The 60,748-nt window shown below is 34.3% G+C and overlaps 2 protein-coding genes across 2 annotated transcripts; one reads left to right on the forward strand and one right to left on the reverse strand.

Annotated features, from left to right (window-relative positions):
- The first annotated feature begins 1,248 nt into the window (after positions 1-1,248).
- LOC145293343 (uncharacterized) lies at positions 1,249-43,361 on the forward strand. Its single transcript, XM_080139985.1, has 5 exons — positions 1,249-1,341; positions 10,890-11,003; positions 30,642-30,871; positions 31,456-31,522; positions 41,769-43,361. The coding sequence occupies exons 1-5, from the start codon at positions 1,290-1,292 to the stop codon at positions 42,464-42,466; spliced, it is 1,161 nt and encodes a 386-aa protein (XP_079996111.1). The 5' UTR covers positions 1,249-1,289; the 3' UTR covers positions 42,467-43,361.
- A 1,380-nt stretch (positions 43,362-44,741) lies between these two features.
- On the reverse strand, positions 44,742-45,518 carry LOC145293330 (uncharacterized). Its single transcript, XM_080139972.1, has one exon. It carries the CDS (start codon positions 45,516-45,518, stop codon positions 44,742-44,744), a length of 777 nt encoding a protein of 258 aa, XP_079996098.1.
- Positions 45,519-60,748: the final 15,230 nt, after the last annotated feature.

Below are 60,748 nucleotides of genomic sequence, written 5' to 3' on the forward strand. Positions count from 1 at the left end.
TGATATTCATAAATGATCTCCTTGATAACATTATGCTCGAGATGAGTATATTTACTGATGACACTACAATAATAAACATGAAAAGAAAACGAATCCAAGGTAATAAAATCGATGGTAATATTTAATATGCTAATTTCTATTCAACAAATATGAAAATTTGCTCAAACATCGATTGCCATGACAATCAATATCCTACCTGAGTTTAAACTCCTAGGCTTAAGTTTCACAGGCAACATGAATTCGAACAAATGTATTGAGGATATTGCCAAGGCTGCTATAAAGAATGAGGGCCCTCTACCACGCGAGAAAATTACTCACACCAGAGAGAATTCTATAAAAACCCACAATTCACCCATGCATGGGTTACTGTTTCCACGTCTGGGGTGGTGCATCTACCACTAGTCTCTCACCGGAAAATGCCCACCAAAAGAGTTTCTAATAATTTCCGAACAACCCACCAAGCTCCAACCTCTGTCCCTTCGTTGCAATGTGACATCACTGTGCCTGTTTTATGTAATAGAATGTGTTCCGATGAACTCATAGCACTTGTTCTTCTTCGATGTACATACCCTCGACTAAGACGACAAGTAACAGGACCCCAATATTTCACTACTGAGTTCTGTATATGCTGAAACATTCTACTCCTCACTCGGACTGCTAGACTTTGGAATTCCTTCCCTGATTCCTGTTTAACTAACCGTACTGACCCGCAGAAGTTTAGATGTAATGTGAACAGTAATCTCGCGGCTCAACTTCCCACGGTCCTAAGTTAGAAATGTTGCCAAATAGTAGCCCATTGCGTTCAACCAATAAATCTTGGGGAAAACAATGAAAAATAAAATAAACTCTGAATTCTCAGTCGTGCAACTGGTCTAGGAAAAGGAAAACATCGACATTACAATAGATTTCGATTTTTCTCTATATTGTTTAGAGCCAACGTTTCGGGCTTAATCAATGCCAGTTTTGAAAAGTTTCCGTTAAATATTGCAACTCTTGCGTCACCATATGTTTCTCTATGCAGATTGACATCATTACATATCGTATCAATTTTCTTCTGACACTTGCATTTCTTTTAGGAAGAAAAGTCATAAATAACCCCCCACCACAACACACGTAATCAAGAGGGAAAATAATCAGAGCGTTTCCTTATCTCGTGCATGTTTGCGTAAATTGTACTTTGGTTATATTTTTAGTATCTTCCAACGGATAAAGTCTAAAAAGAAACAGAGATTTTTAAAACTAAATCAGTTGATGAGCTAACAAATTGCATTGTCCTCCGACCTCATACAATGTTGCTGAAACTGTGTCTGTTATTTCCTACGTTGATTGCGTTCTCTGATGGTAAGATTTCCTTTTATATTGTACTACTTCCTTTTTACTTCGTTTATAAGTGTTTGATTAAATAGCTTGCCTGACAAAGTATTTTTGTGGAGGGAGGGGGGGGCTTAACCTTAGTCTAGAAGCAACCGTAATGCGAAATAAATATGCCCATTACTTGTCGCGTAGGCGTTTACTACTTGTTAGATTATACTGAGTAAACGCCATCTTTTTTTTACATAGGCATAACCAATAACTTATCAAGGCCCAGAGACCACTCGGGGATGAGGGTTAAGAGTGTACAGTAGTCAATCGGACAATATAGTAATCGTTAGTAACGGAAATTTGGTAAATTTGTTAACTTTGAATGGCTAATCAAGAACTTGTTTACGTTAGACTTGAAGACAACCATACTGTAGTCAGCTGGAAAGCAGAAAAACGGAAGACAATTCCACGGGCGTGCAGTTCTAAGAAAGAAGTTTTGTTCATGGAATTTACGTTTAGGTTTAGGTTTAGGCTTAGGCACAGATAAAAAGTGGGGTAATTATTGATAGTGTTTTCAATCTCACCTGTCTGTTTAAATGTACGTATGTATGTATGTATGTATGTATGTATGTATGTATGTATGTATGTATTTATGCATGTATGTATGTATGCCTGTTTGCCTAAAACTTTAGACAGAGGCGACGGGTTTTCACGAGATTGGTATCGGTTTGATGCTCGACCCTTCAGACGACAAATTTCGAAAAATTGGCCAAAAACATTAATTCCTTCACCCTTAACTGAGCAATTTTCTACAGGGAAGGGTCGCTTTTTTGCCGATATTTTCAAAAGTCATCCCCTCTTTTCGATTGACTAGCCTTAATTTAAACCTTCGTCACTTCCGGTTTGGCGATGGACGCAACAGCAAAGACGTCACATTTTTTACGTTCTTTTCCTCCTTCGCGGTACAGGTTCGAGCCTGTCTGCCTACTACCTTATTTATTTATTTTTATTTTATCTATTTATTTTTTTTGCTCAACACACACCTCCAAACACCCAGGCAACGCCGAGCACCCAGGCTAGTTTATAATATACATCTCACCTGTCTCTTTAATGCATGTATGTATGTTTTTTGTTTGTTTGTATGTATGTTTGTTTGTATATCTGCCTAAAACTTTCGACAGATGTGACAGATTTTCACGAGATCGGTATCATTTTGAAGCTCAACCCTTGGACGATAAATATCGAAAAATTGGTCAAAAACATTAAAACACTCTCACACACACTACCACTTATTCCCCCCTAGCGTCACGGGTTCGAACCTCCCTGCCTACTACAACGTTTTTTTTTTTTTGTTTTTTGTTTTTTTGCTCAACAAACACCCGGAACCCAGGGCAGTATATATATATATATATATATATATATATATACTAGCATTTCAGCCCATGTATGTTGAGCAAAAAAAAAAGTGGTAGTAGGAAGGCAGGCTCGAACCCGTACCACAAAGGAGGAAAAGAACGGGGTAAAAACCAAACGTTTATGCTGTTACGACAACCGCCAAACTGGATCGATATTTTTTTTAAATTAAGGCTAGACAATCTAAAGGAGAGGATACCTTTAAAAAATATCGGCGAAAAAAAGGTGACCCCCCCCCCTGTAGAAAAGTGCCTAGTTGAAGGAGTAGATATTAATGTTTTTAGGCAATTTTTCGATATTTGCTTTATGAAAGTTCGAACTTTAAAACAATACTGATCTTGGTAAAATCCATCGCCTCTGTCAAAAGTTTTAAGCAGACATGCATACATACATTTATATATTGGTAACTAAAAATTGTCGACCCAAACTGATGAAAAAGCTTGCCCTATCTCTGAATACCCTTTATGTAAAATTTCAAATATTTAGACCAGAAATTGTCTGAGTAATTTGGAAGAGGCCGCAGAGGTCAATTTTTTTAAACTTTGACCCTATTATGACCCCTTAAAATTTATTGTTTTGGGCTCAAATCAAGTTATCAAATTAGATCCATGTTCAAGGAACCTATATATAAAATTTCAAGTGCGTAGACCCAAAATTGCCGGAGGAATTTGGTAGAGTTCTCAAAGGTCAAATCGTTGAACTTTGACCCCTTAATTGCCAAATTTCTGGACCAAAACCGATCACATCGATTTTCCCAAATCTCAGTAACCTGTATATCAAATTTCGAGTCTGTAGACTAAAAATTGACATAGTATTTGCGTAGGGAAATGCACACACACACACACACACACACAGACACGTTCACTTTTATAGATATACTAGCATTTCAGCCCGGCGTTGCCCGGGTGTTTTGAGGTGTATGTTGTAGTAGGAAAGCAGTTAATAATTATTGTCAATTTTAATTAAAAAGAACATCGTTCTCGGAAACGATCGTACACTCGAGACTGATTGATGATTCGCAATTAATTTTTGTACTCATTATATATATATATAGATATATATATATATAATGAGTACAATATATATATATATATATATATATATATATATATATATATATACTGCTGTACCCGGCCACGCGTTGCTGTGGCTCAGTTTTTTAAAATGGAACACATGTGAAAGTAGAGAAAAGTTATATTCTTTTTCTCAAGAGAATGTACAAATTATTTATTTTTTTTAACAGATGTTAAGAAAATAAACAGAAAAATACTTCCATCATTAATTATGCAAGAAAATAAATAAAATGTTGATTTAGTGTTTCAATATGCTTATAAATTACAATAAAACTTGCTGAATATGCACTGTTTTACGGTTGTTGTAAAAATGGAAAAGAAACTTTAATTTCGCTTCATTTTAATCGTTCTTAATTTTTTAATTGTGCCCCCCCAAAAGAATATAATCAAAACAGTAACATTCAACAATTGTACTTTATGTATATAAAACACAAAATGGGTGTTTGTATTACTGTACTCATAGATTCGAAAAAATTGTCAAAAAACAAATATATAACAAATAAATGTTATCAAAGGTAAGATAAGTTACTTTTCTGCCAAACTGGATATATTTTTTGTGTTTTTATTCAATGTAACATATTTATTCAGCTCGAAAACCATACAGTGTTTACCGATGTATTCGAAAATTCAAGATGGCGTCTCACACCCTCTTTAACACCGTAAGTATGGAAAAAGGTGTTATAAATAAAAACTATACAAAATACTATTAAAAACCCGCCGAATATATGTCAACCTATGTCACGGTAACATATATTGAGCGAGTTTTTAACAGTATTTTATCCGGTTTTTTATTTATAACATCTTTTCCCAAACTTACCGTGTTAAAGAGAGAATCAGACGCCATCTTGAATGTTCCAATACATCGGTAAACACTGTATGGTTTTCGAGCTGAAAACATTTATATGTTACATTGAATAAAAACACGAAAAATATATCCAGTTTGGTAGAAAAGTAACTTATCTTTCCTTTGATAACATTTATTTGTTATATATTTCTTTTTGGACAACTTTTTCGAATCTATGTGTACAGTAATACAACCCCCACAAAATATTTATTAAAAAAAAATTTTTTTTTTAAAGTTAATGACGAAAGGGAAATAATTCCATTTTTAAACGAAAAAGTCAGTTTACCTAACTTACTGTACTAATGCTATTTTTTAAGCAAGAAAAAAAAAAGGTAAATATCCAGATACGCTACTACAGAACACCGACCACTCTAATTTGTTTTTTTACAGGTAATTGAGGTCGCTGACGACGAATCTGATAGTCAAACTTGGGGCAAATTTACCGTTTGCATGGTATTTACCCCTGAACCCACGAACTTCTTTCCACCATTTTGCAGCTTCCGTTTATGCTACGCGCATGCATGCTGTAGCATAAACGACGGCTTCACCAAGCAAACTACGTTGAGGGGAAGGGATTTTTTTTTCCAGGACATAGAATTTTCGAATTTTCAAAAATACATTATAGCGCTTTTTGGGTGGAAAATTTAAAATTAGCTGAAAAAGAAATAAAATAAGAAAAGGAAAGCACACCAAGTTGGAGTAGGGGGGGGGTAATTTATCTGTGTTTTTTTTTTTTTTTTTTTTTACCTGGAACATCGAATTTTCAAATTTTCCGTAAGTAACGCACCGACATTTACCAATTAGAACACCATTTAACATTTTCCGAAGATTTTACTTTGTACATTGGGGGCGCGAGCGGGGGGATATGATGTTAGCGCGCGCGCCCCAACATCACATCCCCCCCCCAACAAATTAGAGTGGTCGGTGTTCTGTAGTAGCGTATCTGGATATTTACCAAAAAAAATATTTAGGTTTGGCTATAATTCCTAAACTAATTTCACCCTAAATAATTTAGGTGACTGAAATAGGAATCTAATTGAATCTTTAATGTTTTGAATAGTATGTGAGAAATTCATTTTTCTTCGAGTTATATTGAATTCATTAATACGGACTTTAGGGGCTTTTTTCGTAATGTTACTGTAAAAATTATTTTTTATTGTTACAAATTACGATGCTTTAAAAAAGGCAAAAATAAATTCTTGCGTTTTTTATTTACTACTGAAAACCATAACTTTAGTAAAGGTATTTTTTCTTTAAACAAAATAAAATATTTTCACTAAGAGTTAAGTAAAAATAATTAGTTCATTATATTCTGCGATCATTATTTGAAAAATACTGCAATTTTCATTAAAATTCGTTAATTTCCTGATTTTTGGTGAATTTTTAAGTAAAGGGAGGAGTCAAAATGTGTATACACTTTGAGCGTCGGCATTCATTTTGAGACCACGTGTGGTTTATTTAAATTAAATTTCAATCACATAGTTACGTTATCAATAATCATGTAATTAAACCCATTGAAAATTTACTGATATTGTAAACACATTCTGTTTACATTAAGTCTGTAGTGTTTTTTTAGTGATGCAATGTTGTCAACTGAGATTTTAAAAAAAACTCGAGATCAGGAGAAAGAAATGTCCAGAAAATCGCTAGATTTTTAACTTATCGTCTGAAATTTTCAAAAATCGCTAACTCCCCCCCCCGCCCAAAAAAAAACTCCATAATGTTCCGTGTTTTCTCACTATGGGTTTGTATTACTGTACACATAGATTCGAAAAAGTTGTCAAAAAACAAATATATAACAAATAAATGTTATCAAAGGTAAGATAAGTTACTTTTCTACCTAACTGGATATATTTTTCGTGTTTTTATTCAATGTAACATGTTTATTCAGCTCGAAAACCATACAGTGTTTACCGATGTATTGGAACATTCAAGATGGCGGCTTATTCTCTCTTTAACACGGTAAGTTTGGGAAAAGATGTTATAAATAAAAAACCGGATAAAATACTGTTAAAAACTCGCTCAATACATGTTACTGTGACATAGGTTGACATATATTCGGCTGGTTTTTAATAGTATTTTGTATAGTTTTTTATTTATAACACCATTTTCCAAACTTACGGTGTTAAAGAGGGTGTGAGACGCCATCTTGAATTTTCGAATACATCGGTAAACACTGTATGGTTTTAGAGCTGAATAAATATGTTACATTGAATAAAAACACGAAAAATCTATCCAGTTTGGCAGAAAAGTAACTTATCTTGCCTTTGATAACATTTATTTGTTATATATTTGTTTTTTGACAACTTTTTCGAATCTATGTGTACAGTAATACAAACCCGTTTTTTTTTTTGTTTTTTTTTTGCTGTTGTTTCTTGCTTTTTACACTTTTAGATCGTATTTTAAACTAAACTTCGGAGGTTGGAATGCCCCCCCACCTAAAATGTACTTGGAAAAATCGATTTTATAGTGAGATTTAAGAATGGTTAGTCGAAAAAAAGGTAAAAAACAAAACAAATAATCAATAAATAATTGTTACCAAAGGCAATAAATGCTACTTTTTTTTTACTTACATGAATGAGTTTATTTTGTTTTCAAGCGCTTTTCTTTATTTTTTAATAATCTAATGCGGGTGTGTGGGTGCCAAATACCTCCAGATTTTCTAGAATTTCCCGCTAGATTGTAAACGAAATCTCCAGATCTAACAAGAAAATCGCTAAATTGTAACACTGGTCACGTGACAGGAAGCGGTAATAAATAATTGTCCCTAAATAAAAAAATGGCCTCTCGGTACAAAGAAATCCACCTATTTATCATAGAAAAATTAAGTATAATGTTATAATTAAAAAGAAATATATAAAAACACATGGATATAGTAAACATATTATACCAAAACGTGGAAGCCATCCGTCCAGTGGTTTTTTAGACAATTAATTCCGAACGAACCAAGAGTTACATTTATATATATATATATATATATATATATATATATATATATATATATATATATATTATCAGTTCTATTTTCACACCAAACAATACAGTGCCACGTAAGAGACTACTATTTTGGACCAAATTTGCAGGACTTCTATGTAGTTGGTGTGACAGCAAAATGTTTGCTCACATTCACTTGACGTCATGCATGTCAGTACAGTCATGGAAGGATGGGTTAGAGTGGAATCCCAGAGTCTAGCAGTTTGAGGTAAGAAGCTATTTTAGTAGAACGGTTTATGATATTTATGGATCTCTACAGAGTAGGCGTGGGAATTTGCTGCTTGTCAGGTTTGTGTAAGGACATTTACGTTGAGGGGGCACCAGCACTTTTCTATTAAAGTACTTGCAAAAAAACAGGAACAGTGATACAATATTTTGTAGATTTTTGCATAGGCATTGCCACTTATCAAGGTCAAGAGGCCACTCGAGGATAAGGGTTAAAGAGTGTACAGTAGAAATTGGACAATATAGTAACCGTTAGTAATGGAAATTTGGTAAATTTGTTAACTTATATGGAACGGCTCATCAAAAACTTGTTTACGTTAGACTTGAATCAAAAACTCGTTTACGTTAGACTTGAACGACTCATCAAAAACTTGTTTACGTTAGACTTGTAATCAGCTGGAAAGCAGAAAAACGGAAGACAATTCCATAGGTGTGCAGTTCTAAGAAAGAAGCTTTGCTCATGGAATCTACGCTTAGATTTAGGCACAGATAAAGAGTGATGAAATCTTGGGGGTCAGATTTGGAAGTTAAATTAGTTAATTACTAACTCATCTAGGGAAATGGTCTGTCCAATACCAGTTTCACTTAGAAATAATATGTCTGGTTTAGTCTCTTATAATTGGGTTTGAACCTCTGGAAGGTTAGAACGTAGACCCTGATGTTAGAGAAGGAGACCTGGTAGTCGGGGTCTACGTTAGAAAGTGAAAATCCGGGTTTAAGATGAGACAAAGGTTGGAGTTTGGCCGGCAGTGCCGGATCTATTAAGTTGGCGACTATTTTCTAGGGGCGACAGACTAGTGACAGATTCACCAGCCGAGATGTGATAACACTGCTCCATGCATGGTCGAATGGTGGCTTTGTAGAGATATAGAATACTCTTAGATGTGAGTAACCTTCTAGTACGTTAGAGAAAGCCCACTTTTCTCGCAGAAGTCTTGGCAATTACATCATTGCATTTGTTCCAATTATGCTGTTTGTGAATGTTAAACCTAGGAGCTTGAGGGAAGTACATTCAGGTAGTGTATCATTATCCATGGCAATCATTGGTTAAGAAGATTTCTTGTAATTATTAAAGGGAATAAGCTTTGTTGTGACGGTATTGAACGTTACCATGTATTTTTGGCCACATTCTACTATATTTTTGGCCACATTCTACTATATTTTTGGCCACATTCTACTATATTTTTGGCCACATTCTACTATAGACTGAAGGTCTTTTGGCCATTTCATTAGATATGATTTATTTGCTTTACCCCCTCGAGTCTGTTAACCTATTTTTATTGCCGTTACAAATTGACATTCATGTGACACATGCCTCTTCGTTATTTTTCTCTTTCAGCTTCCCTTTCTAATAATTCGTAATATTTTCCCTTCCTTCTCTTCCTCTCTAAACAAATAGCCTCCTCTCTTCTTTTTTAATTTTCTTTTTTAATCTTTAACTTCAATTTCTTTCTTCCTGGTCTTTAATATAATTTCTAACTACATATAATCTACATTTCCACCTCTTTTTCTTTCCCTTTTCTTCCTACCCTCTCTATCCAGAATTTTATATTTTGGTTTATTTTGACTAAAATTATCTGATGAGACCGGCTAAAATAATAATATACTTGTCTTGTCGATTGAAACAATTTGTAATGGATTAAGCAAAAGAACCTGAGGTTGAAATAACACACACACACACACACACACACACACACACACACACACACATATATATATATATATATATATATAAATATATATATATATATATATATATATATATATATATATATATGAGTAGTAAAACTTTCGAAAAAAAGGCAGATATTGCACACAACGTTATTATTATATAAGAATATTACTTTCTTTTTTTAAATCAATTTTCACTCCAAACAAGGCACAGTGCCACTTTGAAGTAGGGGGCTACTATCGGGGACATAATTTGCAGGAGCATTATGAAGGGAGATGAGTAGCAAGATGTTTGTTCACGTTACACTTGAACTTCTGCATGTCAGTACAGTTGGAAAAGCAGAATCCCGGAAGGGAGTTCCAAAGACTTGCAGTTCTGGGAAAGAAACTATTGGAGCAAAAGGCTTTCTTGCACCTAAGGATCTCTACTGTAAAGGGGTGGAACTTAGTTGCTTGTCGGGTTTGTCGGGGGTAGTCAAGTCGACGAGGTACACGTGCTTGCAGTCCGTCAGAGTATTCAGCATTAAAGTACTGGAAGAACAGGCATAAGGATGCAACATCTCGTCGATGGGACAGAGGCTGAAGCCTAGATGGCAGTTCAGGACCTATCAGGTTGGCGGCTCTCTTTTGAACCCTGTCCAGGAGTGAGAGACAAGCAGCAGATGCACCAGCCCAAATGTGACAACAGTACTCCATACATACTTAATTTAAAGATGTTTGCTTCCCGTCGAAAAAAGTGAAATTGTCTGTTTAGAAGAACTTCACGGACTGAAAAGATAAGAGACGAGGTTGATCATCAGAACAGGGGTTATATTTTATCCCTAACCAAAAATTTCAGATTATTTATATCGCTCTGACGGTAGGATGATGGTATGCAGTAGAATTTACAAAGTAAGTGTCATAGGAAAAGAGCGCTCTGGTCTGCAAAAATCTCTGTTTAGTTTCGTCATAATTCCCTGGTAGCGACACTTCGGGCAATTATCAATAAACTAGCCCCTTGACAAAAGCATAAGGCAACGCCTGGTAGTATAGGCCTCCTGGAAATGCACATAACCATAAAAATATCTAAACCAACCGGAAAAGTCATCTCAACAATGGCCTAGACGCTGTAGGCTTTGGTGTCGACGACAAAAAAATATACGACTTTGTTTAATGTTAAGATACGTCCTTTAAGTCTTGTTATTTTATAAAACGGGATAGTAACATTTGCCTGGGCAAGATCAGCTTTATATATTCGGCTCTGTTCTGACTTCGAAAAGTTGTTTTGTGTTCATGTCTGTTGAAATATACTAGTCTGAGCTATACAGATGAGTGATCTGCTTCTACATGGATGGAATAATAAATATTTCTTTTTTCTTAATGCATAGGTTTGAATGCAGCATGCAATTTTGACAGCTTTTATAAAAATTTATGTGAATGGGATGTGGAGCCAGGACGTTTTTGCCAATGGACACAAAAGTTAAAACAGTTCGGAGAAAAGGGTAAGTGTTTAATTCATTAAAACGATTTCGTTCACTAACTTAGATATATTTTCTGGGCAGCGTATTTAATTACAAACACACCAATAAATTAACTCACATTTCATCATTTTTCATAATTCTTAAATATGTTATTAATTTCGACAATAATTTTTCATAATTTTAACCTACATTATCGCCCCTACTTACTAAAATAATAACTTTTATATAATTTCTGGGCTGATTATTTCATTACAAACACACTAATCCATTAAATCACATTTCATAATTTTTCATAATTGTTGGATATGTTACTGATTTAAACAATATTTTTTATAATCCCCCTCATACTAAAATAATAACTTTGATATATTGTCTGTGTTGATTATTTCATTACAAACACAAAATGAATTAACTCACATTTATCAATTTTCATAATTCTTGAATATGTTATTAATTTCAACAATCATTTTTCATAATTTCAACCCATATAATTGCCCCCTCTTACTAAAATAATAACTTTGATATATTGTCTGGGATGATGATTCTATTACAAACACACTGATCAATAAACTCACATTTCATTATTTTTTATAATTCTTGGATATGTTACTAATTTCGACAATAATTTTTCATGATTTAAACCCTCCATATCGACTCCCAACCTTACTAAAATTATAACTTGGATATATTGTTTTATTAGAAACACACAAATGAATTTACTCACATTTCATTATTTTTCATAATTCTTGGATATGTTACTAATGTCGACAAACATTTTTTATAATTTAAACCTACATTATCGCCCTCCTTACTAAAATAATAACTTTGATATATTGTCTGGGTTGATTATTACATTACAAACACACGAATCAATTTGATCACATTTCATCATTTTTTATAATTCTTGGATATGTTACTAACAACTATTTTTCATATTGTAAGCACACATTATCGCTTCCCCGCTTACTAAAATAAAAACTGTGATATATTTCCTGTGCTGATTATTCCATTACAAACACAGCAATTAATTAACTCACATTTCATCAGTTTTCATAATTCTTAGATATGTTACTAATTTCGACAATTATTTCTCATAATTTGAACTCTCCTTATCGCCTCCACTTTACTAAAATAATAACTTTGATATATTGTATGGGCTGATTATTTTATTACAAACACACACATTAATTAACTCACATTTCATCATATTTCATAATTCTTGGATATATTACCAATTTCGACAATCATTCTTCATAATTTTAACCTACAATAACGCCCCATTACTTATATATTAACTTTGATATATTGTCTGGACTGATTATTTCGTTAAAAACACACCAATCAATTAACTGCTAAACTTCTGACTGAGAAACAATATGGATTTAGACAAGCCCGTTCCACAGCAGACATCCTAACTGTAATCTCTGAACGTATATACCATTCACTGAACAAAGCGGGGGAGGGCAGAGCGGTAGCTCTAGATATATCTAAGGCTTTTGACAGGGTATGGCATTAGGGTCTCCTCAGGAAAATTAGATCATACGGTATCACTGGTAGAATACTTAACATAATTAAATCCTTCTTAGATAAGAGAAAAATCCAGGTTGTCCTCGACGGTCGTACATCTAAACAATATGATATAAATGCGGGGGTGCCCCAGGGTTCTATCCTTGGACCTCTATTGGTCCTGATATTCATAGATGACCTCCCCGACAAAATTACCTCTGAGATGTGTATATATGCTGATGACACTACACTCTATGGCAGGCACGACAGGAAGACGAATGAACACATTTCTAAAGAAATGGCAGAAACACTAGAGGAAGACCTCGAATCTATGGTGGAATGGGGGCAAAAGTGGTTGGTCGCGTTCAATGCTGCCAAGACTAAACTAGTTTCATTCAATAATTACAAGAAACCCTTTCTACCACCTATAGCAATGGCCAACGACTCTTTATCTGAGAGTACATCTTTCAAACTCCTTGGTCTAACGTTCACAGGAAACATGAGTTGGAACAATTACATTGAAGGCATTGCCAGGGCCGCTGCAAGAAAGGTGGGCTCTCTCTACCGTGCTAGACAACTACTAACACCCGAAAGTATCCTGTACCTCTATAAGGCCACCATTCGCCCATGTATGGAGTATTGCTGTCACATCTGGGCTGGTGCATCTGCTACTAGTCACTTGCTCCTTGACAAGGTTCAAAAGAGAGTCGCAAACCTGATAGGCCCTGAACTGGAATCTAAGCTTCAGCCTCTGTCCCATCGACGAAATGTTGCATCCCTCTGCCTTTTCTACAAGTATTTTAGTGGTGAATGCTCTGACGAACTGCAATCACTTGTGTCCCCACGACGTGAGCACCCTCGACAAACCCGACAGGCTGCACACTGTAGAGATCCCTAGATGTAAAAGATCTTTTTACTCCAATAGTTTCTTCCCCAGAACCGCTAGACTCTGGAATTCCATTCCAGGCCCCTGCTTCCCCAACAGTACTGACGTGCAGAAGTTCAAGTGTAACGTGAACCGACATCTTGCTGCCTAAATCCCTACATAGTACCCCAGTAGTTGTTGCCCCTGTTAGTAGCCCCCTACACCAAAGTGGCAATTTGCCTTGTTTGGGGTGAAAATGTAATTAAAAAAAAACTCGTATTTCATCATTTTTCATAATTATTGTACACGGTACTAATTTCGACAATCATTTTTCACAATATCAATTCAAATTATCCCCCCCACTTACTAAAATAATGAATTGGATATATTTTCTGAGCTGATTATTTCATTACAAACACACCAATCAATTAACTCACATTCCATCATTTTTCATAATTCTTGGATATGTTACTAATTTCGACAATATTTTCATAATTTAAACCGCTTCCCCCTTACCAAAATAATAACTTTGATATATTATCTGGGATTATTATTTCACTACAAACACACCAATAAATAAACTCATATTTTATCATTTTTCATAATTCTATGATATGTTACTAATTTCGGCAGTCATTTTCTTGATTTTTCCTGACATTATCGCCCTCCCCCTTACTAAAATAATAACTTTGATATATTGCCAGGGCTGATTATTCCATTTTAAACACATCAATCAATTCCTTGTATTCTTATAGTATGTACATCCCATCTATTTTATCCAATCCCGGGTGACACCACGTATTCTGTTAGTAAATATCCTCCACCTATCTCATTCGATCCTGCGCGACGCTGGGTATTTTGCTACTATATGTTTTCCACCTATCTTATTCAATACTGGGTGACGCTTTCTGCTGTTATATATTTGCATTTATCTCATCCAATTTCGGGACTAACTACATGTTCGCCACCCCACTGTTAAAATTATACATGAAATAATGTAATGTCTAAATAGTAAACTGTTTAGCCATTTCCGGGACTGACTTCATATCCTCCACCTCACTGTTAAAAATATACATGAAATAAAGTAATGTTTAATGAGTAAACTGTTTCAGCCATTTTCAGGACCGATTTTTTATCCCCACCCCACTGTTAAAATTATACAAATATACACGAAATGAAGTAATGTTTAATGCGTAAACGGTTTCAGCCATTTCCGGGACTGACTTAATATCCCCCACCCCACTGTTAAAAATATACTTGAAATAAAGTCATGTTTAAACCATAAATTGTTTCAGCAGCTTTTCGAAATTAATACATAATAATATTAACACGGTTAGGGATTAGGCAACCGTTACTGCAACATGAATTTCTGAGTGTAGTATCAGTCTAAGCATTTCAGTGACTTAAGTACCCCCTTCTTTTCGGTCTCGGTAAAAGGAGGAGAAATCCTTTAATTTTTATTTTCTTTACTGATCAGAGTGCCCCTTTTGGGAAGCTGGTTTCCCCAAAAATTTAAAACCGACCTCCTGTCGTACTCTGACTTCGTGGGGAGGCAAGTAAACAAAAAATAATCAGAAGGGACATTTTCTAGGGCATCTTATAATTAATCAGAAGGGAAATTTCCAGGGCATTTTATAATTAATCAGAAGAGAGATTTCCAGGGTATTTTGTAATTAAATAAGAAATTACTTTTCCCAGTTACTTTTGTAATATTAAAACTTTGTTACATTAAATATCATACCTATTTACAATGCCTCCCCACGGAACAGATTTAGACACCAAGGTCGTTTTTTAATATGGAGAAAAGGAACAAAAAATGACTCAGTAATGAAGGATTTCGCCTTCATTGAGAGAGAACAAGGAATTGAAATGTAGCATCTGAATAACAGATACTGCACTTTGATCTTGGCCAAAAGGCAAAGGTGAACAAATCATGCTCTGGAAAATCATGTTTATTAGGTTTGCCTCAAAAGCGACACCAATTTTTTTGTTTTGTTTTATTCCACTTTCCTTTCAAGGGGTGAAAAGGTTTATTTGGAATATTCCACTTTCCTTTTTTAGGGATGCACAGCATGATAACGGACGGAGCGAATTACGATATTAATATAAAGATAATTACGATATTAATATAAAGATAATTACGATATTAATATAAAGATAATTACAATATTAATATAAAGATAATTACGATATTAATATAAAGATAATTACGATATTAATATAAAGATAATTACGATATTAATATAAAGATAATTACGATATTAATATAAAGAAACTTACGATATTAATATAAAGATAATTACGATATTAATATAAAGATAATTACGATATAATATAAAGATAATTACGATATTAATATAAAGATAATTACGATATTAATATAAAGATAATTACGATATTAATATAAAGATAATTACGATATTAATATAAAGATAATTACGATATTAATATAAAGATAATTACGATATTAATATAAAGAAACTTACGATATTAATATAAAGGTAATTACGATATTAATATAAAGATAATTACGATATTAATATAAAGATAATTACGATATTAATATAAAGATAATTACGATATTAATATAAAGATAATTACGATATTAATATAAAGATAATTATTCCTGTACTGCTGGCAATGACTAGGACTACACCAAATAGTCGAGAAGGATAAAAGAGACGGAAAGATCGAAGAGAAAAATACCACCTTGTTATTGGATGGGTGCAAAGGAAACTAAGATAAATCTCGTTCATTGTCAGCGAGAAATCGATGACTAACTGCTGTTCCGATTCATTTGGAAAGGTTATCAATTGCATAATACTGGAAATCTAAGGGTATTTCTTGTAACCCAGACTCCAAGAAACATCATCAGTTGTCAATGAGTAATCTGTGATTATTATCTGCGTGAGATAATAATAATAATAATAATAATAATAATAATAATAATAATAATAATAAACCTAATGCATATGGACGACCTGAAACCTTTCGCAAGGACCGAAAAGGAACGAAAGACACTAATAAACACTACCAGGATCTTCAACCAGAATATCCAAATGGGGTTTGGCATGGAAAAGTGCGCACTACTAGTTATAAGAAAGGGATAAGGAACCAGCCATTCATTGTCGATCCAGTTCTGTAGTTCCCAATCATACTCTGCGAGCTCCGGGGGAAATCTTGTACTCTGGCACTCTACTGAACAAATTCTCTGGCGGTTGTTCGTCTGACCACTCCCAAGCCACAGTCCAGTACTTCGTGCACTGGTTGAACTCCGCACGAAAATCAGGCTGATCTAGGGTGGGTGCCGTGCAAATGCACTCTTCGCGTTGGGAGAAAGTCACGTTCCCGGCTCCGTCTACTATGACTCCGCCCAGCTGCACAATTGCGTCCATTCCTAAGACTAAATCGTACCCAAGTAGCTCCCTGCCCATAATCAGAGCTTGTACGGCTACTTCAGGCCCGCTACCGATGTTTTATGTGGCTGACACCTTCTCTGCAAGATGACAACGAGCTTCCGCCTACAGTCAGCACCGGAGTTCTTGTTTTCCAAGTGTCACAACGTTCAACTGAATAGAAATGAAAGAGAGGATTTTGAACATAATATCCAAGAAAGAAGAAAAACTCTTAGAAACCAATTATATACAATTATATACAAAAAGAACTTGATAAAAACAATAAAATAAATGGACACGATCCTAGGAAAATTATCTTGGACTCTGTCATAGATTGGATAAAAGACTTTGGCATCTGGATTAAAAGGCTAGGAAGCTAATGACCATGCACAATGCACGACACCTGAATAATAATACTGACAGTCATTACGTAAAAGAAAGAGAAGTTAACTCGTACTCCTTATAATTAGATGGTTTTGACCGGCTCTACTGGAGAAAAATGGGGAAAACGAGGAGAGGACTGGTAAGCATTGGAAGACTATGTGGATTAATGTGCTTTTTGTTATGTTCAATTACACCTTAATTATAATTCTTACGCAAACAGACTATAATTCATATACAAATTAATATAATTCTTATATACTCCAACTATAATTATTATAAATTCTTACTATAATTCTTTGCGAAATTCTAATTGAAAAAGATCTCAGTGAACACCAGGTTCGGGAAAAATCCGCCAACAAACGTAATAAAAATTGTTATAATGGAAATCGGGGATTTACAGCATAGCCCTAGTGACGAAATGAGTAGTTACCAATGATGCATTGCTATTGTTTCAGAATTAATTATGCATTATTATGTTTGAACTAGAATGATCCATATATTAGTTCACGTTCATCAAGAATTAATTTGTATTAACGCAGAAGAATGCAAAGAAAATAGGAATAGAAATGAAACGCATTTCTGCAGTTTTATTAGATTTTTCCTACAGTATTTTTATTGTATTGTTGCTTTATTGCGTAGATAGTGATACACAAGACACAATGAAAACATAAGACTTGACAATAATTGGTTTGGCTGAAATAATAAGGGTCACTAAATGCGTTAATAAATCCATGATGCGTCTGTCCAGTAGTGGTGGCCTGACCTCTCTGTCTGAAAGTATCTTTTGACAAAGTTAGCGGTTTTTGTGAGGACACTCAAGCAAATCTTGCACCTGCTTGTCATTGGATTTCGGTGGGACTTTTTGCGACTGAGCAGCCCTTTTAAGGGACCGCTGCTCACCCAGATCATTAGAGAGGTCTAGAAAAGGTGACCTAAGAATCGTCTGTTCCTATTCTCGGCTGGTCAGTTACCTGCGGCTGGCCATTGTCCATTTATGTAGAAAAGAAAAGTTTTATTCTAAAAAGAAAACTAAATTTAATATTGCCACCTGGAACATAAGGACACTTCTTGATATGAGTCGACAAATCCAGAGCGAAGAACAGGTATTGTTTCCAGAGAATTAACTTGATACAATGCTTATCTGAAACCTATTATATATGATTATAGAGGCATTAGAATGCTTGAAGCAGTGAAAAGGTTTTAGCAAAGACTTTGTTAAATCGATTGCTGTAACGGATTTGTTCCTCTATCATCCCAGAGAACCAATGTGGTTTTAGATCTGATCACGGCACAATGATTATGTCATTCTCTGCGCGACAGCTAATGGAGAAATGTATGGAGCAGCAAGTGCCTTTGTATCAAGGTTTTGTCGATCTGACAAAAACTTTTGATAACATTAATCGCAATGCATTCTGGAAGATTCATAGGAAACTAGGCTCTCCTACTAGTTTTATGAAGTTGCTTTAGCAGTTATACCATAATATGAAAGCCCGAGTCAACTTTAATGGATCTCTGTCTGATCCAATTTCAGTTGAAAACGGTGTGAAACAAGGTGAGAAAATTGTCTCCTACATTATTTTCCACATATTTTGCTATGATGTATGCTTTTTACAATTGTGATATTGAGGTGAAGTTTTTGCACATTAGGTAAACTTTTTAACCTTATGCGTCTCAACGCAAAGTCGAAAACTTTTTAGAACCTTGTTTTCAAACTTTTATATGCAGATGATGAAGACCTTGTTTCACATTCAGAAACAGACACACAGATGATTATGGACAAGTTATCAGGGGCTTGCAAGGGTTTCGGACCTACTATCAGCCTCAAGAAAACATATGTATTCCCCTCCTATAGGAATGCCATATGTGGAACCAAACATCTTGGTTGATGATAAGAAGTTAAAGGTCGCAGACAATTTTGTTTATCTGGGTAGTACGCTTATTAAGGACCGTATGCTTGATGCTGATATAAATAATAGAATAGCCAAAGACAGTTCTGCGTTTGGCAAATTGGAGAAACATGTATGGTCTGATCGGGGAATCTCATCAAAAACAAAGCTTAGTGTTTACGAAGCATGCGTTATCACTACATTGCTATATGGGTCAGAGACTTGGACAACATATAGAAGGCATCTCACGTTATTGTAAAGGTTTCACCAAAGTTGTATTCGGAGAATATTTAATATTAACTGGAGAACTCTAACGGCTGACACTGTGCTTCTTGAGCAATCAAATAGTAATAGTATTGAAATGAAAATCATGTAAAATCAGATGCGCTGGACTTGACACTTGGTTAGTATGAAGGACAAAAGACTTCCTAAACAACTGTTTTATGGCGAAACAGATAGAGGTAAAACCAAGAAATAGGTTTAAGAATTTTCTGAAAAACAACTTGAAAATACTGGAGATGGATGTACATAACTGGGAAGCCCAAGCGAAAGATCGATCACTGTGGAGAAAAACCATCAGAGAAAGTTGTAAGATTTTTGAAGAGCACCGTGCAGAGCTTGCTGTCTTAAAACGTGTTTTAAAAAAACAGGATGATAATATAATGTCAGAAATTGCAACATGAACTGAAGTGCATTGTATGTGTTAAAATCTGGTTTTGTTAATCATATGAAATCACACAAAGACATGAACGACAGTCTTATAAGGAGGCTTCTACGGCACACCTGGCAACGCTAAGTTGTCAGGTGTGTGGTCTAATCTACAAATCTAAAACGGCATTCGAGGCTTCACAATATTATCATACGATCACCTTTGCAAGAAGGAAGTTTTTATGCCACCTTGTGGCAAAAATCATTAATTCCTTCACCCTCAACTGGGCACTTTTCTACAGGGAGTGGTCGCTTTTTACGCTAATATTTTCGAAAGTCATCCCCTCTTATCGATTGACTAGCCTTAATTTAAACCTTCGTCACTTCCGGTTTTGCGATGGACGCAACAGCAAAGACGTCACGTTTAGGGGGGGTTCATGTTCTTTTCCTCCTTCACAGTATGGATTCGAGTCTGTCTGCCTACTATCATTATTTTTATTTATTTATTTATAATATTTTTTTTGCTCAACACACACCTCCAAACACCCAAGCAACGCCAGGCACCTAGGCTAGTCATATATATAATTAAGCTGAATACGTTTGTGTGTGTATGTGTGTGTGTGTGTGTGTGTGTGTGTGTGTGTGTGTGTGTGTGTGTGTGTGTGTGTGTGTGTGTGTGTGTGTACGGGAATACGCTGCATGGTTGACTATTATACAAAACTGTATTATTATTGTCCTATATGATGGCCTATTATACAAAACCGACCACATAGCAATGATAGAAAAGATATCGAGGATCAAAAATGCGTTTTTTACATTTTGAACGGTGGTGATTTATTAACATTGTGGGGTCTTCGTACGAGCCCGGCACCTAAGGTATGGAAATATAAAAATACAAGAAGACGCTTACAAGAGTTTATATATATATATATATATATACATGTGTGTGTGTGTGTGTGTGTGTGTGTGTGTGTGTGTGTGCGGAGAAGAAGATTTTGATAAGTATGTTTCAGCTTACACACGGACGGTATAATAAAATTGTGGGGTCTACGTCCGCGCCTAGCCTCTAGAAAATAAAAATATGCCATAAACTTTACCACAAATTTCTGATACCTAACCGCGTAACTATACTTTGTGAATTACGTTACGGTTTGAAAAACGGTTATAATAAAAATTATCGGATCTGCGTTCATGCCTAACCGCTATAGAATAGAAATATGCCACAAAGTTTAACCAGGTTTTTATAATATAGATCCACATAATGATACTGTGATAAACGTGTTTTAATTCGAATAAGTGTGGTATCATCAAATTATGGGGTATATCTGGCTTACATGTGACCTTACTCTATATATCTATAAAATTGAAAATGCCTGTCTGTGTGTCGTTCTGTCTGTATGTGTACATTTCTCTACACAATAACTATCAATTTTCGGTCTACAGACTCGAGATTTGGCATAAGGGGTATTGAGATTTGGGAAAATTGTTTTGATCGGTTTTCGGACAGAAATTTGGCTGTAAAGGAGTCAAAGTTCAACGATTTAACCTTTAAGAACTCCCACAAACTCCTCCGCTAATTGAGGGTCTAAATACGTGAAATTTTGGATATAGGCTCTTTAGATATTGATCAAACTTTATAATTTGATTTGGGTCCAAAATAATGAATACTAAGAGGCTAAAATTGTGGTCAAAGTTTTTTTTTTTTAAATTGACATCTGGAGCCTCTATCAAATTACTCAGCCAATTTTTGGTCTAAATATTTGAAATTTTACATAAAGTGTATTCAGACATAGGGCAAGCTTTTTAATCAGTTTTTATGTCCAAGTTTCGCTGCCAAGACGTCAAGATTGAAATAGTTGATCTTTGCAAACTCTAGGAAACTCCTCCCCCAATTTTCTGTCTAAACAATTGAAATTTTAGATGTAAGTTACCTGGACATGGATCAAATATTTTAATTTAATTTGAGCCTAAAACAATAAATATTAAGGTGTAAAAATTGGGGTCAAATTAAAAAAAAATTGCTGTCTGCGGGTTTACCAACTTTTTTCTATGGTAGTTAACGAAGTCTATTACATATATAGAAAGGCATTACCGTACATATTCACACTTTTTTAATACATACACATACGGGCTCAACTGCTAGTAGGATAATACAGCTGAACGTCTGTCTGTTTGTATGTCTGTACACGAATATGATCCTGTATGGTTTACCATTATACAAAACTGACCACATACAATGATAGAAGAGGTATCAAGGAACAAAAATGGTTGTGATACATTCTGAACAGGAATGGTTCATTAAAATTATTGTGTCTGTGTACGCGTTCGATCCCCAAAGAATGCGAATAAAAACTATAAAAAAAACTTTTACAACGGTTTTGCATATAGATGCGCATACAAATACTTTGATAGATATGTTTCAACTTGAACATGGATGATATATAAAAATTGTGGCTTCTCCGTTCGCGCCTGGTATCCATAGAATGAAAATGTGCCACAAACTATTGTCTGTCGGTATAAAATAATTTATTTTATTTTAAAATATTGTAGTATAAAGCCTCTCTAATAAGATTAAAGTTGAGCCCTATTTATGGAATTATGAAAAAGCGGCCAATTTCCAACTTCCTGTTGTTGAATACTTTGTCTGTGACAACTCTGAATGCCCACCAAGGTGGCATTCATAGGTACTTAATTTCCTTCCAATAACGTGTTAGTTGCCGATGTCCTAGAGTAAAGGCACTTGCTTGTAAAGGCAAGGGTAGCTTTGTTGACTGGGTTTGAGTTTCTCGGCAGTAATTCTCACTTCCTACACTGATAATTGCATAAGCATAAAACATCTATATATCTATAAAAGTGAACGTGTCTGTCTGTCTGTGTGTCTGTGTGTCTGTCTGTGTACATTTCCCTACGCAATAACTCTGTCAATTTTTAGTCTATAGACTCGAAATTTGAAATACCGGGTACTGAGATTTGGGAAAATCGATGTGACGGGTGTCAGCCAGAAATTTGGCTGTTAAGGGGTCAAATTTCAACGATTTGACCTTTAAGAACTCTACCAAACTCCTCCGACAATTTTGGGTCTAGACACTTGAAATTTTAGATATAGGTTCCTTGAACCTGGATCTAACTTAATAAAGTGATTGGAGCCCGAAACTATAAATTTTAAGGGGTCATAATAGGGGTCAAATTTTTAAAAAAATGACGTCTGCGGTCTATACCAAATTACTCACACAATTTCTGGTCTAAACATTTGAAATTTTTACATAAAGTGTATTCAGAGATAGGGCAAGCTTTTTTATCAGTTTGGGTCGAAAATTTTTAGTTACCAATATATAAATGTATGTATGTATGTCTGTTTGCATGTCTGCCTTAAACTTTCAATAGAGGCGACGGATTTTTTCAAGATCAGTATCGTTTTAAAGTTCGATATTTCATACGACAAATATCGAAAAATTGTCTAAAAACATTAATATCTTCCCCTTCAACTAGGCACTTTTCTACAGGGGGGGTCACTTTTTTCGCCGATATTTTTGAAAGTTATATCTCCTTTATATTATCTAGCCTTAATTTTTAAAAATGTCGCTTCCGGTTTGGCGGTGGTCGTAACAGCATAAACGTTAGGTTTTACTCCGTTCTTTTCCTCCTTTGCGGTACGGGTTCGAGCCTTCCTTCCTACTACCACTTTTTTTTTTTGTTTTTGCTCAGCATACACATCCAAACATCCGGGCAACGCCGGGCGCCCATGCTAGTAATCTATAATATAAAAAGCCAAAATATGTATATATGTGTGTGTGTCTTTGTATGTCTCACAAAAACTTCTGACAGATGCGTCGGAACGTGATGAAATAAGTATCATTTTAAACATCGATATTTCTGAAAACAAATATTGAAAAACTGGTCAAAAACATCAAATCATTCACCCTCAGCCGGGCAGATTTTTACAAGGAGTTGTCGCTTTTTTCGCCTAGATTTTCCCAAGTCACCGTCTCCTTTCGATTGACTAGCCTTAATTTCAACGCTCGCGACTTCCGGTTTCGCCATAGATGCATCAGCTTAGGCATTACGCTTTTTTGTTTGTTTGTTTGCAGCTTCTTTTCCTCCTTCGCGTTACGGGTTCGTGCCAGACTTTAACACCTCTCTCAACCCGAGCTGCCTACATTTGTTTTGATTCCCTCCCTTTCTGCTACTACCATTTTTTTTCGGAGTTCCTTACTACACCACTTCGACACACCCGGGCAACGCCGGTAACTCCCGCTAGTACATAACAAAGCTGAACGTCTGTGTGTATGTTTGTACACGAATAGGCTCCTATATTGTTTACTAATATACAAAACTAACCACATACAATGATAGAAGTTGTATCAAGCAACAAAATTGGCTATGTTACATTTTGAACAGGAAGTGATTCATTAAAACTGTCGGGTTTTCGAACACACCCGCTCCCCAAGAGAATGGAAATAAAACACTAAAAAATAACTTTTACATGGGTTTTTATATAGATGCGCATAAGTATACTTGATAGGTATGGTTCAGCTTGAACAAGGATAGTATATAAAAATTGTGGGGTCTTCGTTCGCGCCTGGTATTCATAAAGTGAAAATATGCCATAAATTATAACTAAGGCTTTTCATATCTATTTGCGTAAGTATACCTTTATAATTTCAGTTTGAAAAATATGGTATAATAAAATTATAGGGTCTGCGTTCGCGCCTGATCTCCATAGAATGGAAATATATCACGAAGTCTAACAAGTTTTTTTTTAATATAGATCCACATGAGAATATTGTGATGGGCGTGTTTAAGTTTAACCAGGCGTGGTATGATAAAATTATGAGTCTATCTGGCTTGACTGATTTAAGAAATTTTCTACTAAAATATTGTTTAAGAAAAACAAGTTATTTCTGAGTAATATAGAAACCAATTTATGTTACTAAAATAGAATTTGATCGATATTAAAATAATCTATATAATAAAGCTGAACATTTGTGTGTGTGTGTGTGTGTGTGTGTGTGCGTGCGTGCGCGTGCAAAATAGGCTCCTATATGGTTGAATATTATACAAAACTAAAGAAAGAGTATCCAGGATCAAAAATGCGCATGTTACATTTTGAATAGTGGTAGTTCATTTTTTATTTATTTATTTATTTATTTATTTATTTTTATTACATTTTTACCCCAAACAAGGCACATTGCTACTTTGATGTAGGGGGCTACTATCAGGGACTTAAGTTTCGGGGGTACTATGTAAGGATTTTTAGCACCAAGATGTCTGTTCCCATTACACTTGAACTTCTGCATGTCAGTACGGTTGGGGAAGCAGGAAACCGGAAGATAAGAGAAAATTATGGGGTCTATCTGGCTTACATGTGACCTAAATAGGACAATTAAACTGAACGTCTGTGTGTGTGCGTGTGTGCCTGTATGTGTGTCTGTGTGTTGCTGTACACGAATATGCTCCTATATGACTTATCTTCTGTGTATATAAAAGCGAAAATGTGTGTATTTATGTGCGTTTGTTTCTTTCGACAGACAGAACAAAAATTAACAAACTTGGTATCATATTTAAGATCCATCCTTCGCCCGAAAAATATCGAAAAATTGGTCAAAAACGTTAATTTTCTCAAACTGAAATCAACAATTTTCTACGGGGGGAGGGTCAACGAAAACCGTCCTCTCATGACGAGATCGGTTCTACGCATGCGTCAGATGACGTCATGACCTGATTTAGTTTAAATAGTTGAAGAACTGACTAAATTTCATGTACGTTGTGTTAGCTCAGTTGTTAGAGCGTTTGGTCATTATCTAAACGTTTTGGGTTCGAATTTTTTTTTTTTTCGATTTTTTAAATTTTAATATTGAAGCAGTGTTATTTAAGCCATTTTTCACGTAACGTTCGTTTTTCTGTTTTTTTTTTATTTCGCTTATTCTTAGGTTTTCATTAACACCCCCACCCCCGACCGACCACACACACCACAAAAACACCCGGGTATCCACCGATTTTTTAAATTTTAATATCGAAACAGGCTTATTTATGCCATTTTCACGTGTTTTTTTTTTTAGTTTTAACGTTCGTTTTTTTGTTTTCTTTTTTGTTTTTTCGATTTTTACATTTAACATCGTTTGTTTGCCTTACGTTAGTTTTTTGTGTTTTGTTTTCGATGTTACAAATTTAATATTTATAATTAATATATCTATATTTATTAATTAGCAAATTTAATATTTATAATTGATATATCTATATTAATTAATTAGCAAATTTAATATTTATAATTAATATATATATATTTATTAATTAGCAAAGTTAATATTTATAATTGATATATCTATATTTATGAATTAGCAAATTTTATATTTATAATCGATATATCTATATTTATTAATTAGCAAATTTAATATTTATAATTAATATATATATATTTATTAATTAGCAAATTTAATATTTATAATTAATATATCTATATTTATTAATTAGCAAATTTAATAATTATAATTAATACAAATATATATATTATTAATTAGCAAATTTAATATTTATAATTGATATATCTATATTTATTAATTAGCAAAGTTAATATTTATAATTAATATATCTATATTTTTTAATGAGCTAAGTTTATATTTATAATTAATATATCTATATTTATTAATTAGCAAAGTTAATATTTATAATTAAAATATCTATATTTATTAATTAGCAAATTTAATATTTATAATTAATATATCTTTATTTATTAATTAGCAAATTTTATATTTATAATTAATATATCTATATTTAATTATTAACAAATTTAATATTTATAATTAATATATCTATATTTCTTTCTGGAAATGTTTTCTCAATCATTAAATCATTTCTCTCCGATAGGCTCATAAGAGTAGTGGTAGATGGACAAAAATCAGAGGACTGCAATATAAATGCTGGAGTCCCTCAGGGGTCAATCCTCGGCCCAACTCTCTTCCTGATCTACATCAATGACCTCCCTAAACATATACTTAAATCATTCGTTGACATCTATGCTGATGACACGACCAGCTACGGCAACACATCAAAGGCTTTAAATGACAAAGTTCTCTCTGATTCTCTCTCCTCTGATCTCGAGCGCGTGCTTCAGTGGGGGAAAATGTGGCTGGTTTCCTTTAATGCATCTAAAACCAAACTCCTCTCCTTACATCATTAACGCTCTGATCCTCATCTGGCATCAATTGTGATGGATGGCTCTCGTCTGGGAGAGGCCCCGTGTTTTGACAAGCTTCTGGGTTTGACCTTTACTCCTGATCTGAAATGGAACACGTACATCAAGTCTGTTGCCAAGGTCGCTGGAAAGATGGTGGGATCCTTCTACCGCTCCAGAAGATATCTCACTACTGATGCAATTCTCTATCTATATAAAAGCTAAGTACGTCTAAGGATGGAATACTGTTGCCATATCTGGGCAGGAGCTGCTAAAAACAGCCTATCCTGCCTTGACAGAGTAAAAAGAAAGACTTCGTGGCTTAGTGAGGGATGCCCTTTTCTCTATCCTGCAACCTCTCTCCCACAGAAGAGACGTTGCGAGCCTATCCTTGTTTTATCGTTATTTCCATGGCAGGTGCTCGTCTGAACTCCAATCTCTGTTCACCCCTCGCCAATCTTTCACGAAAAACACCTGTCTAGCTGAATCCACTGTGAAAAATTTCCCCCACTCTATATCTGTGCCTAAATCAAAACGCGGATTCCATGAACAAAGCTTCTTTCTTAGAACTGCACGCCTGTGGAACTCTGTTCCGTCTGCCTGCTTCCCACCGGACTACAACTTGGATGTCTTCAAGTCCAATGTTAACAAATTCCTAATGAACCGCCCCCTTAAGTAAAGACTTCATCAAAACTCCACACTAACGTAATGTACTTGCAATAACCCTTATCCCTGAGTGGCTTCCGGGCCTTGATAAGTCGTGATCACTATGTAAAAAAAAGAAAGAAAAATATTTACCTGAATAACACATGTTTGCATATACAAAACTTAAAATTAAAACAAAATTATTTTCAATTCCGGTCATATTAAATTATTTATTAATCTTATTTTAAAAAACTTTACATACTCTCTCTCTCTCTCTCTCTCTCTCTCTCTCTCTCTCTCTCTCTCTCTCTCTCTCTCTCTCTCTCTCTCTCTCACTCTCTCTGGTTGTGTGTGTGTGACTCTCTGATTATCACCCCCTAACTTCGAACCCCGTTACAATATATTGAGAATCCCATTTGTTTGTGACGTCAGAGGCCTGCTGTCAACCAACGTGACTTTATCACGTGGATTTTACATGTCTGTCTAAACACACTCTTGGAAAAACAAAGAATTCCCAATTTTAATCTATTTTCAATCATTATCTATAAACTCGCATTGTCCATTCTTTGAATTGACATATTTAATATCCTGTTATTTCTAAAAGAATTAACAATGGACTGCATTCCTAGGATTTCAATTATCCACTTGCCTACAGGGTTCGATTCTAGCTATTTCCTGATATCATTTTCACTTATCTCGTCTGCCTTCTTACTTATATGAGAAGGGGGCAGCCCTTCTTATATAACATAAAGAGCACAAATTCAGATTGTAAACTACATCACATGAAACTATTTATCTATGCGTAAAAGTTAATGGAAAAAGTTTATGAAATACATAAAAAGAAAACAAAAGTGCAAAATAAAAAATACAAAGTGAAAGAATATGCTAGTATCAGCAAATTCATTTGCAATAACCGTTATTTTGCTTACATCTTCTAATGAAAAGACCCCGTTCTATGAAACTCCACAAATTTAAAAAATTCTTAATATGAGTACCCTATGATAAAATAGATTCTTTTAAATTATAAATTACAATCTTTAATTGTGTTCTTTTATGACAAACTTTATTTGCTACTTTTTGTTGCATTAAGCATTTTTATCTGGTTAAGTTTACTATATAAATATTAATATTTATATTCTTTTTAAGTTTCATTTGAAAATTTGATTTGAAAACTTAATATTTCTTCTTAGTGGCGATGAAGTGGCTGAAGGCGTTTTTGATAATCCTTTGGTTTTTGAACCATGAAAGTCGGAAGGTGAGAGGTTTGAAGAGTATGGCAGATGCAAATCCGTTTAATTTCTTAAGAGTCGGTTTAATAACGTGCAGTCAGGCATTGTCTGTAATGGATGGGACCGGTCGCAGACCACCAAGTAGTCAAACATTTCATGAAGCTCATGCGGTCGGACTCCATTTCCTTTCCACTCAATCTAGGCGCTATGATTTGTATCTTTGGGGGTTTAACAATGAAGGAGGAAGAAACTCTCTTGTTGTTGCAGAAACCCTCGAAAACTCAAAGGCAGATTCCGAGTAAGGGCTCGTCTCTGACTGTCGGTTGGTTTGATCCAAATCGCCCATGTCCTTCAGTTGAGACAGATAACCGTCCTCAATCTCGGCAGCTGTTACCTCGTCAAATGGGGCCTAACTCCAGCTGTGTAATACAAGTCTCTAACTTGACAATGAATTGTCGAATTTCCGTCCGTAAGAATGAGTACGCCGAGGGCCTTACTCCATCGCGACACATCTTCAGCTGTCCCTGTATCTTCTGAGTCAATGACTCTCCGCTGTGTAGAAAGAGGGAACACTTCAAAAAGTTCAAACTGTTCTTTCGTGACATTCATGATAGCAATTAATCAACAAAAGAGTGAAGTGGCAAATCCTTTGCAGATTTGGGAAAAACTTATTTTATTTATTTAGGTAAAGGTGATTACCAAGTGATTGCTTAAGCTTCGGGGATCGCAATGGTGCTCTATGCGACCCCCACCCTACTGGGGTCGAGTAACAAAATAATACGGAGAGCAACGAGTAACTAAGGTTATGCCAACCGTTCGCCAGTACTTCATGAACACAACTGATCACTAGTCAGAGGTACGTTCGCTGTATAACAAAAGATTCGTGCCTCCTCCAAGTCTATATAAGACTCGTCCTTTTAAACACTCAGATTGAAATTTCGCCCCCTAGGCCGGCGCCACCACGTAAGCAATCCTCTTTTTCTTTTCTTTTTTTTATTTTTTCACAAAATCAAACATACACCGCTGTACATGTAATGCTCTCTACCAATCTAAGCTATGAAAACAGGACAATTGCCAGCACTCCCAAAATGCAGCGTTGGATTGCTACGAAAAACAGGGACGTGCTCAGGGTGATGAAAAAGTTTCCAACCATGGTTATGGTTTTTGGTACGGTTTTAAGTGAGTGAAAAAATGGTTTAAAAGTCAACACCAAAGTGTACCTGGAGTTTAATGATCCTCTGGTGCAATCAGATGGGTGCTGACCCACAAGTCCAAAAAGACCGAAGCTTGGCTTCAGAAGGAGTACTACGACTTCGTACCATTCTCTCACTTGCCTCCTTCTCCCCCCCCTCCCGCCTGAATTCGCTGGATTACTTAGTTTGGTTATACATCAAGAACATCACCAACATGACTACCCTCAACACCAAAGCCAGCCTGATCGCCGCAATCCACCAGTCATTGTGGAAAAGACATGCCCCAGTTTTAAAATAAATTTTTCTTTAGGGCGACACTTTTTTTTCCACCCTGTAAATCCATGTTAATCAATATAATTGATATATTTCCCGGTTAATTCAAAGTCAAACATTATTTAATTGATCCCGGACGATTTACACTGGAAGTTTTCACTTATAAATCTAGCGAAATGTGGGCGTGAAAAGTTCAACCTTGTAATGTCATAAAAAGAATGGCTCGTGATTTTCTCCCGGAAACTACGGTAAGAAAATCATTTACTGAATTTAGTTTAATGCAACAAACTTACCAACGACTTAAAAAAAAATAACAACCTGATACCAATAAAATTCATCCCTAAAAATAACAACAAAAATATTTTTTAAATAAAATAAATTCTCCCCAATAAAATAAAGTCACGAAAAAAAACATTTTATGTTAACATGCATGAGTTGAAATTTTTATTTTTTTTTATTTACAGGTTATTTATACTTAAATGGTGCAGATTATTGTAGATCTACTATAACCTTGACTTTTGGTATGTTTGACGGTTGGTCCAATGGTTATTTCACAATCGAATATTATGTAATTGGTCCCGGACCATTTACACTGAAAGTTTCTACCTATAAATCCGGTCCAATCTGGTCGTGCGAAATTCAGCCGAGGAATTCAATAAAAAGAATGGCTCGTGTTTTTCTCCCGGGAAAGACGGTAAGAACATTATTCTCTTGTAATCACTTTTGGGATTTTATCCTTGTTTCTGTTGAAAATTAAGCGACAATAAGTCACTTTATTATTACAGTGCAATGTTCAGTATTATTTAAGACTCCTTTTCTTCTTTCGTTTGATTGCATCTATTTTTATCTTCATTTCTGTGTATTAAATTCTATAAAAAAATATTTAAGGCAATCTAACACGTAGAATTATTTGCTGAGATAAACAGCAATTAAACTTTCATTTTTCCATTGGTTGTGTTAGTCCATCATATAATAAAATAATTGTATTTTAGGACTTATTTGGCTGGGAAATCAGATAACTAAAAATTTTAATCGAATAATCTAAAAAGATATAAATAAATTAATTCTATTTCATTTTCTTAATTAGTTGTAAAAATGTGCACAGGAATAAATGTCTAAAATAAAATAACTTCACTGCATTCCAGGCAACGCCGGGTCGGGGCAGCTAGTTACCAATAAATAAATCAGTTACTGTTAATTTTTAAAGCTTAAAACAATTCAAATGAAATTAACATATCTGTGCCTTGTTATATGAATTACTTTTGGTTTCTTTTACAGAAATACCTTTATATTTTGGGCAAAGTTGGCAAAGGTTCTCGGATAATAATTGCACAAATATGGGATGGTAAGTAGCCATTTTTATTTCTTAATAAAGTTGCACATAATATAAATAAATAAGAATAAAAGCGGTCCTCATATATTCGAAGACGGAAAAAATCATATAGTATTTAAATGTGTTATCTAGTATATATATATATATATATATATATATATATATATATATATATATATATACTAGATATATATATATATATATATATATATATATATATTTCTTGATTAGCTTGGCGACCTCATGCACGGTTACTTGTATGTTACCTAGCTTGTTCTGTGTTATAGGAGGAAATATGAGGAGTTGATGGCCTTCGTCGCATAGGGTAGAATTTCTTAGATGTCCACGCCTGTGGAACTCTGTTCCTTCTGCCTGCTTCCCACCGGACTACAACTTGGATGTGTTCAAGTCCAACGTTAACAAATTCCTAATGAACCGCCCCCTTAAGTAAACACTTCCTCAAATCTCAACACTAACGTAATGTACTTGCAATAACCCTTATCCCTGAGTGGCTTCCGGGCCTTGATAAGTGGTGATCACTGTGTAAAAAAAAATATATATATATATATATATATATATATATCGTGCATGTGTGTGTGTGCTGCAAAAGTATTTGGTGCATTGTTTGTTTTTTTCATATTTCTCAAGAAATATCAAGTTAATTTAAATGAAATATATCCATATAAAAATAAAACGGAAATGAAGATATTCTTAGTTGATAAATATTTATTAACAAAAAATCTAAAAGTATTTAACACATTTACTAATATTTACTTGTAAATCCTCTGTTCTGCCGTATAACCTCCAAGCTTTTTTCATAACCGCCTATTAGTTTCTTACAAGCCCTTGCTGATAGTTTCAGCTATTCTTTTTCGCAAACTTTCTTCAATTTTTTACATGGAGGTCACCACTTATCAAGACCCGGAGGCCACACAGGGATAAGGGTTATTGCGTGTACAGTAATCAATGAGATAGTATTGTAGTAATCATTAATATTGGAGGTTTGATAGAGTGTCTAACTTAAGAGGGCGGTTTGTCAGGAATTTGTTTATGTTGGACTTGAAGGCATCCAAGTTGTAGCCAGGTGGGAAACAGGCAAACGGAAGAGAGTTCCACAGTCGTGCACTTCTGAGAAAGAAGCTCTGTTCATGGAATCTACGTTTGAATTTAGGCACAGATAAAGAGTGGAGAAAATTATTGACAGTAGTTTCAGCCAGACGGGTGTTTCTCGTGAAAGATTGGCGAGGGAGAACGAGGGATTTGAGCTCAGACGAGCACTTTCCATGGAAATAACGATAAAACAAATATTATTTAAGCATAAAGTATCCGTGTCTGTAAGTATGAATACAAAATATTTTTGGGTTTTTTTACATAGGCGTCACCACTTATCAAGGCCAATAGACACTCGAGGAGAAGGGTTAAGAGTGTACAGTAGTCAATTGGACAATATAGTAATCGTTAGTAATGGAAATTCGGTAAATTTGTTAACTTAAGTGGAACGGCTCATCAAGGACTTTCAACGTTGGACTTGATTTTTATACAAAAATGTTATATTAGGTGGACGGAATTTTTAATTTTGATTTTAAACAATGTATTTTTAAATAAGTTTCGTTATAATACCTTTTCTATATATATCACGTAAAAGAGCGTTTTTCACTCTATCTAATCGTTTAAATTGCTGAAATAGCTTGAGATATCACCAGGAACCGTTACTGAACGCATAGCAAAAGTGGTGGTTTAAGGAATTTCGTGGCGGCGACGAGAGTCTTGAATAGCTGTCGGTCATTGGATGTTGACAACGATCAATTAAGAGACTTATTTGAAGCCAATCCACGCACAACTGTTCGATGACGTGCTTTTGAATTAGATGTAACGTATACGACGATTTCCAACCACTTGAAAGAGATTGGAAGAAAAAAAGCTTGATAAATGGGTGCCTAACGAATTGAAGAACAACCAAAAGAAATCCGTTATGAAGTGTCATCTTCCCTTGTTTTACGCAACAAGAACGACCGTTTCTCGACCGGGTTGTGAATTGTGTTCTTTACGACAACTGGCAACGTTCAGCTCAGTTGTTAGACGCTGACCGAGGCTCCACAAAACTTCCCGAAGCTAGTTTCACTGAAATAATCTTACGCTGACTGTTTGGTGGTTTGCGATCGGTCTCGTTTATTAGGGGGTTTTTTTAATGCAAGTAAAACCATTACGGCGGAAAAGGACTGTCACCAAATGGATGAAATGCATTAGAAACTTCGACAGCAACGCCCTGCATTAGTCACCAGAAAACGTCCAGTTTTTCTCCACGGCAATGCCCAACCGCACGTTGCTAAACCAACCCTACAGAAGTTGAACACTTTTAAGTGTTGACCCATTATGTTGGACAAAGATGGCAGTAGTAAATTCAATCGGCGGAGAATCAATGCTGTCAATATCTCTAGTGTTGAGTAATTCTCGAGAACAAATATGACGGCATTAGATCGGGAAAGAATCAATGTAGTCCGAATCAGCCGTAGTTCAACTTTGTCAGGGCGGAGACTCAAATCCAAAATTCGATATTTTTATAACAAGGTCGGAGGCTTCTCATTGGTTCATTATCCTAACGCGTTATTATAAATAAGATCGTCCAACATTTTGTAGTCATACCCTCATTATTCATCAAAAACATTTAACCCCCCCCTTTTTGATATAATGAAAAAGTCATTTCGGACTCAATTTGATTGAATAGTGTAAAAATTAAATTTAAAGAAATAAATAAAATATTTATTTTCCATGTTTTGTTTTATTTATTTTTGGAATTTATCTTTATTCTCATTTCAAAAATTATATGAATATATTTGTATAAAATGTGTGTAAAAAGAAGCCATTTTAATCGAATTGTTTAAGATATTTTGTTAGTTTATTTTAATTTTTTAAACGCATATAAAAGTACATAAAGATATACATACTTTTTTAATATATGTACAAATACATAATGATATGCTTACTTTTTAAAGATATATACAAATACATAAAGATATACATACGTTTTAAAGATATTTTCAAATACATACATATATACATACGTTTTAAATATATATACGAATACATAAAGATATACATATTTTTTAAATATATATACAAACACATACAGATATATATACTTTTTAAATATATATACAAATACATAAAGATATACATATTTTTTAAATGTATATACAAATACATACAGATATACATACGTTTTAAATATATATACAAACACATACAGATATACATACTTGTTAAATATATATACAAATACGTACAGATATACATACATTTTAAATATATATACAAATACATACAGATATACATACTTTTTAAATATATATACAAACACATACAGATATACATACTTGTTTAATATATATGCAAATACATACAGATATACATACTTTTTAAATATATATACAAATACATACAGATATACATACTTTTTAAATATATATACAAATACATACAGATATACATACTTTTTAAATATATATACAAATACATAAAGATATACATACTTGTTAAATATATATACAAACACATACAGATATACATACTTTTTAAATATACAAATACATAAAGATATACATACTTTTCAAATATATATACAAATACATACAGATATACATACTTTTTAAATATATATACAAATACATAAAGATATACATACTTGTTAAATATATATACAAACACATACAGATATACATACTTTTTAAATATATATACAAATACATAAAGATATGCATACTTTTTAAATATATATACAAACACATACAGATATACATACTTTTTAAATATATATATACAAATACATACAGATATACATACTTTTTAAATATATATACAAATACATACAGATATACATACTTTTTAAATATATATACAAATACATAAAGATATACATACTTTTTAAATATATATACAAATACATACAGATATACATACTTTTTAAATATATATACAAATACATACAGATATACATACTTTTTAAATATATATACAACTACATACAGATATACATACTTTTTAAATATATATACAAATACATACAGATATACATACTTTTTAAATATATATACAAATACATAAAGATATACATACTTTTTAAATATATATATACAAATACATAAAGATATACATACTTTTTAAATATATATACAAATACATACAGATATACATACTTTTTAAATATATATACAAATACATAAAGATATACATACTTTTTAAATATATATACAAATACATACAGATATACATACTTTTTAAATATATATACAAACACATACAGATATACATACTTTTTAATATATATATACAAATACATAAAGATATACATACTTTTTAAATATATATACAAACACATACAGATATACATACCTTTTAAATATATATACAAATACATACAGATATACATACTTTTTAAATATATATACAAATACATACAGATATACATACTTTTTAAATATATATACAAACACATACAGATGAACAGAACGTGTATGTTGTAAGAGGAAGCCATTACACATTTAATTTAATTGTTTAAGTTTGTTGTTTTATTATTTTTTAAGAAAGAGTTTTCTGAAGAAAAAATCACTTTTGTTTTTGCTAAAGAAAAACTCGAAGCATTGTGATCGTAGTTTATCGCCATACGGTGGGCAATTTACAATCTATTTTTTATGTGGTTTCGACTTCTCGTTTTTGAAAATAGATTTATTCAAGATTAATTCAAAAAGGTCAGCGATATAATGCTTTATTTTATCTTTGTTACTGATTTAGGGTTAGGGTTAGGCTTTATTAAAATATGGCCGCTGTATTATTTTCAGATTCTACATAATTAAGAGTAATAGATTTTTTACTGACTACGTGGTTTTAATTATGCATTCAAAACTTTAGCAGGATTTTTTTTTCAATGTACGCTGATTGGTTCATTGTTATAGTTTCATTTTCACAAATAAACTTTATACCAAGAAATCATGATAACCGTCTAAGATCGGCCATTTTGAATGTTTCATTTAATTTATTCTTAACATCTTTTAAAGTGTTGTCACAATTTGACGTGGGTAATATATCGTCAACCTAAAAAAAAGAATCAACAATGTATTACCTATATTTTTGATACACATGCACGCGTCTACGAGACATTCCCTGAAGTCTTGTTCTATTAAATAATTATGGAGTACTAGATCCAATTGTGAGCGCTTGGTTTAAGACCACAGGACGACTTATTCAGTTTCCATACGAATTTTTTTATTTTTTTATTTTAAATCCCTCGTGGGAGGGTAAATATAAATCTTACAGTCAATCAGAGCATTTAAATAATCATTTTTTACACCCATTTGATGTATTTTTAAATTGTATTGAGCGGAAAATAGCAATAAAATTCCAATTATCGTTAAATATTTCGTCACCGAGAATGGCAAAATATTCGAGAAAAAACTTTTGCAACAAATCTTGCTTTAAAGGTTTCACTGCCAGACGCCGTGATTTTTTTGTTAAAAAAAAAACAGCGAGAAAAAAATTATATTCTTATCATTTGGCCTTGCCACCATTTCGTATGTATTATTTTCAGATAAAGCGTTCAATTCGGATTCCATAGCTTTTTCCATTCTTGGGAATTTTATCAATTAATCGTCTCAATATCTTTCTGTTGCACTTTTCAAGGAGTAATATTAATCTACTGCGTAGTCTTGTAGCTTTTCAGTTTTTAGGAAGTCTGTTTTTTTCGATCTCTTATCAGGTATCGACCTGTCGAGTTAATATTTACGTCACTAGATGTATTACAATTGTCGTCGTTGTTAAAAATACTTACGTTTTTTATCCACTGATTCTTCATTTTTTTTATTAAATTTATCATTGAATTTTACATCTCTAACTTTTTATAACATTTTGACTGTGAAAATAAATTAAGTAACCCGGGCTGCTTTTTTTGTAATCTATGAAAATACCTTTTACGCTTTTAATAGTTAGTTTGCGTGTATTTTCTATGAATGCATATCAATTTGAACCAAATATATGCATTCGGTTCAATTTGGATTTTACATCGCAAAACACTTCATACGAGGTTTTGCCTAATCTTTTATTGAACGATCTATTTCTGATATATGCCGCCGCCATTAAACTTTGGGTTAATTCCGATTCGATAAGTAAACATCTTGCCATTTCGAAAAGGGTCTGTCATAGTCCTTCAGTGGTGCCATTTTGAAATGAGGAATAAGGCGCTGATTTCTTGTGTTTAATACGACGATTAATTAATAGAAGTTGAAAGTCTTTACTAGTAGATTCAGTTTCATTGTCTGAACGAATACATCTTACCGAGCTGTACAGGGCGGTGTCGGCTCAATATTTTTTAGTGACGAGGATAATGTCAGATTTGTTATTTAAGAAATAAACCATAATTAAACCTGAATAATCGTCAACAAAATTTAATCCATACGTGAAGTTATCTCTTCCCATCGGACGAATCAGGCCTGCCAAGTCACAGTGCACAAGTGAGAGAATTTTTGGTGGCCTTTTCGTCTGGTGTTTTACTTACATATTTCATTATTTTTCCCTGTGCACAAGCATCACAATCTGAGAGATCGTCTGAAGTATTATTTTCATGCCTTCGACTAAACTTGGTAATTTAATGTACGCAGTATTGCAGTGTCCGAGAATTTTATGCCAGACTTTCAAGTCGTAACATTTTTGAGAGAACCATACTTTTTTAATACGGATTTTTACTAGATGGGTATCATTTTGAAGCTAGACCTATCAGACGACAAATATCGAAAAATTGGCTAAAAAAATTAATATCTTCACATTCAACTGAGCACTTTTCGCCGATATTTTCGAAAATCGTCCTCTCCTTTCGATTGTCTAGCCTTAATTAAAACCTACGTCACTTTCGGTTTGGCAGTGTTCGTAACAGCAAAGACATCACGTTTTTCCCCGGTCTTTTCCTCTTTTGCAGTACGGGTTCGAGCCTGGCTGCCTTCCTACTACCACTTTTATTTCTTTTATTTTATTTTTTTTTTTTTTTGCTCAACACACACCTCCAAACACCCGGGCAACGCCGGGCTCAAATGCTAGTATAATATAAGCTCCAAAATTTGTTGAGCTTTGCATTATTCCGATAAGCCTCCTCTTAAAGAAGTTATTTATTCCATTTCTTTACCTTCCCCGTTTATATATATATATATATATATATATATATATATATATATATATATATATATATATATATGAACAAATGGTTAATAAAACATGTTAAAAGACATCTTGAAAAAGAGTTAAAAACATATTTAATTTTAAAAAAGGAAGTACAAGATAAGTGGATAGTCCTAATGAGATTACTTTACTCGTAAATATTAACTCTTTAATATTTATAATATATTTTAAGTTTACCATTTTGATTACCTTGATAAACTTATTGTACTTTTTTTTATATATATATATTATATATATATTATATATATATATATAATATATATATATATATATATATATATTTGACTTTAGCTCTCTGTGACATAATTCCATCTGTTAACAAGCTTCTAATTTCACTCGATTGTACAATTCTTTAGGTTTTGAATCAAACTCAATTTCAATCTTATTCCACGATGCAAACATAAAGTAACTAAATAGTTATATATATATATATATATATATATATATATATATATATATATATATATATATATATATATAAAGTTGGATAGATAGATAAATAGATAGATAGGTAGAGTAATAGGTAGATAGATAAATAGATAGACAGATAGATAGATTTGATATTGGTATAATTATAGATATAGATATATAATGTTTCACTTTGTTTTGTTTCATATATTAACATAATTAATTTATGGCAATTGGGAAAAACAATGCTTTAAAATCTACAATCAGAAAACACTTTCTATAGCTATAGCAATAATAAGAAAATTTACAACAACAGAAACATCTACGAAATGATCAATATTAGAACTAACAAATAGATCCAATAATAAGCATATTTTTCTCTATCTCACTCATACATACATATATATGTATATATATATATATATATATATATATATATATATATATATATATATATATATATATATATATTATTACATTTTCACCCCAAACAAGGCAAATTGCCACTTTGGTGTAGGGGGCTACTATCAGGGGAAACAACTACTGGGGTACTATGTAGGGATTTGGGCAGCAAGGTGTCGGTTCACGTTACACTTGAACTTCTGCACGTCAGTACTGTTGGGGAAGCAGGGACCTGGAATGGAATTCCAGAGTCTTGCGGTTCTGGGGAAGAAACTATTGGAGTAAAAAGATCTTTTACATCTAGGGATCTCTACAGTGTGGGGGTGGGATCTAGTAGCCTGTCGGGTTTGTCGAGGGTGCTCGCGTCGTGGGGGCACAAGTGATTGCAGTTCGTCAGAGCATTCACCACTAAAATACTTGTAGAAAAGGCAGAGGGATGCAACATTTCGTCGATGGGACAGAGGCTGAAGCTTAGATGCCAGTTCAGGGCCTATCAGGTTTGCGACTCTCTTTTGAACCTTGTCAAGGAGCGAGAGACTAGTAGCAGATGCACCAGCCCAGATGTGGCAGCAATACTCCATACATGGGCGAATGGTGGCCTTATAGAGGTACAGGATACTTTCGGGTGTTAGTAGTTTTCTAGCACGGTAGAGAGAGCCTACCTTTCTTGCAGCGGCCCTGGCAATGCCTTCAATGTAATTGTTCCAACTCATGTTTCCTGTGAACGTTAGGCCAAGGAGTTTGAAAGATGTACTCTCAGATAAAGAGTCGTTGGCCATTGCTATGGGTGGTAGAGAGAGTTTCTTGTAATTATTGAATGAAACTAGTTTAGTCTTGGCAGCATTGAACGCGACCAATCACTTTTGTTCCCATTCCACTACAGTTTATCAAATTATCACAATATTCTATGGATCTATATTAAAAAACCTTGTTAAACTTTGTGACATATTTCCATTCTAAAGTCTTTATTAAAGTTTGTGTCAATTTCCATTCTATGGAGGCCAGGCGCGAATGCAGACCCCACAATTTATTATACCATCCCTATTTAAGTTAAAACATACTTGTCAAAGTATTATTATGTACATTTATATCAAAAATACTTGTAAACATTTGTTTTTAATTTTTTAATTTTTATTTCCATACTTTGTGGACCAGGCGCGTACGCAGACCCCACAATTTTAATCAATCATCATTATGCCAGATCAAACATACCTATTCCTGTGTCTCAATACATCGTCTATCATTATATGTGATCAGTTTTCTATAATAGTCAACCACATAGGATCCTATTCGTGACCAGACACACACACAGACGTTCAGCTTTATATTATAGATATATGTGTGTATAAGCTCTGCCGATATATTGAGCACTGTTGAAGTAATACTTTTAGTTTACGTATAAAATTATGCTTTCGTATAATTCATGTGATTAAATGAAGTAGTTATATATACATATCTCTATATATATAAAATGAACTCATTTTTCCCCTTTCATTTTGCCCTTAATAGGATTAAAAATCAAGACATTTCATACAAATGTAATATACACAAACTGCAGCACAATATCTGAGATGTGTTATAGGCCTATTTCCTCTCCACTTCCTCGAAAATCGTAGATTCCTATATTTTTTCTGGTGAGAGTTCACTGACAAAATCGGTTAAATCAATGGAAGTGGTAAAATATTTTCTCTCTAATAAATTCCCACCACCACTTAACACCGTTGCGGGATCGTTCTCAGGGGACAGTTACGAAAGAACACCGGTTTGGGTTTTCTTTACTTCGTAGTTGCTTAAAAAAACTGGAATGGAATTTTTACGAATCGAAGGGTTATTTATACCATTTTTTTCGCTTTTCGCGGTGTTTTTTTTGTTTTTGTTTTTCCGAACACGTCCATCATTTTTCCCTGATTTATGCTTTTTGTTTTTCTGAACACGTCCATCATTTTTAAAGAAGTTTTACGTTTGATCGCTGTTTTTTTTGCCGATTTTTTAAAGAAGTCCTTGTATATTTAACCACGGTTATTACTTCGCTTATTCTTTACTTTACACCCCCTACCCACACACCTCCAAACAACCGGCCAACGCCGGGTACCCCCGCTAGTACATATATATATATATATATATATATATATATATATATATATATATATATATATATATATATATATTAGTTTATTATTGGCATTTTGTTTTATTTAATCTAATTTGGATCTAATTAATGTCTTTTCAGGTTTACGAGGAGGCAGTGTGCAAAAATATTGTCCTTTGCTACCAACAACATGGATACCAACAACAAAACCAACAACAGTAAAAACTACATCTACAAAAAGACCAACGCCAAAACTAACAAAAAAGCCTACTACAAGATTACATCAAACAACAAGAATCACTTCTTTTTCCAAACCTATAAACCGAAAAACGCCTACTTTGGCAAAATTTGTAACTACAAATATGTTTACTTGGAGAACACCAAGAACAACAAAATTGTCCACTCGAATTAGAACTAGATCAAATTTTCCCACTCGAATTAGATCAATAACAAAATTGTCCACTCGAATTAAGCCAATACCAAAAAATCCTACTACGATAAAACTAATACCAACAGAAATACCAACACTTTCTATAAATACAGACACCTCCTCCTCCATTATTTATACTCCCTGCTGGACCACCTTTGGAGAAACGCCATCACATACATCAAACATTTCAATAGAACATGTTAAGACGGAAGGAAATAACCTACATAGGAAGGAAAAGACTAGGAACGTTATTGTCGGAAGCGTTGTGGGAGTTTTGGTGTCGATCATATTAGTTATATTCGTTGTTTTCATTATGAAAAGGAGAGCGCGGAAATATATGCTGCAAATCGTTTATGATCAACATGTTAGTAAAAGCCAAGTATGTTTTGAAAACAAAGCTTATAATTAAACTGTTATCAAATTATCAGTTTCAACCCTAATTTCAGATTTTGTTCAACTTCCGGTTTAAATTGAATCTGCTTTCATATTCAGTGGCGGTCCTTACCGATAAGTATACCATTAACTCTGTTATCTATATCTGTTTTGTTCTAAATCACTAAACTAGAAAACTACACACCTGTTTTCTGTAATATTTTGCAAAAGTGATGGTATCTAATCCAACTGTGTTTTAAAATATTAAAAAGTAAAAAATATTAACATATTAAAAGTAAACTTTTATTCGGCATCGTTTCTTTTCGGTTGACTATTTTGAAATGACGAAAAATAACGATTCTGTCTACACGTGCGTAAAAATAAAACGTTTTTAAACAATCGTTAAAAGATAAAACAGAAATTGTGAAATTTAAAAAATAATGCATAACTAAAAATAAAAATATTTGGTACATTTGCATTTAATGAACCAGACGTAACTCAGCGTTCGACTCGGATTTTTCCGGAACATGACGACCGCAGCTCGGGTTAGCTAATCACAATACGTTGGAGAAAGTCGTAAAAATTAACAAAGTTGCTATTTATTGCAAAAATTGCTTTAAAGTTATTTGACAACAAAATTGACATTTTCTACAAACATTTAATAAGAAATACAACTGAACGCTAGGTTTTTTGTGTTTTTTCTGTTTATGTTCCTACATTTAAAATTTTACTTCACTTTTTCACATAGCGTTGTTATTATTTCATCGGCAACGCTCGGCTTTATCCGGCTGTTGACGTCATGCGCCGGTATGTGGATTTATTAAAACATTCCTTTGGAAAAAAAATATTTAAAATAAAGTGGCGCTTATGCACTCATGTTACCGTGCTATTTTTAAAACAGTATTTTCACGTTAAATTCAAGTTTTACAATGTCTTTTTGTTTATTAAATTGTTAGTTGAAAGTACAGATAACCCAGTGAGTTTCTAATGTGTGGAAAATCTTGCTCCCGAAAAAAGGGTACTCTGGATAGTAACACAAATAAAATTAACCTCAGTCTCGAAGGATTTCTTCTCTACTGATCGAGGAAAAAACAGTGAAGTATAGTTCACCCTCTGTTTCTCTGTGTCTCTCTTCCTCTCTTATTATCTCTCTCTATCAATCTCCCCATCTCTCTCAATCTATATTTCTCTCCTCTCTATCTCTCTCTTCCTTTTTTACATGGATGTCACCACTTATCAAGGCCCGGAGGCAACTCAGGGATAAGGGTTATTGCGTGTAAAGTAATCAATGAGATAGTATTGTAATAAACAGTAGTATTTGAGATTTGATAGAGTGTCTTACTTAAGAGGGCGGTTTGTCAGGAATTTGTTTATGTTGGACTTGAAGACATCCAAGTTGTAGTCAGGTGGGAAACAGACAAACAGAAGAGAGTTCCGCAGTCGAGCACTTCTGAGAAAGAAGCTCTGCCCATAGAATCTAAGTTTGGATTTAGGCACAGATAAAGAGTGGGGAAAATTATTAACAGTAGTTTCAGTCAGACGGGTGTTTCTCATGAAAGATTGGCGTGGGGCCAGAGATTGGAACTCAGACCAGCTCTGCCCATGGAAATAGCGATAAAACAAAGACAGGCTCGCAACGTCTCTTCTGTGGGAGAAAGGCTGCAGGGAAGAGAAAGGGCATCCCCCACTAAGCCACGAAGTCTATTTTGTCAAGGCAGGATAGACTGTGTTTAGCAGCTCCTGTCCAGATGTGGCAGTAGTATTCCATCCTTGGACGTACTTGGCTTTTATACAGATAGAGAATTGCATCAGTATTGAGATATCTTCTGGAGCGGTAGAAGGATCCCACCATTTTCCCAGCATCCTTGGCAACAGACCTGATGTGCGTGTTCTATTTCAGATCAGGAGTAAATGTCAAACCCAGAAGCTTGTCAAAACATGGAGCCTCCCAAAGACGAGGGCCATCCATTTCAATTGATGCCAGCTGGGGATCAGAGCGTTGATGATTTAAAGATAGAAGCTTGGTTTTGGATGCATTAATAATGACCAGCTACCTCTTCCCCCACTGTACCACGCGCTCAAGATCAGAAGACAGAGAATTAGAGAGAACTTTGTCATTTACGGCCTGTGATCTGTTACCATAGATGGTCGTGTCATCAGCATAGATGCCAACGAATGATTTAAGTACCGGGTTTTGAATAAGTCCTGTTACATTGTAGATTTTCCTATTCAAATTAAGCCTGGTACGTCATTTTGGGTAGAATTAAACAAGTTTGGTTACACAATGATTTATTAGTATACAAGGCATCATATCATTCAATGTGACCACCTTTGGCGGCAATGACACGTTCCAACCGAGGTCGGAAACTCTTACAGGCCTTCCTGACGTTGTCCTTCTTCATGGACGCCCATGCTCGGTTCACAGAGGCTTTCAGCTCATTTGTGTTACTGTGGCGGGTCTTACATGCCCTTTCCTCAATATGCGCCCACACACTGAAATCAAGGGGGGTCAAATCTGGCGACTGTGGAGGCCAAAAGTCTTTGGGCCAGAAGCTCATGTTAGTCTCTAACCAGTTCTGCGCAATTTTGGCGGTGTGTGCGGGTGCGCCGTCCTGCTGGAACACGTAATCTGCTTCCTTGGTAATCTTTTTAACCCATGGAAGAATTTTAGTTTCCAAAATGTCTTTGTAAACAGCGGAGGTTAGCCTGTATCCCTGTTCAAACCACACCAGGGGCATCTTCTCCCCATTGGATCCTACGACCCCAAGCATCATGATAGATGCTGGATGCTTGGTGGTTGCCACTCTCTTGTGGTTAGAGACATCATTCCCAAAGCTTACGACCCGGTCGTTCTGCCTGTTGAAGACTGGATCGACAGTGAATGTTTTCTCATCGGAAATAATGAGGATACGATTCCCGTGGCTCTTTAAGTCATTCAACAGGCGGGTGCTCCTCTCCAGACGTTTATGAATCATTGCAGCACTCAAGAGGGGTTTCTTGGAACGTCTTAGACTCTTTCCTCCCATGCTCTTGGCAACCGTGGACACTGTGGATACAGAAATCTTCATCTTTTGTGCCAGTCTTGTCATTTTCAGCTCAGGATCATTTTCAAAGGCCTTTTTGATGGTTCCACGCCTAATTTTTTCAGGCCTTCCTGATCAAGGTCGATCCTTGAGGGTCTCCGAGTTATTCAGACGTTGGGCAACACGATAGACAGTCATTCTACTGACGTTTAGTAGCTTTGCAATGTCAGTTTGTTTGCGACCCGCGCGCAGCAAAACGGATATTTCATTTCTTTTTCCTTCCATTGGGCTGTACTTATAATTTAGGATTTTCTCAGGAGTCAATATTGTATCTGCAATATATAAGTATTAATTAGACGTACTAAAATGTTACTTACAATCAATAATAATACATGAATTTATAAAAATAAAAATGTAACAGGACTTATTCAAAACCCGGTATATGTTTGGCGAGATCATTGATGTGATGGAAGAGAGTTGGGCCCAGGATGGACCGCTGAAGGATTCCAGCATTAATACTGTGGGCCTCTGGTTTCTGTCCATTAACTACTACTCTTATGAACCTATCAGAGAGAAATGTTTTAATGATTGAGAAAACATTACCAGTGATACTGTAGCTGGAAATCTTGTGAAGTAGGCCCTTATGCCATACCTTTTCGAAGGCCTTTGATATGTCAAGAGCAATTGCTCTAGAAAGGAAGCCTTTGTCGAGAGGTTCACTAATCCTATGAGATATAATCGTTAGCACATCTGCTGTAGATCTTGCAGAGCGGAAACCATATTGCATGCCACTAAGAAGGTTATTTCTGCTGAGGTGGTTGACTACTTCTTTATTTAATATGGATTCCAACAACTTACTCATGACACACAGGAGACTTATTGGTCTGTACTGAGAGGGAGATGACTTTTCACCTGAATTCTTAAATACAGGGCATACTGATGAGGTTTTCAAGGTTGTAGGAAAGCACTTCTCCTTAAGGCAACGTTTAAACAGTTTTCTAAGTATGGGAGCAAGTTCTGGTTGGAGCTTTTTCAGCACTATAACTGGAATTCCGTCAGGGCCAGTTGCTTTATTGGAATCAAGTTTCTTGATTAGCTTGCCGACCTCACACACAGATATTTGTATGTTGGATAGCGTGTTGTCTGTGATAGGAGGAAATACGAGGAGTTAATGGCATTCGTCGCATAAGGTAGAATTAGCTGCAAAGTTCTTGGCAAACAGTCTGGCCTTGTCTGATGCTGACGAGATAACCTCTGGTCCATTGATGATAGTTGGGATAGAACGCACGCTTCTGTTCAGGATCCTATTTGTTTGCTATTTGCCAAAAATGGTGGGAACCAAGCCGCTGCGCAGCTACTTTGGATTTAACGGACTGGGCATATAGCTCTCTTGCATTGTTTATTACTCTTTTACAGTGGTTGCTGTCAGTCCTGAAAGCAGCTTTAGTCTCAGTACTCTATTATGTTGGTAGCTATGGAAAAAGTGATTTCTGTGCGCGATGGCAGCAGCGCATTCTGGGGAGAACCATGGCTGGCTGTTAGGTCTTTGTTGGAATATTTTGGATGGTATGAATCGGCCTATGCCTACAATTAACCATTCGGTCAGGTCTGATACTATAGAGGACACATCCTTTTTAAACATGGAATGCATAGGTAGATCGGATATGAATGTACGGAAGCTATCCAAGTCAGCCTTTTCTTTCCTCTGTCTCGCTCCCTCTCTGTTTCATGCAATTCCTCAATCAACACCAGAAGATGAAATAAATGCTTGCCTCAAATACTCTACTTTTCGGTACCATGTGAAGACATAAAACGTAACTCAAAATATGCATGTCCAGTTGCAGACTGCCCGATCCACACAGAAATTTTTACATCACTTGTGGAAATTGGGTACGGAAAAGGGCCGGCTGATCCGAGTTAAGGGCGAAATTCTTTAACTCTTAATTTCTGTAATTTTATTACATCAAAAGAAGAGTTGGTTAAAAAGGTTTTTCCAGATATTCAAATTAATTATACAAATTCCACTTAACTGCAGCTCAATACAAAGACGTCCATGAACTTACCGCTATTATTCAATGTAAAATGTCAAGCGAGGTAGTCAAATACAAATCCATCGACACTGTTGTGAAAGCAGATAAAGTGGTAAATTATCCAACAGCTATTTTGTCACCGCATGTATTGCAACTGAAGCTTTGCAATGGCACATGGCTTGCAATAAAAACAATTAACAAACAATATCATAGAAACAACAATCTTAACAGGACCTTTCACAGATAAATATATCTTCATTCCATGCATTCCTATGATTCCATTGGATACATCATTATACATTAGGAAATTGCACTTTCCAATTTTATTGTCATTTGCAATAACCATCAACAAAGCACAGGGAACAATCTTTACAATTGTGGAGCTTATAATTATACACTGACTGTTTTTTCACATGGACAATTTATGTTACGTATTCAAGAGTCACCAAACCAGAAAATCTCTATATCAGCTAAGAAAATGGAACAACAAACACTGTGTACCCATATGAAATGGGGAATTTAACCTATAATAAACATGCATTTTCTCATTTCGGAACTTTTTCCATTGCACCAATTTGAGCCACAGCAACGCGTGGCAGGGTACAAACCATTTGGGGATGCAGTAATACTTCTTGTAGGAGATTTCAGGTAAATGTTACATGTAATTCCTCAATCAACACCAGCAGATGAAATAAATGCTTGCCTCAAATACTCTACTTTTCGGTGCCATGTGAAGACATAAAACGTAACTCAAAATATGCATGTATATATTGTTTTACCAAAAACCAAAACATCAGAGAATGGATTGATAGCAACAAAAGTAGTGCATTTCAAAGTTAGTTACAATTATTTCAAGACTATTCGGACAAATCCAAACATTATGTCGATTGAAATTTTTCACAAGAACAGCCTTTCGTCAGACTTATTGAATAAAGAACACTTTAACAATAAAACATTATGGAAACCATTTCCCTTATAAGGAAAATAAAACAAGCGAAATATTTTACCTATATCTCATCCTTGCAAAGTTTTTAAAAGACTTATATATTTATATATTTTCGATTACTGAATTTTCAATTATATAAACCCTGTAAACTTTGGAATACTATAAATAAAACTATATATATATATATATATATATATATATATATATATATATATATATATATATATAAAGGGGAAAAATAAATAAATAAATAAGATGGAGACCTGACCAACAACGTGATTTATATCCTCTACATGAGAGGTATGATTTTGACTGTTTGTAACATGTAAAGATTGTGTTTGAATATGTTTTTACCTCCACAGAATTGTCTGAAAAGTTTTCTACCTTCAAAATACAGTAATAACATATTTTCTATTGTTTGTAGAAGCTTCTTAACGAAACAGATCTGTAACATATACTCTTATGAGAAGAGTAAAACAAAGCATGTGTTTTCAAAAATTGTGAATTGAATTTTATGCTTTGAATATCATTGAGCATCAGACAAATTTATTATATTTGGTATTTTCTATTCTTGAATGGTCTTACAAGGCCACAATATTTGCGAAAGAAAACCCGAATAACAAGAAATATTACGTAGGTATAACTTCCTTGGATTTAAAAACCCGATACTATGACCACAAAAGTAAAAAACACCGTATGAAAACAACACTAGCGAATAAATACTGGGAATTCAAAGAAAGCGGAACAGGTCAACCAGCGGCCAAATAGGCCTTTGCTCGATAAATGCATGCTCATTGGCTGATAGGAAGGACGTGGTGGATACTAGAAAGCTGATTGGCTAATTAAAATCTCAATAGAAGAGGAGCATATAAAAACGATAATCAACCACATAATCCACTCATAAGCCTGAAGAGTCCTAGAGTGGATGAAACGCGGAATATTCAGTGCACCTTTATCGCTATATATATTTTATAAATTACTATATATATATATATATATATATATTACATAATAAAAATAACAATATATATTATATAAAATGAATATAAAATCTTCACTAATGTATAAAAGTCATTTTGTGTGTGAGTTTATTCCATATGGACTCTAAAACCACTGGACCTATTTTCTTTTAAATTTTATACAAATGTACTGTAAGTTTTGTATCACCTTCAATAAGTATCGAAAAATCGATAACCGAAAAAATCCTATTAAAAACAGTTCGATTTTGACCAACGTTAATAACGTTATACAACATAACATCTCAAGCGTGTTTAAGTAGTTTTATCACCTCACAAGCAGAAGGGATCAGCGTATAAAATCAACAGTAGATTTTTCAATAAAACAAGAGTGTTTCGAAACGAATGTCTCTGTTTAGAGCACTGTTGAATCATGACTTTTCTATGTAAAACTTTCATTCAATAAATTATATATATAAAATAATTTTATAACATATACAGTAGGTTCTCTACAGTGCAATGTAGACTATGTATTTACCGCTTGCCTGTTTCCCACCTGACTTCAGCTTGGATGTTTTCAAGTCCAACACAAACAAATTCCTGATGAACTGCCCCTTAAGTAATGACACTTTCTCAAATCTCCAATACTAACAAATACTACAACACTATCCCATTGATTACTGTACATGCAATAACCCTTATCCCCGAGTAGCTTCTGGGCCTTGATAAGTGGTGACCTCCATGTAAAAAAATGTATTTTAGACTGTCACCAGCTATACAGGTATGGGAAGCTTCCTCCCTCGATGAGTTACCAACTAGAGCAATCAATCGATTTGATTGAAAAATGGGCGATTTAACAATAAAACTATTGGACGGAGCAATATTCGTTGATTATCATTTAATCCCGGGCAATGTCGGGTCTCCCTACTAGTGTATATAATTAAAATCTATTTATGCATATCTTTGGCAGAACTCGGATACGAGTATACATTTTTGCTCATTAGGATTGAACCATCCCCAGCTACAAAGTGTTTTAGGTGTGCACAAGGCGCAACTTCGTGTCACACACACTTCAGATGTCACCATTTGCAAACATGTGCTTGACATGCAGGTTCATTATAATATCTTGCAGCAGGTTGCCAGTACACCATTACGTGGAGTACCACCATGTCACCTACCCGTCATGAGAGTTTATTCGAGGGTGCATCTCCCACAGTGAATCAAGCGATTAAAGATTATACATACACTAGCTTGACGCCCGGAGTTGCCCGGTCATACAATACGCTTAAAAATATTTTAATTTATGCAGATTGCACATGTATCATTATAGAATCTATCCTCTATTGAATATTATATATTACAAAGAATAATTTGCAAGGTGAACTAATTTGCAAAAAAATAAAAATAAAAAATAATAATAATAATAATAATAATAATAATAATAACGCCATTCATCAAATTCCGCCTGTGTTTGTTTACAATATCACGTCAGCTGATATTTGGGATTAACGATGAATGCTCTGAAATAATCACTTCTGATTAATGTTTAGTTTTAAAAGTTTTTGCGAACGAGGAAATGATTTAAGGCGATTTGAAGTGGTACCTCTTCTTTTATTGTAAATTAAACTCAAGAATAATTAAAATAAAATTGTGAAGTACACTCCGGCTTGAACATGGGATGATTTGATTTGTAGTCAAATGCTCTACCACTGAGCTATATCGCCAGATGATAATAAGTTCGCTTGTTTTAAGAGTAAATTATTTGCTAAGATTTTATTTTTTTTTATATTTATCGGATAAATTTCTGTCCAAAAATATATCTGTGAACATTGCTAGACATATTTTTTTACATAAGAGTTATCACTTATCAATGCCCGGAGGCCACTCGAGGATAAGGGTTAATGGGTATACAGTTGCCAATGGGATAATATCGTAGTAATCGTTAGTACTGGAAATTTGGTAAATTGGATCACTTAAGGAGTCGGTTCAGCAAGAATTTGTTTACGTTAGATTTGAAGACGCCCAAATTGTAGTCAGATGGAAAGCAAGCAAACGGAAGAGGGTTCCACAAGTGTGCAATTCTAAGAAAGAAACTTTGTTCATGGAATCTACATTTAGGTGTATGCACAGATAAATAGTGAGGGAGACTATTGACTGTGGTTTCAGATAAACGAGTGTTTTTCGTGAAAGTTTGACGAGGGTGGGCCATAGATTGAAGCTCAGACGAGCACTTTCCATGAAAATAACGATAAAGCAGAGACAGGCTCGCAAAGTCTCTTCTGTGAGAAAGGGGTTGCAGGAAAGAGAAAAGGACATCCCCCACTAAGCTACAAAGTCTGAACTCTGTCAAGGCAGGAGAAGGACTTTCTAACAGCTCCTGCCCAGATGTGGTAACAGTACTTCATCCTTGGACTACCTGGTTTTTATATAGGTAGAGAATTGCATCAGCAGTGAGATATCTACTAGAGCTGTAGAAGGATTTCACAATTTTTCCAGCAACCTTCGCAGCGAATTTTATGTAGGTGTTCGATTTCAGATCAGGAGTAAAGGTCAGACTTAGAATCTTGTCAAAACATGGAGCCTCCCCAAGACGAGAACTATTCATTTTAGTTGATGCCAGAGTGTTGATGATGTAAAGAAAGAAGCTTGGTTTTAGATGCATTAGAAGTAAACAGCCACCTCTTCCTCCATTGTACCATATGCTCAAGATCAAAGGAGACAGAATTAGAGAGAAATTTACGGCCTTTGATGTGTTGCCGGAGATAGTAGTCTCGTCAGCATAAATGTCTACGAATGATCTTAGGATGTTATTTAGAAAAGCATTGATGCGGATCAGGAAGAGAGATGGGCCCAAGATGGACTCCTGAGAGACTCCAGCATTAATACTGTGAGCTTCTGATTTTTGCCTATCAACTACTACTCTTATGAACCTATCAGCGAGAAATGATTTAATAATTGAAAAAGTATTTCCAGCTGTACCGTAGCTGGAAATCTTGTGAGACTTTTATGCCATACCCTATAAATAGCCTTTGATATGTCAAGAACAATTGCCCTAGAAAGGAAGCTTCCGTCGAGAGATTCGCTAATATACATTACCTTTGTGTGAAATTTGCAAAAGAGAGGCTCAGCCGTTTCGGAACCTATGCGAAATGAACTCACACACAAAGTGAGTTTTATATAATAGTAGAGATAGTGATGAATATTATTTTAAAATGTGCATGTTGACTTAAATGTGTATATATACGTTTGCTTTTCAATTTGATTCATCAACTTATCATCAGTCATAAACCGTGCTGTGTTTTCAATTAGTTTAGTTTTTGACGGTTGTATTTGCTTTGTGTATTATAAATACTAACAACTTTTACTCTTTTAACATTCCCTAAAAGCAATTGTGTGTGAAAATAAACGATCCATCGATCACAGGTCTGATCTTTAAAATCGTTTAATGGCGTTTAAAAAATCAATCCACCATTTTCACGTGAGGATCGGGAAAAGCAAAAAACAAACTTATTTTTAAACTGTTGGACTTTGAAAACAGACAAACAGACAAACAGATAACGCATTGATGCACAAGTGGCGTTGATAAAAATATTGGAGATAATGAAAACAAAGAAAACAAAAATGAGAAAGAAGACAAAAAGCCCTTGACAATGCCACTATCAGATTTTAAAAAAGAACAAACTATAATATATATATATATATATATATATATATATATATATATATATATATATATATATATTATGCTAAATATGGGTTAATCAACACTTGTTTCCGAAAGGCGTTTTACTATATACTATAAGCTAAAGTATACTTTCATTTCTCCCCCTTCTCTCTCTCACACACACACACACTCTCTCCACCTTCTCTCTCTCTCTCTCTCTCTCTCTCTCTCTCTTAGCGTCTTTCTCTCGCTTTTTCACCGTATTACTTCAGCAACACACACACTGCTACCATATAACCCAGTGCTAGCTACCTCATGGTCGGGTCGTTGGCGACTAAACCGGCTCCCCCGCCCGGGCTAACCTGGGTGAGGAGGGTGTGGGGACACCCAGCAGGACCAAAAACAAGACCTATCAAGGGTCGGATGAGCTTCTTATGAGGCAACGGCCATCTCCTGCAGCCAGAATCAGTACCAACGTATCGACCTTGTCTTTCCTTGGGTTCTACCGGCTCTGGTCAAGTTCCACTTGTGCCACTTGGGAACGCACGAGTTTCTTCGCCCAGGCTCTCGCAACGGTGAAAGATAGTTACGAGTTAAAATCTGGCCAAATTGACGTCGCGACCAGGCGCTTTGGATCCTCCGCAACTGTGGGAGGGGCTATTTAGCCCCAGTGGGTGGCTACCGCCCGTCTCAAACCAAGCAACCCCTGGTCAGTAAGGTGCTACCCCGTCACGTCCGCCGCTTCGATGGGGTGGTCAGGCAATCACGGACGTAAATCATTCATCTGTTACAAATCACTTCAGCAAGTCTCTAATATGTATTAATGTCTATTATTTAATCTCTATCTCTGTTTAGGCCATATTGCGCACTAACATTGAGCATTCTCGTGACAGTTTTCTGGGCCTTATCACTTTTGTGTTGCCTCATGACTCATTGAGAACGGGCTTCATCTTTACAGTATGGTTTTACAACTGAACCCAATTTTCCTAAATGTTTTGCATCACCACGGTTGAAGAACTCCATTCACTTCCTCCCCTCCCTCCCCCACGGTAATCCTCTAAAGTATGAGGGAAGCTTACCTGCGTTATCATTAGGGATATGACAACAGCATATTCTTTTCATTGTTTTGACTCTCAACTGTATATCCGACGCAGTTAGATATAATTAATCACCCGACAATCAGATTACTCTGTATAAAAGCATATAAGATATCAACGGATACACACTCGAGAATTGCTGTCATATTTGGGCTGGTGCATCGGCTACTAGTCTCTCGCTCCTTGACAGGGTTCAAAAGAGAGTCGCAAATCTGATAGGCCCTGAACTGGCATCTAAGCTTCAGCCTCTGTCCCATCGACGAAACGTTGCATCCCTATGCCGCTCTACAAGTATTTTAATGGTGAATGCTCTGATGAACTGCAAGCACTTGTGCCCTCACGACGTGAACACCCTCGACAGACCCGACAAGCTGCAACATCCCACCCCCACACTGTAGAGATCCCTAGATGTAAAAGATCTTTCTACTCCGGTAGTTTCTTCCCCAGAATTGCTAGACTTTGGAATTCCATTCCAGGTCACTGCTTCCCCAACTGTACTGACATGCAGAAGTTCAAGTGCAACGTGAACCAACATCTTGCTGCCCAAATCCCTACATAGTACGCCAGTAGTTGTTTCCCCTGATAGTAGCCCCCTACACCAAAGTGGCAATGCGCCTTGTTTGGGGTGAAAATGTAATTAAAAAAAATCAAAACAATGAAAAGAATATGCTGTTGTCCTAGTCCTAATTATTATACACATCACTTATACGAATAATGTCTCTTTGAACTTTTTAAAAAAGAATGACTTTTTTTACAGCGTCAGCATCTAATCTACATGTGTATCTCTACGCACCATAAATGCGTATGTAAATTAAATGGCAAAATATAAAGTCTTTATGATATATATCAGGACCCTACTCCAGTAAGTAGATATTAGGTATGAACTTTGGTAAGGGTTTCTAATTCCTTATTTATTTATTTTTTTTTATTTTACTCACATTCACCCCTAACAAGGAATATCGCCACTTGGACGTAAGGAGCTACTATTTGGGGCCATGCCCAGAAAATAACAAAATGTTGGTTTACGTTAAATTTAAACTTCTGCATATCAACACAGTCAGGGAAACAGGTAGCAGGAAGGGAATTCAAAAGTGTAGCTCTTCGAGGGAAGAAACTATTAGAGTAGAAAACGTTATGGAATTTAGGGACCTCAACAGTGAAGGGATTAGATTTTGTTGCCAAGCGGCTTTCTCGGAGATATGCACGGCGAGGGGACACAAGTGCAACAAGTTCATCAGAGCACATTTCAACAAAATATTTGTAAAACAGGAACAGAGATGCAACATTGCGGCAATGGGACAAGGGGTGGGAGCTTATTTTAAAATGTGAATGAATGTATATTTTTTAATGTGAATGAATGTATATTTTAAAATGTGAATGAATGTATATTTTTAAATGTGAATGAATGTATATTTTTTAAATGTGAATGAATGTATATTTTTAAATGTGAATGAATGTATATTTTTAAATGTGAATGAATGTATATTTTAAATGTGAATGAATGTATATTTTTAAATGTGAATGAATGTATATTTTTAAATGTGAATGAATGTATATTTTTAAATGTGAATGAATGTATATTTTAAATGTGAATGAATGTATATTTTTAAATGTGAATGAATGTATATTTTTAAATGTGAATGAATGTATATTTTAAATGTGAATGAATGTATATTTTTAAATGTGAATGAATGTATATTTTTAAATGTGAATGAATGTATATTTTAAATGTGAATGAATGTATATTTTTAAATGTGAATAAATGTATATTTTAAATGTGAATAAATGTATATTTTTAAATGTAAATAAATGTATATTTTAAATGTGAATGAATGTATATTTTTAAATGTGAATGAATGTATATTTTTAAATGTGAATAAATGTATATTTTAAATGTGAATAAATGTATATTTTAAATGTAAATAAATGTATATTTTAAATGTGAATGAATGTATATTTTTAAATGTGAATGAATGTATATTTTAAAGGAAAAGAAAAACATATATCGTTTTGACTTTCTTTAATTTTAATAACAATATTAAATATTAAATTTAATACCTATATAAAATATTTTCGCGAAAATATATTTTTTATATCAACTTTGTTTCCATTCGTAGCCAAGAGTGACCAAGAAAATGATGTTTCCTTACAAAGAGAAAATGTTATATATATATATATATATATATATATATATATATATATATATATATATATATATATATATAATACAAATATACACGAAAAAAATGTTACCATAGTACAATAAAAGTTACTTTTATGGTAGAAAAGTTCATTGGTTTCTATTTTTAAGTAGTTTTTAAAAAACTTCTTTTTTTTTAATTCACGAACCGGTTTTTTTTTTTAATCAAAATGGCAGCGACTTTGAAATGGAGAGCCCCGTTTTCAATTTGAAGGAGAGGGACCTGAGCATTCTGTGTTAACAATTTAAGAGAGTTCCGTCAACGTAAGGAATATTTATAAACATATTTTTATGTTTTCCGTTATTTTGTACTTGAGGAATATTCGATTCTGGCATGTGTAGTTTATATAAAATTCATTTAAGTAGTTATCGCCTCACATTTCGTTTTAATTTCGGTTCGCTTAAATTATTTCAAGTAAAGAGCATTAAAAACTATTTCAAAACAAAAAAAAACATCAACTGAACTTTTATTGACGATGGTAACATTTATTTCTTGTATATTTATTTTTTCGATTAGTCGTTTGTTGGCGTTTCTGCTAAACACTCTTACTAAATAATATCGACAAAATAGCGAAAAACAAAGAAACAAAAACAGTTTGGAAAAATAATGAAGCTTTGCTGTTTCGGATTATTTTACTAAAGTAGAAAAATAATCCGAAACAGCAAAATGGGATATTAAAAAAGTAAACACGTAATTACTTTAGTTTTTTAAAGCAAAGAATCGATATAAATATTTATAAGAAGAAAATGGCTCCCTTTTCAAGCAGAACAGCCTCGTTTCAGTTTTACAGTATTGAACGGTGTAGTATTGCGCCGTCGGATTCAGGGTTTTACTATTGTAATGTAAAGAACACGCAGAAAGGGTTATAATCAACTGAATTCCTTCTAGTACACTGACGAAATAAGCTTAAACAGATATATAAATAAAAATAAAAAGGTTATGCAAATGTTTTTAAAAATACACATAATCACGTGAGCAGGATTTTTTCCTTCTTTTGACACGATAACAGTAACGTTCTTATTTTTTATTATTTATCTATTTATCTATTTTCGAAAGAGTGCCACGTGCAAGTGAGGAAGGAAAAAAAACAGAGTTATGCAAAATATTTGTCGAGAATTGTCTAAAGTTCCGACTTTCTTTTTTGGGGTACTTTCACTTTAATAAGAACGTGAATTTATGAGGTGAATTTATTCGACACAATATGAATTAACTCAAAAAAAAATATAAGCTAACGTGAATTAATATTAAAGTTAAGGTGTTATTGTGGACCCTCACCCCTTTTAAAAAACATTATTAAACTTTGTGGCATATTTACATTCTATGAAGGTCAGGCCCGAACGAACACGCAATAATTTTATTATACCATATTTCTTCAAACTGAAACATAATTATCAAAGTATACTTACGCAAATAGATATGAAAAGTATTTGTTAAAGTTTGTGCCATATTTCCATGGAGTACAGGCGCGAACGCAGACCCCACGATTTTATTATACCATCCCTATTTAAGTTGAAACATACTTATGAAAGTATTATTATGTACATCTATATAAAAAACACTTGTAAACGTTTTTTTTATTTCCATACTTTGGGGACCAGGCGCGAATGCAGACCCCACAATTTTAATGAACCACCGTTCTGCCAGATCAAACATACCCATTCCTGATCCTCGATACATCTTCTATCATTATATGTACTCAGTTTTTTAAACTAGTCAACCATATAGGAGCCTATTCGTGACCAGACACACACACACAGACGTTCAGCTTTATATTATAGATTTCAATATAAGTAGAAGACCAACAATAAAATATAGACAGAACATTACACGAATCTAAGAGATGCCCTAAACTAACACTCCTACAAAGGAAAACGCACATATGGAGGTAAGGGCTTCGGCTGGAATCCCATACAATGGTCATGACGGATCAAGAAGAATGGAAAGACCCAGAAGAGAGAACACCAAACAGATGCACTGTGTAAGGCAGAGATTGATGAAGTATTTTATGAGTTGTTTTGTTGTTTGTTTGCATTTTTGTTTGTTTTTTTTTTATTTTGGAGTAAAATATTGTGAAATAAGTTGCAAGATTATAAAAATAAATGGCAATAGCATTTTAAGATGAAATTAAATGTTTTTGAACGTAATAGTAAAAAGGAATGAGAAGGCAACCATTGTAAACAGGTAAATCTATCTATAAAAGTGAGAATGTGTGTGAGGACTTCCCAACCTATATACGCAACGAATTTTAATCTACTGATATAAGATTTGGTATATACGATATTCAGACCGGTAGAAAACGTTTTAATTGGTTTTCATCCGGAAAACGGGCTGCTAAAGGGTCAACATTGAAAAATTGTTATGTGGGAGTCGTCGGATTTTTATGTGTTTGCTGTTTCACGAATGCACATGCGTGAATAGTTCACATGACAGATTACTTATGTTAAGAATAAGTAGTTTTTAAACACCTTGTAAAGACCGTATCACGCTGGTCTAATGGTTATCATACTTGTCTCACTGCTTTAATCGTTTATTGCTAATAGAATTATAGTATAAATAATATAATCTATATATCTATAAATGTGAGAATGTATACGAAGACACTTCTCAACCTATATATACAACGGATTTTTTCGACATACTTGAAATTTGGTATATAGGGTATTCAGATATGTGGAAATCTTTAGAATGTGTTTTCATCCGGAAAAGGGGGCTGCTAAGGGGTCAAATTTTAAAAATAGGTACGGGGGAGGGTCATCGGATTTTTATCTGTTTGTCAACTGTTTCGTGAATGCGCATGCATGAATCGTTCACGTCACAGATTATTTATGTTAAGGATAAGTAGGTTTGCAAACAATTTTTAAAGATTGTGTCAAACTAGCCTAATAGTATTCGTACTTGACTCACTGTCTTTAGGTTTTGATTTCGATCTCAGCTCGATTATTTTTTATTACTTACAAGAAGTGAACGGTTTATAATTAAAAAAAAAAACATAATATTCGCATGCACATGTCTCAGTTTCTGTATGAATTAAAATATAATATTTATGCGTATTTTACGATCGGGCATGCCGGACGGCCTGCAATTAGAATAATATAGTTTGGACAAGTTACAAGATCAGATTAGGCATAACAACATAGACTATTAAAGATGAAGTTTGATTATTTAAAAATAATGAAAAAAGGAATTTAAAATAAATCTTTCTTAACAATTGGCTTATGTGCAATATAATTAATGTGTTTAACTAGTTGGAGATTAGTAGAATATTTATTTACTAGCAGAACCCGTGGAAATTCCACGATAGTTGAAAAATTTATAAACATTATAAATAAAACAAATGAAAAATAGCATAAAATAAATAACGACGAATTTAAAATAATTTTTAGTAAATTATTTTTTTAATCTTTTAAAGCTAAAAAGAATTGATTTAGAAAATTAACATTTTTTTCCAATCAAAATTCAACACACAACGCATTGTTTAGCATTGTGGTTTTGTTTAATAATTTTTTATAAATTATAAAGGAACGGGTGTCAATCCACTTGCACATTTTTTTATTTTAAAAAGAATCTGTAATTCAAAAAATCTTATAGTCTCCTCTCATCATGACTTTTTATTATAAAATAAAATATCCAATTGGAAACCATAAACAGACAGCCATGTTTATTTTTTTTTTTAATTTTGGAGAGGAGATTGTTTTAATGATTTTTAACTTATAACGTACGACTATAAAGGGAAGTAATTCGTTTCTCATTGATTAATGCTTTTTTCTGACACCGGACGTCAGACAAGTAAATTAATATTTAGATAAAACAGACTGTACGATTCCAATCATTTCCATTAGTCTCGTTAGAACTACTGGAAACTGTGCAGTATTTATCGTAAATATATATCATACGATCACTACTACTACTACTACTACTACTACTGCTGCTGCTGCTAGAAGTAGAATACCTGTCCTATGGCAAGTAAAATTATTTCCCCAAACGGAATAATGTAACATAGTGCACATGAGCACGTGGGAAAATATCAGCAGCAGCGAAGGATGGCTGGCTTGCAAAGAGATTAGCAGCAGCCGGCAAAGGGCGTATGCAAATTAGGAAGTGTGCGAGAGAAGAAAAAAGAAAAAATGCACCACGTGGTTGGGAAAAGAAAGTGCGAGTCAAAGAAAATTGATGTGCAAAGTCGCAGGTTAGAAATTGCCGGCTGATGCCAGCGTGAGGTCGGAGAAGAAAAGCGTACACTGGGCGAGATGGACGCGAGAGACGTTTTAAACGGTGTTGAGATGGGAGAGTAACGAGTAATATAAACTTTTGAAAGGGATTTTATTTGTTTCTTTTCTGTGTGTGTTACTGCAACGTTACAATAGTTTTGCACCACATTTATTTTCCCTTCTGAATATGAAAA

This window comes from Euprymna scolopes, chromosome 14 (assembly GCF_053919585.1).
Source record: "Euprymna scolopes isolate OS-2025 chromosome 14, ASM5391958v1, whole genome shotgun sequence".
NCBI lineage: Eukaryota > Metazoa > Mollusca > Cephalopoda > Sepiida > Sepiolidae > Euprymna > Euprymna scolopes.

Excerpts from the sequence above, each read along its gene's own strand:
- LOC145293343 (XM_080139985.1), top strand. The coding sequence starts at position 1,290 with ATGTTGCTGAAACTGTGTCTGTTATTTCCTACGTTGATTGCGTTCTCT. Across the intron at positions 1,342-10,889 it reads GTTGATTGCGTTCTCTGATG|GTTTGAATGCAGCATGCAAT; the intron begins GTAAGATTTCCT and ends CTTAATGCATAG. Across the intron at positions 30,872-31,455 it reads TTTTTCTCCCGGGAAAGACG|AAATACCTTTATATTTTGGG; the intron begins GTAAGAACATTA and ends TTTCTTTTACAG.
- LOC145293330 (XM_080139972.1), bottom strand. The coding sequence starts at position 45,518 with ATGACAAGACTGGCACAAAAGATGAAGATTTCTGTATCCACAGTGTCC.